Here is a 72,089-nt window from a genome sequence, read left to right on the forward strand (position 1 = left end):
GGGATATATGTCTTTGGGTTTGTTGGGAGGGAGGGCGGGAAGCAGCTCTTCCTTTTATGTTGTGTTTTGGACATTTTATTGGACAGCACTGAGTTGCATTTTTTTCGTATGAAAAGTGCTATATAAATAAATCTGATTGATTTGATTGATTGATAACTAGTGCAGAATACGAATGAGAAATGCCACTCTAAAAATTTGTAATAGAAGTATTGCACAACAGCCTCTGTTCAATGGGGTTTAAATTTGTATCACTAAATATTAAACCAGATCAATAAATTTAAGACGAACAAGAGAAAACAAAAACATCAAAAAGGTTATTGAAGAAAGACAAATCTATTTAGAGAGGAATGTCTGGGACTTATGCATGGCCTTGTAAATCCCATTGCACCATTTCATGGAGTTTTAGCCAGAAGAGCTTATCCCCAGTATCTATCCCTTCTCATACCCTACTTGGCAAGAGTGGAAGCAGACTGCAATAAACCAGGGAATTGATGGGAAAGTTCCTGAGGACCGTTGAAGTCCCACGGAGTCCACTAATTAATTCTCTTGACCAAATTGCACAATGTAATGTGCTTCTGGCAGACACGATATTAAAGGTTTCCCTCTGTTGCCTGTTAACTGCAATTATTACTGTGTTGGTTTATATATGTTATATGTCTATGCTTTAGTTATGCCATCTCAAGTGATTACAAATGAACGGTGAGCTCACTTAATTGAGAGAATAATGGGCAAAAGGGTATCTCATGCAATTTAGGACTTGAACTATCTGGTTTTGAATTGACTCCTAAGTCAACTCTTTTCAAGTGGCCTTATGTGATTCTGTGCCAAGTCTAGAGTGCACAAGATAACACTATTCAAGCACAAAGTGTAGCGAGGGAAACATATTGTTAAAAATAACAGTTTAAAACAATTCAAATTCTAGGTGAAAAACGTTTGATTTTAAATTCATATATAGTAATATTATCTCGTGTCTTTCAGCTGCATTACATGCATTTATTTTTGGAGTAAAATTTGGCCCACTAAGTGGTAGTGGAAGGAGATCGCAGCAAAAGGGAGGCAAATTATTTGCCCTATACCAGGCATGGCCAATCCTGAAGCCTTTTTGGTGCTGTAACATTTCCTCGCTATCTCACTGGTCTTGTTTCGCTGAAAAATAATGAGCAGTTCTTCTTAAAATGTAATTTTGCTCGGCAGGGTGGCATTTCAGCGTGTCACTTCCGGATTCGTGTTACACAGCCAATCGGGTGCCTGTATTCGCAACAGAATTATGAGTTCAAAATATAAGTAATGTGAATTGAAACACACATTGATTATGGACACTTTCAAGGCATTTAGCGGTCTCTGGGCCCTCCCGGGCTACCCCCTGCATGTGTTACTGTGGCTTTGCATGTCACCGTGTCACTGTGATGTGCCGTCGTCTGGTGGGGAGCGGTTGAGACCTCCGCTTCGCCCGACTTCCACCTCTTGCCTCAGACAACACATCAGAGTTAAGTTGCCCTCCAAATTTAAGCATCACAGTAAGCACAGAAAAAAACTTATCAAGGTGATTATTTTATTTATTGTTACTTGGCTTTTTCGATACCTGTTGCTTTTATTCACAGTGTTCCTGCGTTTCTGACTTGATACGCAAAGGAATCACTGTCAGTAGGTAGTATCACATTTCAAATGCTATAAATAAGAAATATGATATTGTCAAATTAGTGAGCTGAACGTGTACCATGAACCTTCCAGCAATACAGTGAGGCTAACTGCAGTGCTGTGAGCGTTCACACGACATTGCAATAAATATCATACCGTGACATCAATGCCGTGATAAAACCAAACCGTCAGCTTTTGATATTGTTACAGCAGGTTTGTCTGATGAAAATGTAATTTCCACCCGTGATGAGTTTGTTCGGAAAAAATTTGACCCACTGCCGAACTAAATTGCTGATTTAAACAATGTGAGGAACACAGTGTGTGTGAAGGCTCATTTGAACGTGGTGATGGAACGGATTACATTTGACGATTGGGGTCGCAAGTGCGTGCATAACAGGCTTTGACACAAATGACTTGATGGGAAAGAAAGTTGAGTAGTGTTGGCCTACCAAATATGTAATGGCAAGCCATTCCGCCTGGGCATCTTTAGAACCTTTCAAGGTTTCAAATCTTCAGCGGCACTTGAGTTCCCTCCATTCAAACATTAACCAGGAATTAACTTCTCAAACACAAGTTGTTCACTTAAAGGTCAGGCAGAAAAGTATAGATGTTCCCAAAATGTATGAAGTACTCATATCAACCTGCATAGAATATTTCACAAACTACAAAGATATACAATGAATGAGAGTTCGTCAAAACATACAAAAGAGAGATAGGGAGTGAGGGGACGTGATGGTGCAGTTTATGTACGTGGATCCCGTGGCTCTTTGCAGGAACACTCAAAATTGCTTTTGAGTGGTTGGCCACCCCTGACCTATACAGTCACAGAAAAATGATTAGACCACCTTTATTTCTTCAATGTTTTGTTATTTTTTTAGTGTCTAATACCACTAAATGTACATTTGTTGGTACAAATATAATAATGACAACAAACATAGCACAAATAGTTGAATTTAAGAGATAATAGCTTGCCTAGACATGTACTATGTGTCAGGTGGTCTCCAAGTGCCCACTTCCAAGCAATGATCTGTGATCTCCTTGGCCAAATTTACATCATCAACCGCCCGTGAAGGTCTGCACCCAAAAAACGGACTAAAAACAGTTGGTAGTTATTTGTCCGACCAATCATTTGGTAAAAACAACCAATCTAGAATGCTAGTGTTTTCAATCAATCTATATTGGTTATAGGGCCAACCGATACAAATTGGTTATTTTAACCAAGAAATTGGTTAATTTGCTAAACAAAAATAAATAAATAAATAAATACAAATTAAAGCCAATCACAGGGCACACAGACAAACAGCCATTCACACGTAGGTACAATTAAGAGGTTTCAATTAACCTTCCATGCATGTTTTTGGAAAGTGGGAGGAAACCAGAGTGCCCAGAGAAAACCCACACAGGCACAGGGAGAACAAGCAAATTCCACACAGGAAAGCCGGAAACCGGATTCAAACTCTTGACATCTATACTGTCAGGCGGATGTGCTAACCAGTCAGACACCGTGCAGCCTGGACAAATTTTAAAAAAGGGCTGGACTAAGCATGGCCGGAAGTGGATTTTAGTCCAGCCCACTAATCGGCCCTCACGCGTGTGACGTGGTCGCGGGGCGGCCAAAAATCATCTGAGCCTACTCTGTGAAAGGCTTCTTTTTAGGCTTCTTTCTACTCCCGCGTCGGCGCAAGCGACAACTGCCGCATTGATTCACATGATCGACGCATTGTGCTGTTGGCGACAGGTCTGCAACACAGGCCACGCACCCATCAGGAATTGTTGCTGCTTTGATCAGTCCATTATGTCATGTGTTGCGATGACATACAGTTTCCTACACAGAGAGGTGAGAGAGGATTCCGCACGCAGCTCGTTGCTACTGCAAAAGCAAACTAGTTTGGCAGCGGCGTGGGTGTTATGTCACGTATGCGTGTGTAAAGAAGCTACAAATCCATGTTCCACCTTAGCCGCCGCCTTCCAGATCGTTTTCGCAATAAAATTAAATGCATCATCTAGTCATCTCTGTTCCTTTATGGTTGTAGCAGGCACAATATCCATTGTTGTCGCTGTCTTTTTGAAGCGACGACCCCGACTTAGAATGCAACTGTTTCAAAACAACTTGTGTCCACGAGTATAGTCAAGCTACGCACAGCACCCAAGGGTAACGCTAGCACATCAAGGTGGAGTGCATGCACTTCTTCTGGCGTCTTCCCCACTACAAGCAACACAGAAGGACTTGCTCATTGCAATTAACGAACCTCGCTCTAACCTCTCTCTCGCACTCTCTCTCTCGCTCTGGAGATACGTGATAGCAAACCTGCTATCAAGTGGTTTGCCGGTATGCTTTTATTTTGAAGGCCGGTAAGTGTGAAGGAGGGGAAGTGTGGAAAATACCCAAATAATTATACAATACGACAAAACCAAGCCCAGGGCTCGCAACAGAAGTAAGCACACGCAGCTGGGTAAATACTAGTGGCACTTTTGAAGCATGTTTGAAATGTGTCCACAGTGGGTTTGAATAGTAAATTAGCCAGCTAATGATCTTTAAATAAACCTCTTCCGTTAGCATCTCTACCGCGGCGGCGTCATGCACATTTTAATTTTTTCTGGGGGGGCGATGGGCAGAGGCCGGACGGGTACACAGGTCAAGGGTGGAGGGTCGCGGCCGGACCTGCAAAAAAAGGGTCAAGTGCCCAGCTTTGGTAATTTCATAGGGATGCTCCAATCGATCGGGTACGGATCATGATCGGCCGATATTAATTTATCTCAATCTACAGCCGTGAGAACAAAAATGGGCTTCACGTGACCGGGGAATCTGGGCTAGACAAATACTGAGGAAGCAGAGTTTGACATGACTGGGGAAGCTAGGCTTGAATCTATGGAACAGGACTCTCACGGAAAATTTATGAAATGCCCAGACACAGACAATGACCCGACAAAGACTGATAGGATACTGGAAACTAAATACAAGAATACTGACAAGACAACGAGAAACACCTGGACAAGGCACATGGGGTAGGAGGTAGCTGATTGTTTAACACAGGTGGACATAATAATCATGAAGAGACAGACACAGAAACACTGAGAAAAACCCAAACCAAAACAGACCAAACATGATAGTGTCAATGTTGAGTCTAACAAGGGAGGTTTCCGGCTCGCATGCTGCTTTTATGACAATGTTCGAAATAAGGCATAATCCAAAAGACAAAATACACCTGGTAATGAGAGATAATGCCCGGAACATGGTGAAAGTTTGGGGTGTATGGCACATACCCTGCAGCTGGTTATGCATGATGCAAGGCTGTCACAGCGCTGTATACACATTGTAGGTCACTTGTGGGTAACAGACCCACTATATCGTTTTATAATTTATAAAAAAACAGTGACTTTTTTCTTGATGACAAATGCACAAGATAATTTGTCTATGCACAAGACAATAATCCAAGTTCATGGGTAGTTTCAATTTAGGAATTTATTGAATAGTTTGAGTGAAGCCTGCATGTGACTATTTTTCTACTTTAATTATATTCTGAACCATGCAATGTTTATGTGGCATGTTATTTATTTGACTTGTTGCACAATTAAGTCTGTTGAGACTGCTGATTTTGAAACATATTTTTTGACAAAATGACAGCAATTATTTGGCTGTTTTTTTAAAATAATTTTGCCAATCGCACTCACCATAAATAACTGGAAATTTATACCGACAATCCATGTAATCGGAATCGATATCGGCCAATCTCACCCTTTGATGATCGGAATGGTGTCATAAAAACCTGGCACATCCCCAATAATTTCAATGAAACATGTAGTTTTTGTTACATATAAAATGACATTCTATCATGTGCACTATTAATATTGTGGTGATGGTGAAGCCACACACTTCTCAGCATGCTTGTAAATAATTGTACATATATAGTTGTATTAAGATCAAAGTTGCTCTTTATTTGCTTTATCATAAGTGTGTATGTGATGTCTTTGAGATGGAAGAGCAAAGTAAGTGAGAATCAAGCTCCTGAATGAATGTGCATCCATCCACCTTCTACCACATATGTGTCGTGGGGGCAGTAGCCTATGCAGGGTAGGCCAGACTTCTCTCTTTATTTGTATGCAAGCACAATTGAAATGTACATTTTCCAAAATATGTCTCAAAATAAAAATCACATTTTCTTCATGGCAAACACAAGTACAACTGTTTGAACTAACAGGGATTTGGCTAATCAGCACTGTATTTGGTCAAGCAATAACAGATTTCAAATATTTTAATGTTTTTCCCCAGTATACTCCACTACTACTTACTAGTGGAGTAAATGTAATTGGTTTATAAGTTGTTAGCGTAGCTACTTAGTAAGAACACCCTTCTACAATACAACTTTCTTTAAACTGAGCATTTCACAACAGCTACAGCTGTAACAAAGCAATTTACATACAACATAAAACAAGTCACAATAATACAACAACAAAGACAGTGTAAACAATGAATTCAAACGCAGATGAATTTGTTTTTTTTAATTGTTTTTTTCTAACACATATATAGTAGACACCAGAAAACAAAACAAACAACATGTTTTGGAAGAGCTGTAGTGCTGGACGTGACTGTTCTATATGTGCCCTTCTCTATCGTATATACAGTAGATGATATACTTAATCCATCTAAGGAACGCTACGCAGGGCTGGGCGAGTGGTACTTTGTCAAACTTGGTAGCTGGTAACGCTAACGGAAGCCCGTTTAAAATAATAGGCTGGTCCGCCTATTCTTTTTATGTGGTATTTTGATGTTTTTATTGCACAGCACTTTGAGCTGCATTTTCATGTATGAAAAGAGCTACATAAATAAAATGTGATTGTCAGGGTTTGACGTGGAGGACCCAAATGCAGGGAGGCAGAGGGCGAACTGAAGAGAGTATTTATTAACAAAAAAAAACAAAAAAAAAATCTTGAAAAATCCTAAACTCAAAGTAACAAAGGATTTAGCTGGATTTAGCTGCCAACACAAGACCGTAGTAATGTGATGAAGATGATGAGGACCGTAACAAGCCACTGCACATCACGAGAATATTTAAGATTGCGTAACAACGCAATACGTTTTATTGCACAACCTTTGCGTTTTAACGCAAGACATTTTCAGTTTTTATTGCATTTCGCAATAAAAACAATTATTGCAAAATAACACCATGTTATTTTAGGAGGAGAACAAATGTCTTCCACTTCTGGGGCATAGCTTTCCGTGTACAGCTGAGCTGTCATGACCCATCAGGTTTGGATGGATTTTTAAATGATCCATCAGGTTTTGATAGATTTTTACAGTCTAGAGATGTCCCAGATAAGGACATACTCTGCATGCAAAGGAATAAGGTTTGTACTCAATGTTAAGAGTTCGTTAACAAAATAAACCACCTTCTTCCTTGTCAGTGAAATGGGCGTCCACTAGAGGGCAGATTATGTCTGTCAGAACAATACTACAAGGAGAAAACGCACATGAAAAAGAGCACTCTACGGTGTTGTGCAGGCAATTAATGAAGGCAGCCATGTGGTTCAGCGGAAGGGAACAGCGGCCTTTCTTTTTGAAAGAACCCAACACAACATGTCAACCTGTACTTGACCCGGTTTGGGACAAACGCAAACCCACTTCTGTCCTTGCTTAGTCCGTCTTTTTTAAAAGACTTCTCATCCTCCGACCAACCGTCCCTGAGACGGAATGCCCATCTGTGCTAACAGAAGACCATTGAAAAATGATAGCCGGACAGGACTATAGGCGATTACTATTTGGTCGATCTGGCCAAAATGGTGGCTGAACAGATGGTGGAAGGGTACCCGGCTTTAGGCGAAGGGCGATAAACGGACTGCAGATTTCTAGTAAAATGCCCAGCTCTGGTAGAAAGTTTTGTTGGTGTCATCAAATCACAACTCTGTTGCAAATTGATGACCCACGGCATTTACTTTAATACAGTATGTACTTTGGAAATATGATAAATCATACAAACATGGGTTTGTAATTCAGTGAAGTTGCAGCTCATAAAGGGTGTAGAGTTGCTATAACAGATAATGGTAAATCTCCAGTGCAGAAGCTGTCAAATGGCAGACTATGTATTTCTATTTGTCTTCATTCCAAGGGGGCTGGAGTGTGTAAGTCAATGGAGCAGAGGGAGGGATGCTGTTGTGATCCACTCATAGCCTTTGATCCCTGGGATGACCTGAACCACCGGCTGGACTCTGAAAATGAACACACCAGAGACATGTGGGACCCAATCCATCACTATTGAGTACAGCAGTCCAGCACTGCTGTTGTGTCCTTGTGCATGTGCTCTCAGAAAACACCCATGGGCACATGGCCATGCTATTACATGTCAAATAAACCGCAGACATTGCCAGTTTTGCTACCTATTAATAACCTACTTTGGACTTGATGAAAGAGTTGCCATAGGCCTATAGCCGCCAAAAAAAAGAAAGGAAAATATAGACAGCTTACGCCTTCCTGGACATCCACAATAATACAAATGTGACAAGAAAAATACATTGCAAACAAACTACCCTGAAAAAAATGTATTAAATGTACTCAGTTTAATTTCATCACATGGATGCCTGAAATAAAATCATCTGGATTCAGATACATTTTATAAGTAGACTATACTTAACCTAAATATTGTATTTGGGTCCAGATGCTTTTATTTCACACAACCACTTAATTAAATAAAATTGGGTAAATTGAACACACCATTTTTTTCAGTGAACGGGTATAGCAGGAATTGCAGCGACAGAAAGTCACACGTTAGTTATGACAATTATAAAGTTATGACAAAACAGAGGAAACAGTATTTTTGTTGGATGTTTGTTGTGAAAAATGCAGCAATAAATCTCATTAGACAGAGCAATGCCCAGAGCATATTAAACCATTAGCCTCCAACATGTTTAAAGGAACACTTTAAGATCACTTCCTATTAAGGCTTGCCAGCAAACAGGCCTTTGAAATGAAGCCCTCAACTCAGAGCACAGCAGCGTTGCAGACATCTGCCATGCCCAGCCAAGCCCACAGTAAACTGCAAGGAAACGCTTCCTCTGCTGCACATCACACTGTATAACACTCTGCATACACGTACATTGGGAGAAACATACCCCAGGGAAACATGGTCTTGAACGGTTGAACACATGAAAATGAGAGTTAGCAGTTACGGTCTCTTTACATTTACATGTAGGCCTAACAAATAACCCAGCATATTCAATTTGCATTAATTTGTAGTAAGTGGCTTGTTCCACCTTAAATAATGATTTGATTACTCTATATAAAACATCTTCTTACTTCACAATAATGCTCTCATCAATTGACGTATTACCACCTTATTATAGTTATCAATAGCACAAAAAGCAAAACCATGTATTGTTGTCTAAAAAAAAAGAGTAATTGCATGTTTTATAAATAATACATTTCGATGGCCAAAATGCAAATCCTCCTATCTGACAGAGGTGTCAAATCCAGGTCCAGAAAGTAAACCCTGCCTCAGGTTGTCTTTAGCCAAAGGTGCTTCTAATCAAGAGATTATCTTCTTAATAAGGAGTAGGAGGAGACGTGATACAAGTGATGCATTCTAGGTTATGCAATAGTTTATTTTATGCTAAAATCACATATTTCTAACAATTTCAGCCAACTCTGCATGTTCATTGATGTGGAGATGAAGATGCACTGCCCTCTGCAAAGTGCAGTGGAAAATGGCCTTTACACAAAAGTACTCGACATTACTTACAAAAAAGTTAGCTAGCTAAACGCTAACTTTTTTACAATGTTAAAGGACATAGAAGGCTATGAAATGTAGCATCAGTGTTCCAGTTGGTACTGTATACCCTTAAAGGTTAAATATTTGAACACCAATGGTGTATTCAAACATCAATGGTGCAGCAAGACACGTAGACAAACAATTTACAATACCTATAGGCAAATGTTCTTTATCTTATGAGTAATATGACTCATATTACTGCAGCTTACTTAGATCAGTCACTTAGATGTGAAGCTCTTCTTTGTCATATTTCTGTGATATACTAGAGGGGGCAAAATGTCTGTTGGCAATGAATTGAGGCATGAAATCAGGATGCAAAAGCTATTTGATTCTTTAGTTTATATTTATTTATGTTACTACTCAGTTATTATAAAGTCAAATAGAGTGCTATTTTTCTCTTTTAAAATATGTTAGACATTTTTGGATAATATTTTTTGTGGGACCGGAATGGATTAATACATTTCCATTCATTTTTAAATGAGGAAAGATGATTTGAGATACAAGTGTTTTAAGTTACAAGTGCGGTCATGGTATGAATTACTCTGGAAAGTCAAGACACTGCTGAAGTTGCAAAAATTATTACCCAAAGAAAGTTTTCTTTTTTTGTTTTTGTTTTTAAAGCTAAGGGATGTAATATGAAACTATGAAACAGAGGTGGATAATCCATCTCCAGAAAGTAAAAACCCTGCCACAGCTAAAGCCAAACTGTGGCAGGGTTTTTACTTTCTAGTCCTGGATTACCTACCTCTGCCATGAAAACCCACGCAAGGCATGGGGAGAACATTCTAACTCCACACAGAAACGCGAGAGCCCCAATTACTAGAACCCCCCCAACCTCAGAACTGTGAGGCAAATCTCTTATGTTCTTCATTTGCGATCAATGATATGGAGCACATGTGCATGATGATTACACTGTGATTGTACAAACTATATTTTTTCCCTTTTTTTTTTTTTCCAAGCATGCTCAATTATCTTCCCACATTTGTTTTGACATTTTATGGGACTAAATCAAACTGTCTTGGTAAAACATGTACAGATTTTGGGGAAAAATAATTTCATCATGTCAAGCTACACGGCAAATCACATCTCCTTGACACAACACACCGGAATGACAATATGCAAATGTTGATGTAATCCAAATTCTGCCCATCAGTGTCTAATTACTTTTTGCGGTTTTAGTGCAAGTTGGCCTTTGCAAAATAAACTGTTTCAGACAACCATTTGTTCCTGAAGAGGAGACAAATTGCAAATGTGAACCTTGTCTTTGTACTTTGAAAACGGACTTTCATAACCCAAAAAATGCCTGATGAAAAGACCAAGGAACATCAAAGCGGTTCGCTCTCCAACAGGAAGGTTAAAAGTTGAGCTTGAACAGTGTTTCGCTCGCATTATCCCTTGCTCGATTCTCATTAGCCGCTTGTTTTAATCAGATGCGCCATCAATTAGTTTGACTTTTCAGTGTGTTTGATGCTTAAAAGTTAGATCTCAAGGACACGGATCTCCCCTATACTGTACTCACATCAGATGCAGACTATGTGTACTTCCTTCCTGCATTCAGGATTAAGTTGTTTTTGTCACTCACTCAGGAAGTGGTTAAATACGAAAATGAAAATGGGCATGAAACATGAATGTATTCTTTTGTGTTATGAAACTACAGCGTGACCGATAATGACTAAAAGAGACACTTGGGTGAGCTTAACATTGGCACTTATATAATAGGTTTGCATGTAAAAATGGCATGAGTACTAAATTGCCCACATCTAAAGACTCTGTAGTTATTTAAGGGCTTTGTTTGTGATTAGGTCTATGACAAATTTCCCCGCCCCTTTTTGGGGCGAGGCTTATGTTATGTTTTCGATCTCAGCTGTCCACGTCACGGGAGGGAGCCAAGCGTGGTAATATTGCTCGCTTTGTCAGTTCTGTTGTCTAAAACGGTGACAGATCGCCACCAACATGAAAATGCACATTACTACTCTTGTCCACTTCATCCTGTGAACGTATAAAAGTGTTCTGCACAATAGTTTGGATTTATTGACATAAAACGTGATCTCATCATGATCACCTCCACAAAATCAAAAATACCGTGGCGATTGCTCCTCCACTTTCACAAGCTGAAGCGCATAAGAGCATGATTGCACATACGAACCCCGACTGGTTATATTTTGGACATTTAGCGATGCTAAACTCGTGTCAACTCTCAGGAGAGGGACGGCGGCTTGCAGCAGCAGCAGGCAGATAGGAGCTTTACGCCCCCCTCTTCCCTCCTCGGCTAAAGGTAGGATATAGGACGGCTAATAGCAACAACTAGCCTCAGGTTGTTAAAACAAAAGGTGTTAGCACAACAACATTAGCTCCTTACTCTGCGTCCAGCCTGCGTCGATCTTCAAGTCACGGGGTTGCCTCCCAAGCAGTCGCGTGCGTTGTCAGGCAGAGAGCCGACAGAGAATGAGTTAAGCCCTCATCGAACAAGCGTCAATGTTCAGCGAACAAAAAGTTCCAGCGAGGCTGACTCCACAACCAAGTGTGGCCGCATTGGAACGTACTTTTTCGGCTGCCGGCTCCCAACTGCTTTGTACTCAACAGTACTGTAGCATCAAATCTATACAGCATTAACACTTGGCTGTGCGTTATCTCCTTAGGAAGACTTGGTTGTACATCGAGATTGGAATTTTCATGTGTGCAATCGGACCAAGCGCTAGCTTTCACTCCAGTGCTGAGAATGTGGTTGTTGGTTCAAGCAAATTTTCTTTCGCCCTGCCACCCTATTGAAACCACTTTAACCACCATTGTGGACCGCCAAGCTCAAGACTGTAACCACTGATGCTTGAATAAAAACCCCACAAGAATATATCAGTTAGACTTTATGATAAATCTCAGTTATTTGACAATTTGAGATTTCAAAACGTAGAATGGGGGAAAGAGCAAAAATTTGGGTCAATTGCTTTTTGACAGCATGTTGCCAAATTCCCCAAATCCACTCTTAAAGAGCTGTATGTTAAAATATATGGACATTTATAAAAAGGGGAGACTGTCTGAATCGCGAGTCAATGCCTCCAAAGCCTTTCGAATGTGAGGAAGACTCCACAACATACCTGAAAATCAATACTAATTATATACGCTACTATACACAAGTCTCCACGTGGTTGAAATGCACCTACAACATAAGGTAGGAGTCTGAGATAGTAATTCTGAATTCCCAAATTGGTTTTGAGGAGCTGCTTTTAGAGAAGAAGAACTGTTGGGTGTGTTCCAACGATTTGCGGTACATACTCCTAAGCCTACCTGGAAACATCTAGAAGTCTACAAGAGAGGAGAGTTGGGCTATTGGTCAAACCTCAGACTCAGAAAGAACAGTGTGGTTTGACCTCACTGCTAGTCACTGGACCAGCTGTTTAGCCTCATAAGAGTTTTCGTCATGGAACAAATTAAACTTGTGAGTCGAGCTACCACTCTATTTGTATACAAACAGTGAAAAAGAGTCAATTTTCCATAATATGTCCTTCTACTTTGGGCTTTTCTCGTCAGGGGTTGCCATAGCAAGCCACTAGCGTGATTTGTTTGGCACCGTTTTTACACCAGATGCCCTTCCTGACGCAACCCACACCTTTTTTATGCAGCCTTGGCTGGCCATAGCTGGGCATTGCGACACTGGCTGGGGATCGAACACACACAGTCTGCATGCGAGGCAGCGCATATACCACTACAGAGCCAGTGCAATATGTCTCCTTTAATAAACCAATGTAACTAATTTCAATATCACATGCTAACAACCATAATTGTGGTCTAAAGCTGTGGAGGCAAGGGAACCTGCTATCAGAGAAAATGCAGTTAGTCACACATGTAAACAAGATATGAAATGCAGGTTACCACCGGTGATGCTAATGAGGATAAGCGGTATAGAAAATGGATGGATCAGTGTTAACGCAGAGCTAATAGTGAAATGATCAAATCACAATGACAATCAAGGCAAAAAAAAAACCTCATCTATAATAATTCACATTCTTATGAGAATGATGCTGAAAATGCCTTGTTTTTGCAATGTTAGAGAAGGGTTCGATGACAGTATGCTGATCGAATGTTGCTTAGCTCGGTAGCAGAGGCCAGAGAAAAGCCATCTGAGAGTTGAGGGAGCCGAAGGCTGTGCTGTCAAAGCCTTGTGATGCCTGGTGTCTTACACCCCGAGCAACTATACTGTGATCACACCCAGCCACCGACTTAGAGGTTTTCGATGAGAGCAGGAATTGGTGCCGGATGATAGGGGGTGTACATGAGCCTGTGTGTGTATGTGTGTGTCGCAAAGGGTGCAAAGGAGAGTGCAGGAGGTACTTGGTTGGGAATAAAGGTCGAAATCCTTGACTGTGAAAACTGTCATAGCAGGGGACATGTGCAGAATCCGTTTGCCTAATAATATATGATTGGAGTCCTCTGGAGCATATAATTTAACACCCCAATGCCAGGGGAGATGAGTGAGAATTGAAGCGAGTACACCTTGACAAAGGCCATTCTTTTGGCTTCACACTAGCAGAGAGCTACCGAGCAGGGTGCCGATGCTAATGTTAAGGGTGGCTCAGCGACCAGGCCTTTGAATCCAAGCTGTACAAAAAGCACAAAGTCACATTCAAAGCCAGCTAATTGTATAAACCTCGAGGTATGTACTCTGGAGGACAGCCGTTTCGGGATGACTTGAGAATTTCAGTTAATGAAGCTTCCAGCATGTTCTTTTTTTTCTTTTTTGTTTGTTGTGAGTCGATGAGGAAGGTTATTTTTGTGCATGAATGGGGTTTAATATTATAAATGTGGCTGATGTTCTACACATGCAATCAGACTGCTATGATACCATTTTAAACGTCCCTGTGCTACAAAGTTAGCAGTGGTAAGGTACAGGTGATTTTGACAGTTTTACATAAAACAAAACCGCCCTGAAGGTAAATGGGGAGAATATGCATTTGGAACCACTCAAATTGACTGGTTAAATATTTCTGAATTTGCAGCAGATTTCAGGTTAAAATGTGCCATTGAATTTGCACAAAACCTCCAAAGACTCAACAATTGTGAGGCACGATGCAAGACATTAGAATACCACGTGAGACGTACTTCTATGTAAAAATGAGACCACAATTTAACATTTCAAAACTATTTCACCAAGTTCACCAATAACATGTGCAAGTCAATTAAAAAAAAAACTCTATCTTTTTGAAATTGGCGGTAAAAACAACCCCAAAGAATAGCCAGTCAAATGGAAAAATAAAATTGAGAGGGGGGAGCCTAGTTTCATGCCCATGTCTAGTGCTAAATGCACAATAACTGGGTGGAGTTGTCTTTCTTTTGGGTATTTTCCTAGATGTTGCACAGGTAGAATTGGGCGTTAGGGGATGTTGCGTGTTGCGTTGTGGGATGGAACGTAGCCAACTTGCAGCCAATCGTAGCGGCTGCCCTCATTTGCATTTAAATCAAGAAGGTAGAAGCGCACGCAGTGTTTGACAATGCGGAAGCAGAAATAGACTCGCTGTGGTCCCTGCATGACATTGGCGCGTGCAAAGTGCGTTTATTCATGTGAACTGCAAGATCTCTCCCCTTGCAGATGATGCAGTCGGCCGTGCATGTGACATGGGCAATTGAAAACTGCTTTAAACCCAAAAGTGTTGTGTCTGTGCAAACGTACCTTTTGAAATTATGGCCAAAAAGTGCAACCGTGGTTTCATTGGACCATAACACATTTTCCCACGTTTTTCCGAGATTTCAGTCGTTATTGCAAGATGTAACCAGGCTTGTTTATTTTTTGTCTTTGTAAGATAAAAGCTTCCGTCTTTCCACCCAACCCCATAGCCCAGAAATATGGATGGATGGAGACTGTTGTTGTCACATGCACTAAACAGCCAGCACTTGCCAGAAATGTCTACAGCTCCTTCAATGTTGCAGTCGGAGTCTTTGCAGCCTCCCTGACAGGTTTTCTTCACGTCTTTTGTTAAAATCTGTTTTGGAGTGACGTCCATTTCTTCGTAATGTTATAGTTGTGCCATATTTTACCCACTTGATGATGACTCTATATTAATACCTTTGCAATTATTTTGTAGCCTTCTTCTGACTTTACAATGAAATTCCTCTGATGCTGTGGTAGCTCTCTGCAGACCATAGCTTCTGCTTTAAGATGTGATAACACACGTCTGATAGCATACTAGAACAACGTTACTTTTTTAAGGCTTAACCAGAGGCGCTTCAAATAGTGGCAGGTGTGTGTTGACTGCCATTTAACAGTAAGAGTTAAAAGGGAATTGATTCATTCTGAACACAAACATAGTACATATTTGTATTACCCCCAGCCCCGAATTTCAGTTGAGTTGTAGGTTATAGTGTAGATAGTGGCATTGCTGATAGTGTAGTGGTACACTCGCCTGAGGTATAGGTTCCCGCTCAGTGATGGTGTCTGTGTGTGCCCTGCGACTGGCTGGCGACCAGTTCAGAATGGAGTCCGGCTTTTGCCCGAAGTCAGCTGGGATAGGCTCCAGAACCTCTCCGTGACTCTGTACAGGATAAGCCATGTTGAAGATTAAACACATGACACACTCTACAGGTAGATTGTCCTTGAGAGTAACTTTTTTTCTCTGTCACCATTGTGGCTTGTGGTTTCCCAGAATTCCTAGCCACTCAGCACTTTCACTAGCCACAATTTTTTGGTTGGACAATAGCGGTTTTGTGCAACCAACTTCTGTATTCAGTAAATTAGATCTAAATGGCAGTCTAAGGCACACCTGTGCACTAATCATGGTGTCTAATCAGCATCTTGATGTGGCACACCTGTGAGGTGGGATGGATTATCTTGGAGAAGGAGAAGTGCTCACTATCACAAATTTAAACTGGTTTGTAAACAATATTTGAGAGAAATGCTGATATTGTGGTTGTGGAAAAGGTTTTAAACCTTTGAGTTCATCTCATTAGAAATGGTAGCAAAAACAAAAGTGTTGGGTTTATATTTTTTGGGGAGTGTGTATGTATATATATATATATATATATATAAATATATAAATACACACGTTATGCGTTATATGTATGTATGTATGTATATATATATATACATACACACGGGCGGTAATTAAATTTTGTAATTGATCGCGTCAAAATATTTGACACAATTAACGCATGCGCAGAACCGCCCATGCAAAATCCCACTCAGAAGTGCACAGTGAGCAGCAGAGCGGACGCGTGTCGCCCGTGGGAGTATAAAGAGGCATTTCAAAAGGAGAGGGCAATTTTAAATCTCAGAAAGGTGAATAAATGGGTTTGCCTCAGCGACTGAGGATGAGTAGAGAAGAGAGCTGTCTTGTTTTGCGTTAATAAAGTCAGTTTGAAGGAGGAACAGACGACGTGCTCATACCATCTACAGCAAGAGTGTCAAATTCAAATGGATGGAGGGCCAAATAAAAAAAATTGCGACAAGCCGAGGGCCGGACTGATACAATGTTCATTGGAATTTTTGAAAATGTCCAGATTGGATCGGGTCCTTCGCGCCTGCTGATGATGTCACGCTTTATATTTCTGAAATATATTTCTTTGCCTCTATGTTTGTCACCCCCCTGTAAAACGGAGAGGATTGTATGATTGGTATGATGTCTCCAGCTGACTCTATTTTAGAGTGACAAGGTATGAATGTGGGTGCTCCTGTCAGAAAACACAGGCCAGTATTCCACTTGACACGTCTATTTATTGTGGTCTGCAACAACACAGACAAAGAATAACCTAGCAACATCATCCAATGCATATCCATTAGTTAACAATATGGCTAAACATTACAATTCACTGTATTAAGCAATGAAACAGCCAAACAATACATACAATACACATTCACACGTTTTATCACTAGAATAGTTAGCATACTAGCCGAAATAACTAACTATTGTTCATCAACGTGACATCACTCACGAGAACATATCTAGGCTATTATGTACAGCAGTTACCTGACACAAACCTAAATTATTAAACTCACCTTTTAACATTTACACACAACAACAAACGTGGTGAAACACGGGAAATCTGCAACTACCGAGTCTGCTGGCACAAACAAACTGCTAGCTAGCTGTGTCGAAGGAGGAAAAAGAAAAGAAACGTCTCTCGCTATCAACACTTAGCGCTCAAGGTGCGTTCACTGCCTGCTCACGATGTGGGACATCTCAGGACTGCATCGAAACTCAATGAATTTATAAATTTTCCAACAATTACTAATAATAAATAATTATAAATAATAAATAAATAATTTGTAACATGAAGTATTTCTTAATAAAGCGTGTTTTACTCCGAATAACCTTTCACCACAATCCAATTCTGAAAGCCACGAAACGTGACCTGAAGTCTTAGTCGGCACGTAGACAACCGAAGGACGATCCTTGCAAAAGTAGCGGTAATGTTCATTATAACAATAGCCAGAGGGTGGCAAACATAGATGTAAAGAAATATATTACAGAAATAGTGTAAAGAATTGGGTTATCCGTGTTGTGGTCGAATTTGTGTCTTGCCAAGTTGTGTTGTTTCCGAGGTTTGTGAATGCATCGTGCGGCACGCTGGATGGGAGGGCATGCGAGCGAGAGTAGCGGAGGTGGACGAAGAGGAGATCCGTTGCACTTTTTTGACTGAACGGTTGTCGTACTGTATAGGCGTCGGCTGCGGCCCACAGTAGCCGGTTGGACTGATAAAAACGTGATAATTAAACTACGTCTGTGTTCTTGGAAGACGCTACGATTTATTTTAAAGCGTGACGTCATTGGCAGGTGCGAAGGACCCGATCACATCTGCTACCCACACCGGCTTGCTGCGGGCTGCGGGCCGGATCTAATAATGAAGCAGTATCATCCTAGGGCCTTGACTTTGACATATGTGATCTACAGCATATGAGCCAATCAAATTTGTGTTCACTTCAGGGATCACTCGGAAAACATAAAGTCTAAGAAGATTAGAAGGGCCACATATAAATGTATACATTACACACACACACACACACACACTTTGTTTGCACACATTTTAAATATTTCTGTCACTGTTCTGAGGCCCTTTTGCGTTTTTGTTTTTTTTAGTGAATAGAAATACTGTCTACTACAGAAAGAATGTTAATAATTTTAATTTAAAGGTTTTAATTAATCTCATGAGGATTTGTTGTTGTAATAAAAAAAATTGTGTAAAATGTATATATCCGTCTTGTGTCTTTTATCTTTCAATCCAACAACAATTTACAGAAAAATATGGCATATTTTTATTTTTAGTTCAAATTGCAATTAATTACGATCAATTATTTTTTAAGCTTAAAAATTGTAATCATTTGACAACCCTAATATAATTTTTTTTTTTTTTGGACGCGATCAATTACAAAATGTAATTACCGCCCGTTAACGCGGCAGCACTAACAGCACTGGTTAGCACGTCCGCCTCACAGTTCAGAGGTCGTGGGTTCGATCCCAGCTTCGGCCTCCCTGTGTGGAGTTTGCATGTTCTCCCCGTGCCTGCGTTGGTTTTCTCCAGGTACTCCGGTTTCCTCCCAAATTCCAAAAACATGCATGGTAAGTTGATTGGACTCTCTAAATTGTCCCGAGGTGTCATTGTGAGTGCGGATGTTTGTCTTTGTGTGCCCTGCGATTGGCTGGCAACCAATTCAGGGTGTCCCCCGCCTACTGCCCGAAGACAGCTGGGATAGGCTCCAGCACGACCCGCGACCCTTGTGAGGATAAGCGGTATCGATAATGGATGGATGGCGGAAATTGTATTTACTAATTGAATGTCATTAGGTTGTGCCAGTGTTACATTATATATGTATATATATAATATATATATATATATATATATATATATATATATATATATATATATATATATATATATAGTGTATATGAACCTGGCATTTGAAAAGGGGTGTGTAGACATTTTTTTTGCCCACTGCATTGAAGAAAGAAGTTATCACCACAACAAGCACAAGAAAAATGTAAAACACCCGCAAGTTAAATCATTTGGATTTTTTAAAAAAACAAATCAACGATTTGCAAATTTATTAGCTGTTGTTGCATTTTTTTCAATTTGGCTTCAGAAGTGTTCTTCCTGCAATCCAGAATTTAATCAAACACATTTCATTACAGGACATTTTGAGATTTCATTAACAGTTATGAATAGTGCGAGAGGTAGGACCCAAATGCAAGACTCAAGGCAAAAAAGGAGTTCCCAGAACACACTATTTAATGCATCGGAAGTACTTTGTACGACAAACTGTCGACGAGGCAGAATGAGACATGAGGTTAAATCCATGAGGTAATCAGGTGTGACAGGACACAGATGAGGGAAACTAAAGTAAAATCGGGGCAGGTGAGCAGGGAGAGGAGCAGGCCGAACACAGGCACACACGCACAGCAACCCCCCCCCCCCCCCCCTCATATTAACAGAGACTGAGTTTCATTCATTTTTCCAGTTTGCGGGCACTGGTACAGCAATACTGTATGAATGTTCCTAAAAAGCAAATACAGGCAGTGTTATAGAGCAGCTTGACTCATTCTTATTCATAAGGTCGGGCACACAGCTCTTGACTGGCTCAAACCCAAGTCATTCACTCAGTTCAGTCATGGGGTTTTGGAGGACTTTTGCTGCTGGGATTGCATTAGAAACAAAACTGCTGCTTTCTTTTGTCTCCTTTCTTTCCTTCCTTGTACCGTGTCTGAATTTATCCTGCATCTGCAAGGCGGATTAGTCCGATAGGATGAAGGTTGCATTATGTCCTGAGGGGGCTTTACTGTAAGGTTCGCCACCAGTTCTCTTTCCCTCTCTCTTTTCCCACTTAATATACTGCTTCGCTCAAAAGGAGCTAAATCTTTGTTAATAGAGAAACTACGAACTCACTGGGAGTTAATCAGAGTCAGTGCATAGCAAAGCATTTGCATATGAATTGGCTGTGGCTGTATACCAGGTCTTTTTTATGTCATTGAATCCACAATGCCTCAGGCCTGTGTCCTCTCAGGCGTCACGCTGCCATTGGTACATGTTTTGGAGGAATAACTGGACATTTTCAGGAGAAAAAAAAAAAAGAAAGGAAGTAAACATAACATTCATCTTTTTTTTTTTAAATCAGCACAATCATTACAAATATTAGACGCAAATGTTGTCAATAGCAATCTAATCTCAACAACAAAAACATTTGCTCTTGGATATATGAGCTTACATTTAACAATGCTTTGTGCTTCTGAATGTGAGACCATTGTTGTAAATTGAAAAAGAAGACCTGAGTTGAATGTTGAATGCTAAAAGATGTCCGGATATGGTGCAATGCTGCATCGCGATGTGCTAATAAGCAACAACCCTCCCCAAAGCTTAACTCGATCCCTTCCTCCCTGTTCTATATGGTTACTTAGGATAGCGGTATTGAGAGTGGGAGGTGAAATGACGTTCAGAAGAGTGTAAATCTGATGTGGAAATGTAGTCTTAGTTGGATTTATCTATTTGAGAAAAGACCTTTTCACTTGTTTTGTTGGTTTATCCCCTAAACCCCATCTCACCCCCCAGCCTAAAAGCTTTTGACATCTTCATCTTGTTCACAGTGGGCAGCCTTTGTTTGTTCTGCTTGAAAAAGCGACTGGGGCTCAGCCCCCCTCTCTGTGGCACAAGTGTAGGACTTTGCCATGGCAAAGGGGGGATTTCTCTTTCCTCCTACCCCTTCCTTTTTCACATAACTACAATATGGTCATTGTCTACCAGTGAATAATGTGGCCACTCGGGCAGCATGGACTGCTCCTCGGGCTTTGACTGTGAACCAGCTCTTTTCTTCAGCGTGAAAGGACTCTAATCCATGTAAATATAAGACTCAGGGTACAGCTTGGCCACGGTGAGGAGAGTGAGAAGGAGGAATGGAGGGGAGGGTCAGCAATTTAACCTTTGACCCAACAAATAAGAGGCATGTAAGTTTTAGAATTACTCTCCAAAGAGGGGCTCCTGTGGCAGAATGAGTTTCTTTTGTGATCCTCGCAGTCTGGGGCTGATTGCAGGGGCTTGCATGGGAGCATGGCGCAAAACAAAACCAGGACAGAAAGAGTAGTGCAAAACTTAACAGCGACAAACAGACAATTCTAATTATTTATGCGGATTTAGCCATTATTATCTCCTCGCATTATACAGCTGTGATGTGGGAAGAGTCTTGATTCATAATGCCAAAAATGAGGAAATGATCATATGGATTAAAATGTGGAAATCTAAAATATGTCTGTATTTTGAGGTTCATTGCACTTAACATGCTTGGTCACCGTATGATTTCTTGCTTGTTCTAATGCCATAAAATATGAGTAAAATAAAAAAGAAAGGGTAGCTAGGGGTTCAGCCAGTCAGAAAAAAATGTTGCGGTTCGAGTTTCGTGGCCTCAGTGCATCGCAGGTTTTCAAAGAGTATTCAAAAAATATCAAAAAAGAGTATCAAAAAATTAAAAATTAAAAATACAGCCATATCGGCAGCCATATTGTATAAAGATGTGTTGTTTTAAAGATGAGTTGATAGAGGCTTTCTACATACCATCAGGCACTCATAAGAGGCGCGTAATTGGTTTCCGGCGCGAGGTCATCGAATGTGGAAGTGGATTTATCCTGTGAGCTGATTGGCTGCGCATTATCGCAGCCTCTCGCTGGTCTCATCCATGCTAACAAACGAACAGCACTTTTGAACAACACTCTGTTCTCATAACGTTATTCTCATAACGTTATTCAAATGTGCCGTTGAGTTAGTATGAGTCAAGCCAGATAAGCGGATCGTAAACAGCTGAGAGTCAGCTGAGAGTGGAGCTCGCTCAGCCACCCGGCACAAGGACGACGAAATATCGGCAAATGAAATGTTAAAGTGTTTGTTAAAGTTCTGTGTCTTAAAATAGCTTACCTTAACTAGAATCCCGCATTGTATTTTATCCAAAGGATCTTGTTGATGTTACTGTGCAAAGAGAAAGTTAAGCCATGATTACTTCCAGCGACTGTGCTTTGTCTTCGTTTTAAAAGAAGATAAAAGAGAGAAGAAGACGACAATGAAGAAGAAGGAGGCAACGAAGAAGAAGCGGCAGCAACAACAGCAGCAGAAGTAATGACACTTTCGCTTTGCACAACAACGACGACAAGGGTTTAAAAGTGCATTAAACCAGGATTATACTTTTGGCTCTCCGGTTAAGGTAAGCCAATTTTAGGATAAATATTAATACTTTAATATAGTTATCAGCAGATCTGGGCCCTTTACCCTTTTCTGCCGGTCCGTCCTCCATCCGCGATTTGGGTACCTTTCGGTCTTCATCCCGACCCCGTCCGTCCTCGTCCTTTTAAAGCGCTTCCGCCCTTACATTCCGTTGGCATAATATTTTGGATTTTATAAGCATTGAACGTGAGCTCCAATGAGGAAAAGCCATTATAGTCTCCACAAAATAGAAAATATTGTGCCGATCATTCTTATGTTTACAGGTTGAAGAAGACAAAAGTAGGAATGTGCAAATGAATTTTGATGGTGATTGGTTGGTGTTTTTCAAACATTTAGCGACGCTAATGTTTTCTTAGACTCCATTGGCAGGCAGCCATTAGCCCCTCGCAGGTAACAGGCTACCACCATTGCCACTGTGAGAGCAGCAACTGCAACTGATATGGCCAAGGTTACCATACCGAAATGATCTTACACTGGTATGACGATAATTTCATACGGTAACCTTGGCTGTATCAGTGGCTGTACATTAATTCGGAAAAATTTCCCCCAAAATTCATATGCACAAAATTCATATCGGTGGCGTTGGACCAAAACCATGTACCTCCGAAATAGTCACTTTTCAGGAGACCCCAAAAATGGCAAGTTTGTTCAATTATTAGCATTGCAACGTGAAATAGAGCAAGCCGCTTTCAAAACTTTAGATTGGTCAATAATATGTAAAAGTAACACCCATGAATGTAGACTGACCAATAGTATAGATTTTTTAAAAAATCTGTAACTCACCAAAATGTGAATTATGAGGTTTTGGCCCAATATTGGCCAGCGATATGCACATTCCTACTCTTGTTCTCTTAAACCTGCAAAAATCTAAAAATGATTGGCACAATACAATTGAGGCTTCATGTCGCGGTCAGCCTCTTAGCGGACCGCCGTGTCGTGGACGAGCACCTCTTAGGCAGTTGAGGAGTTCCGCCGTATCGCAGTCTCTGACCGTTTACGTGAATTCTGTCTGGCCAGAAAAGCATCTCTGCGTCGTGGTACTGTGACAGTGTCAATTTAGGATATGCAGCTGCGTGACAAGCCTTGGAAGTTGGCTTGGCAAAATTTCAAATTTGGAAAAATCCAGCACACCAGTACATGAATCTAGTGAGGATATAACGGTGCAGAAAATGGATGGACTTTGAAAAACCCGGAGCACCCGAGCTCCAGCGAGGAGGCCGACCCTCCACCCAAGTGTGGCCGTTTAGGGCGCCTCATTTTCAGATAGGCGGTGCCAGGCGTACCCCATGGAGGTGGACTTACAAATAAAGTAAATCAAGCTAACCCTTATAGATTAGAATATAAAATATAATAATTAAAATATGTAATGACCTATGAAGAATTCATCTTACGAAACGGAACGCATTGTGTTCACATCTTGGGGACTTATCATAGAAACCAAATCTGGCATGAGAGAAACTGGATGGAAACTGCTCATTTACTCACGCTCTTATAAGTGAGACATTGACAGGCTACATCTTTTGAGAGGTTGAAGTGTGCATAAGTAGAGATGTCCACATACATTTTCATGCTGATTGATCATCATTTTTGGAAATTATGTACAATGAATGTACAATGACTTTAAATGGACAATTTGTGTCCAGTTGCTCTGCTGACTCCCACCAAGACATGAGAAAAGTGAAGGGGGTGCTTTGGTAAATGGTAAATGAACTGTCACTTGTATTGCACTTCTACATTTGGTACTCAAAGCGCTTCACACTGTACCTCATCTACCTTATGATGACGCAGCATCAGCAGCAACTGGGGGTACAGTATCTTGCTCAAGGACACTTCGACATGGTCACAATGGCCGGGGATCGAACCCACAACCTCTATGTTGGGAAACAACCACTCTACCACTAATCCATGCCACCCCCTTAAGGCATGTCACTTTGAGAGTAGTGAGTTATTTACTGATTTTTCCAAAACTGATAAAATTGAAAAATGCTAGCTAATATCATATTCATGGTAAAAAAAAATACATAAAGACAGTTTTTGAGTGAAAAATGGACCATCCTGGCTGGGTGATTCCTATATGATTAAACATTTTTCCAGGTAATTTAGGTACAAATCCCAAACTGTATGATTTCAGAGGAATTTTTATTCCGAGCAGGTTACAAAACACCAGGTGGCAGGCAAAACAGGAATTCAGTCCCGAAGAACACACTAAATCTGAACCATATTTTAAGAATCCAATAATTAAAAAAAGAAATCATCTGAAGAGAATCGGCAAGGCACAGAAAGTAAACGGCATAAGAACTTAGTTGTTCATGAACACCAGTGAATGGATAACTGAGAGTAGCCAAACTAATATCGCTGGTTTCATTTAACTTTATATTCCCATATTCTCAGTAGTAGACTACATTTGCTTATATTCTACCACTTCGAGCATAAAACGTACTTTGGCAACAAATGCAAGGGAAAGACTACCAAACGGAAGAAACCTTGAACTGTGATAGTGTATGGCAGCCATCTGCCTCAACTAGTTGGATTGAGTGTTAAAGAGAGAGCCAAGGACAGGGAGCTACAGCAGGTCAGTGGAATGAGAGAACAATGCACATAGCAATAGTGGCACCAATAATTTCAACAGTATTCTATGACGACCTGCAAAACGACCGCAATCAGTGGAAATATAATACTACGTACAAGTAATTATGATAAGTGTAGTAACATTGTTGGCTGCTGCTCTGGAGCCTGAGGCAGTGTTCACATAGTACAGGGAATTGCTTTGAATTTTGATATCATAAGATGCAGGGCATCAAAATTATAAAACAAGGAATTGTGTACTCAACCATTATACTGAGAATGCATGAGTGATGCAGAGTCAGTGGCAAAATGTGCAAAGGGACTTCACTGCTTCTGCTTTGGAAGTCTCTTCACAGCTCAATTTTGATGTAGATTAATTTAAAGGAGGTCCTCGAATTACGACGTATGCGACCTACGACGTTTTGACTTTACGATGCCTGTGCCCCTTCCTCCATTTTGTCCCAGCACTATAGTGACTACATTTACACAGAGCTGGGCATTCCATCCCGGGGCGAAACAGTCCGTTCCTCCGTCCCAGATGGATGCCCATTTTCGGGACGCAGGATCGGGGATGACAAGTTTTTAAAAAATGGCAGACTAAGCAAGGGTGGAGGTAGATTTTAATCCGTCCCACTATTCGAGCCACATGAGTGTGACGTGGGCGCGAGGAGGCCAAAGTTCATCTCAACCTACTCGGTGAAATGGACAAATGAAAAAAATTTCCTCCGAACACTTCAAACACGCCGCAAGTTACCCAAATACCGATCCTCACGTGACAACATTGACTTGATCCTCCGTGTAGCACTCAGAATTTGAACTGCTGTCATTGTTTTTGTAAAACTGATTGTCTGGGTCCAAATAGTTCTCTGAATTGAAAGTCTTGTGGTCAATGTATTTGAAAGTTTTGAAGTTCATTGTTTTAGTTTGTGGAAAAGTGTCTACATTTGGTGAAAGTTTAATCCCCACTGGCAGTTTGTTCCATTTTTTTGCAGCATAACAACTAAATGCTGCCTCCCCATGTTTAGTCTGTACTCTGGTCTGGACTAGCTGACCTGAGTCCTTGGATCTGAGGGCCCTGCTGGGTTTATATTCTTTGAACATATTATAGATTTGTTCTGGGCCCAAACCGCTCTCGAATTTGTAAACAATCAGTACAGTTTTCAAAACTATTCTTTAAGTGAGAGAAAGACAGTGTAGAGAATTTAAAACTGGTGTGATCTGTTCGGATCTCTTAGTCCTGCTTAAAAATCTAGGAGCAATGTTCTGGATGAGCTGCAGCTGTTTAATGTTCTTTTGGAAAGTTGTTAAAAGGCCATTACAGTAAACCAGACTAATAGAGATGAACGCATGTATCGAGTTTCTCCTGGTCCTCCTGGGAGAGGCAACTTTTAATTCTGTTGATGGTTTTCAATTGGTAAAAAAGCTGATTTGATGACAAATTTGATGTGGCTGTTCAAAGACAGATCTGAGCCTATTATCACTCCAAGGCTACAGACTTGGTCAGTGGTTTTAAGAGCCAGAGTCTCAAGATGTTTACTAATGATGACCCTCTTCTCCTTACTGCCAAACAGAATAATTTCAGTTTTGTCTTGTTTTATTTGTAGAAAATTCTCTCTCATCCAGTTGTTTGTTTTCTCCAGACACTGGCACAGTAAGTCTGTCGGGCTACAGTCGTCTGGTGACATGGACACATAAAGTTGTGTATCATCTGCAGAGCTGTGATAATTCATGTTTAAGTTCTGTATTATTTGACCCAGAAGGAGCATATCGTCGCTGCCATGTGAAAAACACTTATGTCCATTTTTTAAAATGTTCTTATTTTTACCTGAAAGGTGTTTCCGCATTAATGTGAAAACTAAACTTTTTCCCAAAATTGGACATAAGTGTTTTTCACAGGACAGCGACGATATACAAGTTGAACAAAAGAGGACCAAGAACTGACCCCTGGGGCACACCCCAGGTCAAGGCCAATCGATCAGATTCATAGCTGCCAATTGTAACATAATAACTTCGGCCTTCTAAACCAATGAAAGACTGCTCCAGAAAAATAACAGCCCGGTTTTCCAGCCTGTCCAACAGAATGTTGTGATCTACGGTATCAAATGCAGCACTGAGGTCCAGCAGAACCAGTACTGACACTTGACCAGAATCAGTGTTCTGCCTAATGTCATTTAACACTCTGACCAGTGCTGTCTCAGTGCTGTGATGTGGTCAGAGGCCTGACTGAAATTTATCAAGAATTTCACATGTATTCAGAAAGTCGGTAAGCTGCCACAGGAGAACACCAATGGGCAGTACATTCTGCGGCTCCAGTCAGATATGAGGACCTCTGCAGTGGACCCCAAGATTCCGCCATATCAGATGGGTGAAGATATTGAAAATTACCTATTGCGCTTTGAGCGTATCACAAAGACTTGGAAGTGGCCTGACTGAGTGGGCTTGTCAGCCCGTGCCACTTTTGTCAGGAAAATATTTAGAAGCGTATAGAGCCACGGACGAGGAAGAGGCGCATTTCTACAAGGATTTAAAAGCTACCTTGTTGGCGAAATTCAACATATCCACAGAGATGTATAGACAATGGTTTCGTTCGCATATTGTTCAATGGGAACAACACTATGAGACGCCAACCGAGACCTATCACCGTCTGAGAGTCCTGTATCGACGATGGATTCAACCAGACCAGCTCACCAAGGAGCAAATTGGGGGAATCCTGGAGCAGCTTCTCCAGATAATTCTGCCGACATCCACACCAGGGTCAGGGAGCACGAAACCAAGGACGGCCTGACCGCAGTGAAGCTGGCGTTGCAGTACAAGAATGCCCGTTTTCCCATCCCAGCGCCACAGCGGGCGTAGCAATATGCACCAGCCCAACTACGACTTGACAGGTAACCCTAGCTCTGCTACCAACCAGCCAGCAACCAGTAAGCCTCTTGTTTGCTATTACTGCCTGTAGCAAGGACATATAGTTTCTATGTGTCCAGTACAAAGAGATAAGCTTACTGGTGCCTGTTATGAAATGTGTTGAAATGTGTACTACCAAGGGTTTGAAGGATCTTACGAACTGTGACTTGAATGGTCAACAGGTGACCGCACTGTTGGATAGTGGTAGCCACACATCCCTGGTGAAGAAGGACCTCATTCCTGTGAACTGTGTTTGTTGTGATATGAAAACCGACATTGTTTTTGTCCATGGAGATAGTCACGCATATCCAAAAGCTGAAGTGACCGTTGTATTTATGATCAGGCATAACTGTTGACTGTTGCTGTGGTAGAGAATGTACCTGCGGACATGGTACTTCGTATAGACTTACCTGTACTCCTGGAACTTTTACAGAAAGTCAAATACGAAACATTTGGTGGTGTGAATGTATTGGACGTGACTGGCAATGTGTCATGTCCGGTGGTCACTACATCTCAAACCAAATTGGGCCTCGAACCCCTGCCGGACTTGGTTGACAGCCTGTGTGTGGTGGGCACCAAAAGGCCTAGGAAATTAATACGCGTTTTGAGAAACAGCTAATGCTAAATGAACAAGATCGTAAAACTCTGCTTGTGGATGAAATGTGGGAGATACCAGAAATTATAGTAGAGTTACAGAGGCAGGGTGTGACTTTAAAACCCTGTTACGAAAAAGTTGATACTAAAGCCACTGCTAATGCTAATGTTCCGGGCAAAGAACAGTTTTTTGTTGTTGATGGTGTGTTATGAATAAATATTAGGGGTAACGGTACACGTGGGTGTATTAATATGTTTCGGTATGGCATGTTCGGTTCGGTCCACTTGCGTTCGGTTCGATCCACTTATTAGCGCGAGATTACGCATGGCCGCTATTGACTGTTGCACGCGGGAGAGGAGGGCGGCGGCACTAAACAGGAGCAAACGAATACGCAAACAAGCCAGAGCTCGAAGGTGCCCCATACACTGCGGTCTCCTGTTTGGGAACATTCGGGTTGTCCTGTTAAAATAGCCGATGGGGAAAGGTACATTTATAAGTCCCAAAGTTGTGTGCCAACATTGCTACACAAGATCGGCGGCTATGCTGTGGGTAGCATGTCTAACATAATAACACTTAAAACAACATCATCCGACTTTAAATGTTTCTTAGACGAGAACGTAAGCAGTCTTTTTAGCCAAAAACAAAGTACAACAGCACTCTCCTTCGTTATCTGCCGCTCCTCTCACTAGCCGTACGATGCATTCACGAACCTCGAAAACATCACAACTCAGCAAAACACAAATCCGACCACAACACAGATAACCCAATTTGTTACATTATGCTGTTGAACATTCAAAGATTTTAATGCCTAAAAAGTATAAATGATTTCATAAAGACTTTAAAGTTACTATATTTCATTATAAAAAGAGTTTTAATACAGTTAGCAATAACTACAACTGTTATTGTATGTTTTTTCATCACAAAAAGGGTATATATATACTGTAATGACAACTTGTCTTTAACTTGAATACTTAGATGGGTCATAGGCTGTTGCTGCTGAGTGTTTAAAGATGTCAGTGTCTTAATAATTTACAAAATTAAGAGATCTTTATTGTTAATGTATTTTTTATTCTGGTGTTATTTCTGAGAGTATCACCCGAATAGTTCACTTGTATTTATTTTTTCTAAAGAATATACTACTATTTTTATATTATACTACTACTACTATATTTTTTTAAAAATGCGTTTTTTTTTGTGTACCGAATATATACCGAACTGAAGTTTCCAAAAAACCGAACCGAACCAAAATGTGATTCAGCGTACCGCTACACCCCTAATAAATAGCAATGCTAAAAAACGCCTGGTTGTGCCTAGCGCACACTCTCTCATGGGCACGGCAGTTTGACCATCACAAGACCTGTTTTCGTATTAGTACTCGTTTTTTTCTGGCCAGATATGTATAAAGACATCTACACATATTGCAGCAAATGTCCTGCATGCCAAATGACAGCTTCGACTCGCCAATCGGATAGGGCTCTCCTCCAACCACTCCCAATCATTGCCACTCCATTCCACAGGATACCAATGGACATTGTTGGCCTATTAGTCAAGAGTGCCCACGGCCACCAGTACATTCTTGTACTCTGTGACTATGCCACCAGATACCCAGAGGCCTTCCCGTTACATACAATCACTGCTCCTGCTGTCCTCCATTCCCTAGTTTAGTTGTTCTCCAGAGTCGGCATCCCGGATGAAATCCTGACTGATCAGGGCACTAACCACAGACCTCTCGTCTGTTACAATTGTGTCATAAGCAGTTTGGGATCACTCCTTTGCGAACCACCCCCTATCATCCTCAGACTGACGGGCTCGAACGGTTCAAACAGACATTAAAGAGGATGCTTCACTAGTTTGTGAGTGACACAGAAGAGACTTCCAGCCAGGTCAAAAACATCTACTTCTTCCCACCTCCAGCAGTAAGTTGTTGGCCAAGTGTCAAGGCCCATACACCTGGCATTTTTTGGCATTTCATGAGCTCTTCCTGCTGCCGTCTCACCATAGAATCATTGACACTAATCTTGTGGGAAGCAGCGCAGCTTCCTTCCTGGATAGCAAGATCGATGGCCTTCAACTCAAAACTTGCATCATACGAACTTTGTCATGGTTTAGCAGTCTGTCAGCTGAGTGGGGGGCGTGTCCTGCACCTGTTTCGCATCACCAATCAAGGACTTTAAAAGACAGCTGCGCCGAAGACCAGTTGTCAGATTATTCTCTCTTGCTCGCTTTCATTGCTCCAAGGGTGATTTGACTAAGATCAATTTTGATTCTCTGGTTCGCGTGTTTTTTCCGAGAGTAGTATTTTGGTTTAGTTTCTTGTACGGCGTGCGTTGTTGTTTCTTTTCAATTGGTGTTTTCCAGATTCCGTGTGACAGGTAATTTTGTCTTTGATTTCTTCTTTGCCTTTTTTGCAAGCGTTTTTTGTTATTCCGTTTTCCTGGTGTGGTGCCAGCAATTTGTGTTAAACTTTGGGCGGTAGTAACCTTTTGTAACAAATTTGTTTGTCAACTTTTCACTGTCTGCATTTGTGGGATCCACCCTTTTCCTGGTTCCAAAGGAACCATAACAAACTTCTTCGTGTGGGTTCCATGATGAAGTGGCGAGCGTTTGAAAATAATTAACTGTTGGTAATTTGCCATCTGCTAAAAAAAAAAAGGAGCGTATACTTCTTTGCATTGATTTTTTTCTAAGCTTAGATTCGCAGTCCGGTTAGAGCACCCCTAGCGCCCCTATGGTCCAGAAAATAAGCTGTGTGTGTGTGTGTGTGTGTATGTATGTATGTGTGTGTGTGTGTGTGTGTGTGTGTGTGTGTGTGTGTATATATATATATATATATATATATATATATATATTTATTTATTAGGGCTGTCAAAATTAAAGCATTAACTATGGAGATTAATTTACATTTTATAACGCACTAAAAAAAACTTAACTCAGTTTTATTTACTTCCTGTAGCAACTGAACTCTGTACACTTTGCAGCCAAACCTAGACTTTTACGTAGTTTTATTTTAAAAGGTTGCTTGACGGCTCATTGGAGAAATCCAAAATAATTTGCACACTTTGAAAGGCCAAATTCAAATACTATATTAGTTGTACATCTTTGGTGTATCATTCAACTTTATTTTTATAGCGCATTTCATAACAGCTGCAGCTGTAACAAAGCACTTTACATTACAACAACAAAACAGCAATAATATAACAAGTGAAAGCAATTAATGAAAACACAAAATACTATATACAATTGACAGCAGAAAAACGTCAGTCTTACGTTGAATTCAAAAGCTGCAAAAGAAACGTATTCAAGGATCAAAGAAGGCTATTAGAACAGTCTTTGAATCAAAATATACTTAAAATTTTTTTCCATATTAACAAATTTTACTGAAGTAAATATCAGTTTCAAGCTTTGTAAAGAATTGTAATTGAAAAATATGATTAATCGCAATCAATTATGGTAAATTTTGTGATTAATTAGTTTTAAAAAAAATCATCGTTTCACAGCACTAATATATATATATATATATATATATATATATATATATATATATATATATATATATATATATATATATAGTGTGAACATGGACAGAAGAGCGATTATATGACAATAAAGTGACAGTTATGCACTGGCATACCCTCCAAACATTTACTGAATGCATTTACCAACAGTATATGATTATCATTTTGTCCGAGTTTTTCTGGTTTGAAAGTTAAAGATGAACCTTCTGGAGATAACCAGAGCCCTCAGTCACATCACAGGTTCAAAGCCATACCGTTCTTATCCCTCCATAAGAAACTCATTATCTCTCAAGTGTGTAAATGCACAGTACGCCTATATAAGAAACAACACTGCTACCTCTTACACAGAGGGGCCTGATGTGTAAGGGGCACAGGTGTGATGTTTGAACTGGTGTGTATTTATGCTTATGAAAGCTTGCTTATATGCTTGCATTGAAAGTGTATGCGAAAGTGTGTGGATGGTGTTTAGGTGATCTGCTACTACCCTTTTATGTGTTTTTAGTCTTTTCTGCTTTGTTCCCCTTCTTAATTACACCAGAGCTCTCCTCAGAGAGCGTCTAACCTTCTCCACTTCCACAGCAGCATCCCATTAAGGCCACACACCCGATAGCTTGCCACCTTTATGCAAAATACAATTAAAAAAGTGGACGAGATCAAAAAGATGCCAGGAGCCTGACGAGGCTGATGTTTTTCTGAGAGATGTAGATTTGTGCTATTGATGGCTGCCTTGTTTGTAAATCATTATGGGACAAGGAGTAATAAGCTGCATCAGCATTTTAGTCGTTGACAAGCCCAAACACCATCCCCAACACATTCAGGCATGCACACGCGTGCGCGCGTGCGCACACACCTGCGCGCACACTCGCGCACACACACACACACGGACGCACACACCCCTTTCCTCAAAGTGTTTTAAGATAGCTTCTTACTCTGCTAGTTTATTAGTTGCACAATGGTCATTAGGGCTGCTGCTCTCTGGCATGTTTTTAGATTTACCCAATTAAACAGTTTTACGGTGTACTAACACAATATTTATCAGGTCATCTTTTTGAAACTTTTATCAGATCAGCTCATCAAAGAATGAAGCTGTTTCCTCATGAGAAAACAGCCCCTCAACTGAATCTTCTTGTTGTGTGTGAGTGTGTGATTTTTTTTTTTTTTTTAACTAAGTTTTGTTGTTGAACTCATAGAGATAATAACGTGAAGCCTTGAAACAAACAGAGCACATTAACCTCTCTTCCGGTAAATAACACAATAATCTTTCTAGTGGCCTACCATCTCTGTTTAGCCTCGCGCAAAAGACACATGCAGTGTGTACACGCGCGCGTGTGCGTGTAAGGAACTTACGTTATTTGCGTTGGTTTGTTAAATATGATTCAAATAATTTACTATGTTGGCAAACAACGAAGACGAATGAATATTCCAAGTCTTTCATTGAGACAACGAATTCAGCGTAAATGGCGTTTCAGGATTACATTTAAAATAGAAAAATAGAAAATATGTATCACTAATTAATATTCCATGCCCTTATATATGGTAGTGGAGTCTAGGTCAGATTCGAACTACAAAAAGTGTAGGTCTATCGCACAGAGACAAATTCGTTTAATAGTTTACCTTTAGATAATGTTTTACTGTGGGTAGAATGAGAGAGAGGGAGGGAGGGAGGGAGGAGAGATAGAGAGGGGATTGGTTTAAGTTTTTCAGTGTCTTGGTTCTCTAAACTGTAGCTCTTTTCAAGCTTGATGCTGCGGTTCTGTTTTTTCTTACATACGTTTGCTATATCGACAAGACATCATCACAATTTTAATAAGTGATATCTCGCGTCTAATATCAGTTGTAAAATGCGTCCGTTATCATCCTTAGATTTTATTCAAGTTAATCCTTGGAAACAAGCAGACCTGACTGTTAAGGTACAAACAAACGCCCCACATCTTTTAAATCCTGCACGGCAAGATCATCTCATATTTCGTACACGCCTGCAGACGTGCACTCTCCCACTATGTTTAATGTATAAAGTCAGCCATATAGTGGCGATAAATATGCATGGATTCAATTAGGGGTATTACACCAGGTGGTTTGCATAAGGATTTAGGAGCTTACCATCATATTTGCGCTATATAAAACCCTCACAATAGCCTAAATGCGAGATTTCGTATTAAGGAAAAAGGCCAGGGGCAGCAAAAGATTTGAAAACACGAGTAAAATTGTGAATTGTGAATTAGATATATAATAAGATTTTTAGAACCGAGAAATGCTCAGCCTTCTGGTCGATGGATAATCCTTTTTTTTTTTTTTTTTTTTAATTTATTTATTTATTTATTTATTTATTTTTAAATAGATGTCAGTTTGGAAGAACAAAAGGCTGAGCGGTTATGCGATAACCTGTCATTTTATCCCAGCGTGCCCGATCAAAGCTCTCTGTGAGCACAGATGACCAGGTCCACTCGTCCCCGCCCAATTAGAAGCGGAGAGCTAATTAGAAGGAGTGGATCACTTCCTCTCGATGGTGCAGTCCCTGTTGCTAAAACAACTGCTCGCTGTCTGCTCACAAATGCACAAATGACAATTAAATCAAGTCGAGGACGTGACAGTTTTTCCCTTCCCTTCTTTCCTTAGAAGGGTAAATTTGAGGGGGAAAAAACGTCCAAATATTGAGACACCCGGTGATAGCCGAGTGATTATTCTTGGGCCCCTATTTTTCTTCCCTTTAGCCATAATAACGTGTCATTATAGAACATTGAAATAACAATACAGTAATAATAATAGTAATAATAATAATAATAATAACAATTTTGTATTGTGTGTTCGATTGCTTTAATAGAAAAATTGAAATTGAAAACTAAAGGGGACAAAAAAGAAACGAAAAATGAATCATCCACCAAGTACTGCTGCCTTGGTGAGGTTGCTACGAGCAACTTCTAGCGCAGATGTGCGTCACGCGTCCAAAAGGTCCCAGCAGACCTGTTCAGTGCGCACATGCAGCCCGACTCTCTTATTTCTTCGCAGCATTTGAGCTCCAGTTGCAGCGTGTGTGTGTGTGTGTGTGTGTGTGTGTGTGTGTGTGTGTGTGTGTGTGTGTGCGTGTGTGTGTGTGGGGGTGCGTGTGCATGTGTGTGTGTGGCAGTCCACGCGTTCTAACCGAGACAAGACGCGAGGCTCCTGTAGACTTCTCTGAGCACTTCGATGACGGCGGCCCAGCCAATGAACTCAGCCGGCGCGTCATGACGCAACCGGGCCTCGTTGATAAGGAGCAGGAGTCCAAAGTGGACGTGAGAAAGAGGCTCGGCGGTTTAGGGGGGGGCAAGAAACACGCAGAGACAGCTCCTCCTCCTCTTGTGCGCACAAGTTGTGCGGCCTCTCTGGCAAGAGACATAACAGCAACGTAAACAGGCAACCGTGAAGAGAGAGGGAAAGAAAAAAAAGCTGGGACTCCATAATGCAAATCATTTTTTATGTCAATTTTGGTGTGTCACCTACACGCTTGACATAACATCCTGGACTGGTGAACCTAAAGGAGAGGAAGGAAGCTTGACGCACGCTGTCATATCATTGGGATTGTTATTTTGTTTGTTTGTATGTTTGTTGTTGTTGTTTTGTTTTTTTGCAATTGGGAGATGGAGGGAGTCTCCGCTGCTCGTCTAAAAACCTGCACCGAGTAAATGTGTATTCTGGAACGAAGGGGAGGAATTTTGAGACTGTCGAATGCTGAAATCTCACTCCCTGGCTTGGTGGAGGAGACGTCGGAACCAAGAACATAGCCCGGCCGTTTGGTACGTTTGATTTGTGGCAGAAATGTTAGAAAGGTTATAGAAAAAAATACGGAGACAAAGTTCATAATCCCCACTCTTAATTGCGAATGAATCATTTTAGTGAGAATGAATGATATCCGGAAAAGGCTTTCCATTGGCAGATGATAAGTAGTGAGGAGAACACGTGTCCAATTTCCCCTCATTTTTCCCTCCCTGATCTGGATTTTCAACTTGTCACATCAACAAGGAAAAGCCCGAGAAAATAAAGGACAGTACCGCAAGTGGCTTTTTATCTTTTTTCTTCTGATGGACATCTTGGCTTTTAGATCGGAAGAGAATAGTTATAATATTCTCCCATCGGCGGCAACGATGCTTTTCCACGGCCTCCCCGGAGGGGACGTGCACGGCGTGGTGGAAGAAATGGAGGGGAGAGGAAAGAGCGAGGCAGCGGCCATCAGCTCAGCTATCGATATGGGAGAGTCAGACACGGTAAAGTTCCTGCTTTTGGCTTCTTACAGCACACTGCATGGCGGCCTCTGGACATTTGACTGCAGACACTAAATAGTAACACTTGAATCTAGATTAACTAAAGGAGAAGCATTAAATCGTGGATGATGTGCTGAATTATTGTGTCTTGGAAAGCAGCAAACTTCACTAACGGTCTTAGAAATCGAAAACAATGTGCAAGGCGAATCTAAAAAAAAGACAACCCATGAAATCAGGATTGGTCAGTGCAATACAAATATAACATAATAATAATCATAATACTATTAATAATAATAATAATAATAATGAATCGAATATTTAAAAAATGGAAAGTGCATCGCTACATGTGTTGATTTCCTAACGAGAAACATTCGAAGCCAAAATAGAAACTAACACAATTATAATTTGTGTGCGTGTAAATCTCCCAAGTGTAAAATGCATACACTGGGAAAAAACGGAGTGTTAAATTTATTCAAGTTTACTTCGTCAAGTGTTTGCACACATTTTTTTAAATCAAAATCCAGATACATTTTAAGTAGACTATAACTCTTAAATCATTATCTATAATCCAAAGATTTTATTGTGTGCAACCACTTGACGAAATAAAATTGGGTAAATTCAAAACACCATTTTTTTCCAGTGTAGTTAATTAATGTCTACATAAATATTTTCTTTGATCATAGCCTACCTGCAAATTCACAAAGCAACTTAATGTCCAATTATAACTGTTAAATTGAACTATGTATTCCATTTCCAAATGATACATTAATGTGAGCTGTGCTGTTTTGTGGACAAATCACTCTGTTGAATTTACTCAATTTTATTTCGTCAAGTGGTTGCACAACATATAATCATCTGTATCCAGATAATTTTTTAAAGTAGATGTATAGTGTCTGGATTCAGATGATTTTATTTCGTGCAACCACTTCCCGAAATAAAATTCAGTAAATAATGCACAGCATTTTTTTTTCAGTGTATAATAATAATAATAAAAATAATAATAATAATAATAATAATGATAATAATAATGATAATGATAATAATAATAATAATAATAATAATAATAATAATAATAATAATAATAATAATAATAATAATAACAATAGTAACAATAATAATAGCAACACATATCGACTGCAGTCATTTGATGCATGTTTTCAAATCGATTCATGGCAATTATTGTCTGATTTTTATGTTGACAGCGTTAAAATGTTGAAGATTTACTGTTTAAAAATCAAGAGCTATTCTTTTGTGAGCTATTCATAATAATAGTGGAAATTGACTATTGTTTAACTCGAAGATCGATCAAACGGATCCCTTGAGTTGTCCTGTATGGTGGGATCCGTTCTTGAGGAGATGTTGCTCACACCCGCCTTGTCTGACGTGCTGCCTGTGTCCTCGTGTGTGTTCCACGCCGGCTGCAGGCCACGCCGTGCCTGACCAACGAGCGCGTGGCCCTGTGCGCAGGCTGCGGCAGGAAGATCGCGGACCGTTACTACCTGCTGGCCGTGGACAAGCAGTGGCACATGCGCTGCCTCAAGTGCTGTGAGTGCAAACTCAACCTGGAGTCGGAGCTCACCTGCTTCAGCAAGGACGGCAGCATCTACTGCAAGGAGGACTATTACAGGTAGGAGGGCGCCCTGCAGCCATGCTGCACACACACACACACACACACACACAACATTCCACATCCAGTTCAACCAGCCTGAAAGGCGGCATTTGGCCGTAAACAACACAGTTGGGCAGAATTGGTATACGTCTTCGAACTGCTCGGTCAACCAGTTCCGGCCATAATTGGACCGACCAAAGCAACAAAACAAAACAACACTTTTTCCCCCTCAAAACAAACCTCAAAATTGTGTTGGCTTGATACAAAACAAACGAAAACTAGGTCAAATCGACCCAAGTATAGGAAGACTGTCCAATTAATAATGTATTTATTTATTTTTCCAAATTAGGTTACTTTTGACCCAGCGATTTTAAAGATTCACACTGCACGACACAGCAAAAGGATTTTAGCGATTCTTTTTAATACACTGCGTTTCTGCTGTTAATATGCATCCCCGTTTTGGGGTCCATATTTGTGAGGTTTTTTTAGCCTGAAATATACAGGGAAACAAAAAAAGAAAATACTCCCAAAAATACAGAAGTGAAAGAAGCAGATAGAAAGTAACTTAACTTGGCGGCCCACCTTGACGCCAGACCAGTAATATTTTCACACTGATGTGAAAGAAAGAAAGAAAGAAAGAAAGAAAGAAAGAAAGAAAGAAAGAAAGAAAGAAAGAAAGAAAGAAAGAAAGAAAGAAAGAAAGAAAGAAAGAAAGAAAGAAAGAAAGAAAGAAAGAAACTTTGCTTAATTCACGTTTTCAAAACCATAAACATAAAGGCTACATTGTCTCAAACGGTCTAAGTTACAAATTCCGCGCCAAACTTTGGTCTGTCGTGTCGCAGTGTCGCGTATACGCAGAATAGTTGCTGTCTGAGCAGTGGGCCCTGAGCCTCGGGTGCGCGTCCAGCCGCTGATGGGGTTCTGTGTTGCCCGCAGAAGATTTTCGGTGCAGAGATGCGCTCGGTGCCATCTGGGCATCTCTGCCTCGGAGATGGTGATGCGGGCCCGGGACTTGGTCTACCACCTCAACTGCTTCACCTGCACTACCTGCAGCAAGATGCTGACCACCGGGGACCACTTTGGCATGAAGGACAGTCTGGTGTACTGTCGTCTGCACTTTGAGACTCTCATCCAGGGAGACTATCAGACACATTTTAATCACACGGACGTGGTGGCGCACAAAGGCCTCGGCCCGGCCAACACGCTTGGACTATCCTACTTCAACGGCGTGGGGACGGTGCAGAAAGGCCGGCCCAGGAAGAGGAAGAGTCCTGGGCCCGGAGCGGAGCTGGCAGCATACAACGCAGGTAAAAGGGACGCATGGGGTGCAGCTAGGGGGGGGAGAAAGAAAATAAAGAGGGGGAATAAAACGGAGATCAGGTTATTTAATTGCGTCAGTACAAGTAAAACAACTCAACAAAAAGTCAGATTCGAATCTTTGTAATTTGAATGATAGTTAGTTCTGAAGCAAGTCAAGGTAAAGTATTTCAGATTCCCTGTATTGTGACTTTGCAATAATAAGTGACTTTTTTCTGGGGCAATGTGTTTGTCAAATTTCAAACCGTGCTTCACTTCCTAATGGCTTGTTTGAGGGGGCGTGTTTCCGATGGGTCTAATTGTGTGGCCCGTCGTGGTTAAAGTTTCCATAAAGTCACTTTCAACCCTTTACTGTTCTGTTCAGTTCACCACTGAAGATGTGACCAAGCCTCACCATTTATGTGGATGGTGTTTCTTAAAAAAAAAAAAAAAAAAGTTCTACTTGTTCCGGGACTCAAAATGTCAATCTTGAAGTTGAAGTCGCATTACGGACGTCAATGATGAACTGTCCAAACGGCCTAAGGATGAAGTAAAGTAATATTGTTGATATCGACAATATTCACAGCAGGAGAACCAGATTACACAATAAATGACATGTGTAAAAGCAAACATAAACACATTTCAGAAAACACATTTTCACAATGATTTTAACGACAGAAGCACCTTCACACGAATAGTTCATAATTACCTTAACAACAAATGAAAAGCCATCATTTAAAGTTAGCATTTACTTTATTATGTGCTGTAGTTAACTTGTCTTCCTTGGGATGAAAAAGGGAACTTTTTTTGATGTTCCGCCAGCTTTCACCCTTTCCACTTGTCTGACTCCATAGACATCTACCAACCCACCCCCACTACCCCTTCCGAAGCGCACACATGCGCGCGCCCACACACACGCGCACACGCCGTCTTTTGCACTGGGACGGGGCCAAACTTGTTACCAGAAAGATCATTGCGCTTGTCTGAGCTATTCACTGGAAGCGAGGTTCATGCAAGCACGATTTGCTTGGGAGGCTCCAAGTTATTGCCTCGGTTTTGTCATATACAATATAACATAACATCACACACGCACACACACTCGCGTGTGTCTAAGAGCACACACACGCAAAATACGTTTGAATAGAAAACACGAAACGAAATAAATAACTATACCTAGCTAGTCCTAGATTATTCGTGTGTACGCAAAACTTTAATTGGGCATTTAGATAAAAAAAAAAAGACTTGGAACTATCCCAGAGATTAAAAAGAAGCTTCGATGAGAGTATAGATACAGCGCGCCCTCTTCTGTTTACAATCAGAAACTTCACCTGTGCAGGAGAGAACATACTGTGGCACACGTGGCACGTACGCGTGCATTAAATACTGTACACACTGGATGAGACTCGCAGTACAGGACCAAGAGACCACCAGAACACATTCCCAGATTGCTTCCTGATAAAAAATACTGCAGCATATGCTCTTTGGAGAAGGCAGCATTTGTTCTGCGTGGTGTGGACTCATTAAGAGAAGTGTTATTCTGATGCTTTTCACTCACTTGATATTCATCATTTGCAGCGTTATGATATTGAACGCGAACCGTTATGCACGCAGCAACACTTCGGCCATTGCCAAGAAATTTTCAGACTGGGACAAATACGAACGAGTGTGTAGCCTACTAAAGCCTGGCTAGCACCTAAAAACAGACAAAGATGCCGTGTGACAAGGTTCAGAGGATGTGGAGCTGTAATCAACGTCAGCGGCACAGTTTCAACTTGGAGCTGCTTGATTTTGGAAATTAAAAATACTGCAAATGAAAAAAAAAAAAAAACACGTCTCATTAACATAAATACTGCATGTACATTGTAGTCTTTGGTTACTTGTGCCAAGCTTAAGAGAACGTTAATGAATTAATGCCATTCATGGGAAGATGTGTGTTGTTGCTACAGTCACAGTACTATAAAACTATAAGATGCTGGAAAGGAATTAAAAAAAATAAAAATAAAAAAAAAAGCCTAATGATGATGATTAACGATCAGATCACTGTTGCCGCTGTGTAATAATCTAATCCTCTTCCCTCCCTGCTGGCCTGCAGCGTTGAGCTGCAACGAGAATGACAGCGAGTCCATGGACAGGGACTCCCAGTATAGCTCCAGTCAGAAGACCAAGCGCATGAGAACATCCTTCAAGCACCATCAGCTGAGAACCATGAAGTCCTACTTTGCAATCAACCATAACCCAGACGCCAAGGATCTCAAGCAGCTGGCCCAGAAGACAGGCCTCACCAAGCGGGTCTTACAGGTCAGCACACACTCGCATTCCCTCACACAAATAGATAAGCTCCACAAGTCTTTTGGACAGTGGTGGTTTTTGTTTGGTTTTTGTCATTTAGCTTTTTTACACCGCCACATATTCAAATGCCTGAACCCAAGCAAACAGAGCATGCTTTTCACTTCCTGAAGCCAAAAGGGAATGTAGCAAGACCCAAACGCAATATGAAGGTGTCTGCAGTGAAACTTCTCCAAGGTAGAAACTCAAAAGTTGGTGATGTCCATGGCTTCCACTCTTTGGGTTGTTATTGGCTGCCAATAACTTTCAAGCATTTTAGTCTGCATACAATGGCTATAATTCCTAAATGGTAAATTTTTGGTAAAACCTCTCAAATTAAAATCACGAGTCCCGACTTCCATTATGTCTCAGTCTTCCGATTTTTTTTCAAAATCCCTTTAGTTGGTGATAAAATCCAAATCAGAGAAACCTATGTCACAAATTACCAACATTTCTACCACATCTAAATAAATGCCTTCAATGTTTTGCCCTAAAAAGAAGCAAAACCGTCTGGACCTCTCTTTTGCACTGTATTTACTAATCATGTTGGGGGAAAACTGTACTCTGAGCATTTGACGTGACATCCATTAAAAAAAAAAAATGTTTTTTACAGATAAATTGAAGTAACATTTTGGAGCATGAATGACAATTTTCTGAAAGGGGACGCATGAGATACATCAAGGGAATAAGTATAGTAATAATTTTAAAAAGTAATAATAATAATATGTGATGAGCGATGAGAAACAAAAGCTGTTTAATTTAATGTGATAGAAGAGAGATTACAACAGAATTCCACAGACAAGTGTTAAAATCATCACGGGGACGAGACAATTTGACAATTCATCCTACTGTTTTAATTAACGCTCGCAGAAGACAAAGCAGTCGTTTTGCTTTGATGCTTTCAAGTTTTCACGCCCGCTATTGCAGCTGATGTACTGCTCCCCCTGCTTGTTTCCCACGGCTGCATGCATGATTCCATCACTTGCCCTCAGCGGTGCACAGCCTGATGCTTGCTGAAAAACACTCAAATGACAAATTTGATATGAGCAATATGAAAAAAATTAAGAAGGGTGATTTCATTTCACTGGAAAGATTGGCATAATTTCCTCACAAAAGGCCGTTTTACATTAGCTGTATATGCAATAGGAAAATGGGTGGGAAAGCTGAGAATCAGGCCTTTTCACATATGCGTCTTTGATGTGACTTACATTTTGCAATAACATCTCAGCCTTCACTTGCAGTTTGTGAAGGAAGTGCATTCATCTTCATGTCGGAAAAATAACAGGCTTGATTGCGACAATGACTTTTCTTGGTATGATGTTAGGGTTAGGGTTAGATGATGATATACTTTTGCTGCGATTGGCTGGCGACCAGCCAAGGCTGTACCCTGCCTTTTGTCCCAAAGTCAGCTGGGATTGTCTCCACCTGACGTGTGTGTGACCTTTATGAGAGCAAACAGTGTAAAACATGATGATGGATGTATTGATGGATGGATAAACTGTTCTTTTGCTTGCCTCTGCATGGTCTGCGTTCTCAGTTGAAGTTAACATACACAGAGTTCAACACAGGTCCGTAATGTCAGGATTTGTTGATGAAGACATATTGATCCATTTTCCTGTAATAGCATGGTTGATAACTAAGAATCATCAGTCCAAATATTTTCCATGTAGTTTCACTTCAATTTAATTCCGCTCTATGTAATCGAAAATGAATGAGGGTGATAGTTGTATTGCGTTAAAATGTGTAGAGTAGCAGTCTGTGGCTCCTTGAGAATTTGGCCTACTCCCTTTTAACGAGTCATTAATGCTGTGCCTTACATCAAGCCAATTCGATTCATTTTAACCAAGAGTGTTCGATGTAGTGTATGAAAGCTGGTTGCCGTGCTGACATTTCAAAGGGCTGCACAAGGGAGCAATGCTGCAGGTCTCAGAATGGTCTTTTATTTCATTTGATTTCACGTTCATTTGAGTAGGGACAGCTGCCACAACATCGACAAATGAAAAAACAGATTTAATGTACAGCATCACAGCATTTATCGCTAATGCTAATTTCCAAAGTCCGTCTTTTTCAACTTGGGCATTGCATTGTTTGACTGTTGTCATCTGTCACTGCTGTGTTTTATTTTTGGATGAAGCCACCTTATATCCTAAAGGGCAATTATGGGCAGCATTTCTATTTTAGTAAGGACTAACTTTGAATAACTAACACTTTCAATGAGTTTTCTTCCTGCAGTTACATCTGAAAAAATAGTGTTGAATTTACTCAATTTTATTTTGTCAAGTGGTTGCACAAAATATCTGGATCCAGAATTGTTTTTAAGTAAATCTATAGACTGCTTAAAAATTGGATCCAGATGATTTTATTTCATAACTTGAGAAAATAAAATTGAGTAAATTCAGCACACCACTTTTTTTCAGTTTAATGGCTTCTAACAACAATCGTATCAAGTGTGCAATGACATGCCATTGGTCCAATATTTTCTAAATGTGTGTGTGTCTGTCGGTTCATGTTCGTGTTGTAAACAAGGCTTATCACATAATGAGAGCAAAGCTGTAGAAGACTTGAACAATGCTGAGATGCCAAAAAGCTTCATCATTAGTTGCTAATTGTGTGTGTTTTGATTTTGTCATGAAAAAAAATAATTCACTATTTGAAGATTGTATGATGACTAGGACTGACTGGGCTGCTGTTTATAGATGCAATGTGCATTGATTGGTTGAACTGGTTAGCATTTTGAAAATGATGAAACTTTCCCATTTAAATAGTCTACCACTTTACATCACAGCCCATGCTGTATAGGATTTTCATTAATCTCTGTCTTACATAGTACACTGAAAAAATATTTTTGTTGAGTTAACTTCATTGTATTTCATCAAGTGGTTGCGCAAAATATAATCATGTTGATCCAGATACATTTTTTAAATAGTCTATACATCTACTTAAACAATGTAAATGGTAAATGTACCAGTAAATAGTCTTTGCATCTACTTAAAAATATATATCTGGATTCAGATGACTTTAGTTTGTCCAACCACTTGATGACATAAAATTAAGTAAATTGAGTCACAGTACACACAATTAAGGGACACACAATTACAGGGCACACTCTGGACAATGCATTCGTTTCTCCATTTAAACAACTATATTTCATTTTTTGTACTGTTCTAAGTGAAAATCTGACAGGAATTAAAACGTGATTATCTTGATTTGACAGAAAAGTATTTTGAAAAAGTATAGTACTGGTATATAGAAATTCTAAAATGGTCAAATTCATTATTTTCTCATTTGCTGCTTACAGCTATCAAGGTTGTTTTCTATTTCAATTGTATTTTTTTACACATCTGATTTCATAATCCACCACTGCTCAAATTTGTTGTGGAAAAATCTGCAAATTGTGTGGTTTTTTTCTTTCTTCTTTTTTCACTTTTCAGCTGTACCAATTGTTGCAATGATATATGGCCATTAATGATATCTGGCAGTAGCTGCAGTCAGACACAATGTATGAACCTCTTAGTGTGTATTTTTGCATGATGGTGCAAATCTGTGTGACTGTGATTATCAAATGCACGTACATATCGACTATTGTGCAAATGATTTTATTTAACAATGTTGTCCTCTACTCAGGTGTGGTTCCAGAACGCTCGGGCCAAATTCAGGAGGAATCTTCTGCGACAAGAAAGCACCGGTGCAGACAAGACCTCCGACGGCTCTACACTGCAGGGCGGCACGCCGTCAGGACCGGCCTCTGAAATCTCAAATGCTTCCATGAGCCCCTCCAGCACTCCCACCACCCTGACAGACTTGACCAACCCCACCATGCCCACAGTAACCTCTGTGCTCACCTCAGTGGCAGGCGGCATGGACGTCCACGAGTGCAGGAGCCCGTCGCAGACCACACTGACTAGCCTTTTCTGATGGACGGAACCTGACCGCAACCGCCCCTTCCTCTTCTACACCCTGCTGAATCGAAAGCAAAGTTGACTCCTTTGAACATTCAGATTAGAAAAGTGAACGGAACAGAAGCAACATTTAAAAAAAACAAAACGAAAAGCTTCAACATTTTCTCTGAGCCTATGGAGACTTTGCAGAGTGAGGCAGCCAAGCCTCACAGATGGAACTGTTGTTGTTATTTAGATGTTGTCTTGTTGAGAACTGAGAAGACTTGATTTGCATTTTTCAATGTTTACAGAAAGTGACTAAGGGGAGAAAAACTGCTTAATTTTTGGAAGTAATTTTCCAACACAGTATTTATGTTGTTGTACAAGAGTCATTGTTAGATGGATTGTCTTTTTTTTTTCGTTGGGAAAATCTGAGATTAAACACAGGTTACAATACCCTCTTACTGCAACGTGCCTGTGGTCTATTTTATCGAACTGATGTGCAAGCGGGCAGGAATGGTTTGCCTCAGGAGAGAAAATGGCCTTCATGGCTTATGTGTATGAGTGTCTGTGTGTATTGTTAGTGATTACCTGTGTTTGTGTTCCAGCATTGGTTTACTATAATACACTTCCTGCAATGCTTTAACTTCAATTGTTTATGTTTGAGTAGCACTAACTAATTACTGGGAATGTATTAATTTTCCTACCTTACTGAAAATGGAGCTTTAACCAAATCCTAAAATTGGCCTTACATTAATACAAATGCAGCTCAGAAAATTGACGCACTGACTCCTCCCTGCAATGTCACCGTCAAAGATATGAAGGGCTTTGAATGTGAATGCAAACTTGATCTGAACAGTCCTGTGTGGTGAATATCACCAACGACAGACAGACAGAATAGAGGAATTATGAAAACTGCTCCTCAGAATTTGTTAGTGTCTTAAATGAAAATGATGAGTTGGAATTACTTTATACATTAATTACTTGATACATGGGAGCTTTCAAGTTGTCAACTTGAGTATTTTTAATCTATTTCTGAGAGGGTACAGTGCTTTTTGTCTGTTAATTACTGTGCTTACTATTGTCCCAAAGAGTCAAGATTCTTGAAAAACAATTACCCAAACACAACTGACACATTTTTGGTAAAATCTGTTTTCACATTTCTATTGAGGGATCAACTGTACCCATCTTTACCCAAACAATTTGGGAGGCAAAGTCTGTGTCTTGGTATTTAATACATAACTGAATAAAACACAAAGATGGTCAGAATGTACATCACATAAAAAAAAGTATAGATCACAAGTTAAAAACGTCTCTGGGTTTACAGTAAACTACGTCAATGTCATTTACAGGAAACTGCAACTTGCCAGTAAAAGCACACATTTTCTCCTCCTTTTCTGAACTGATTCCAAGTACCTCTCAGAGTCTCTTGTGCCAGAGTGAATCATACTAAAAAGATGTGTGGGCATAAAAAGGTTTAGGAAATCACATTAATGCAAAAAATATCTCATTCATGAATCACATATCAAATGTGAACGATCTTGTAGCCTAATCTCCAAGCAGAACAGCAAGCTAATCGTGCTTTTGTTTAAGAGATGATTGCTTCTTTAAAAAAAAAAAAAAAAAATCCCTGTTCACTGGGGCATTTATGCCAAAACTGAGTCGCTAAAGTAGTTGACAGCCCACCTGAAAGCGAAATCATTAAAAACGAAGGGAAAAAAAACCACACACACATACAGTATGTCCAGCCTCTCAGTCTGCTAATGAAAAATGTGTCTCAGGGCACCACACCAACAACAGAGATTTTAGGTATTATAATTGGAGGAATGTTTCCCACTTAAACTCACTTTAAAACTGGTTCAGCTTAATGGTTTAACAAAGAGGTGGTGTGCAGAATGGGTGTATATTTTTATCACAGTAAAACATCCATGCTTCCATTTTCTATACAGCTTGTTCTCATTAGAGTTGCGGGGAACTTGGGCCTATCCCAACTTACAAAAAGCCTGAGCTGTGGCACACCCGGAACTGATCGCCAGTCAGCGCAAGCAACTCACATTCACACAAATACACCAATGGACAGTTTAGAGTCTTCAATTAAACTAAGAAGCATGTGCAGGGAGAACATGCCAACACAACACACACAGAACATACAGTTGTGTCGAAAAATTCCCCACTTGGCTGCCTGCTTCATGTTTATGTGGGATAAGGATTTGATCTATTAATCATAATAAAGGAAGAGCCATGGCAAAAAGTTACACATTGTAATGATAATACACTGTGAAGTCAGTCAAGGTCTTGTTTTACACACAGGGATAGTTGGGTTCCATGTGTCTAATTTAATTATGTATCCCGCTTCATTTAAAAAAAAAAAAAAGGCAGCCAATCGAAGAATGCATGACTGAAATATACGATAAGCCATTACGTGACTGACATGAAGAAAAATGTAAGACAACTGAAATTATTGTTTACTCGCCCAAATCCTGTACAGGCAGCTTGGGTTCAGTTGCCATGCACTCAGTGAGTATGAGTGTGAATGGTTGTCTGCCCATGCAAGTGCTCTGTGTTTGGAAGTCGACCATTCCAGGATGGTGTCTGCCTTTCAACCAAAGTCAGCTGGGATAAACTCAGCTCTCCACGAGATCCCCGAACAGGAGAGCATGGATGGATTTCATCTACTAATAACGCACCTCAAAATGGCATACGGTAATTGGTTCTCCATTGTGTCCCTTGTTTGCTACTGACTTGAAATGAATAATAATAATAATAATAATAATAATAATAATAATAATAATAATAATAATAATAATAATAATAAAAATATTTGTTTTAAAAAAATTAAATAAAATACAGTATAGTGTTTAACCATAACCATAAACTATTTTGTTTGTGCATTGAACTGCAATTTTTTCTGTGGAAAATGTGGATTTTTGTTTATTTATAAGCTTTTTGTGTATAAATGAAAAGTCAAATGATTTTCAAACATCACACTTAGTGGATGGGTACAGGTCAGCTTCTATGAGTCATACAAAAAGAGTTTGAAAACAGTTCCCGAAACTGTAGGACTATTTTACGTGTACAAACATTATAGGCTTACTCATTCTCTGGCTTACTCATACAGTATGCTGTTGTGGGATAAAAGTGACAAAATGAAGTAATTGTTCCTTAAAACAACAGATCCATTTCATTAATCTTGGTAAGAATAATAGTGTAACTGCCATGGCATCCCTGGTATATACCTGGTATACCAGACTGCACTATTCATGTTGCATTAGCTGTAGCAGTGGTGCTAAGTTTAATATTCAGAGTTTTGTAGTGCTTGTACAAATATTCCTTCACATTACAAGAATAATCTGATGTTTATTTCAAGATTTGCATCAGACATTAAGAACACCGAGGGCACAATATTTGTGACTTCCCAAGCTTCCATGCCATTGTAATGCTGTTACTTTTCATTTGAACTCGGGAACAGTCAAATTCCCCTTGCAAGTAGCTGTTAACATGTTTAATTACTAACTGTTGTCCTAATGAATTGAGTATATTTTTATATATGGCAATTCAATAGAAAACAACATAGATAGTGGATTACTAATAATCGACATCATGGATAATCTGCCTGTGTTCACTATATAGAAATGTTACCTTCAAAAATGAACGCAAACTAAACAGATATACTACTAAAGAAAGGGAGGAGGGGAAGATATACTGAAGCTAAGACACAGGCTGTCCAAAACAAATTTAGACCAAATATTCCCAGAAAGTGATGCAAATACAGTACAGCTAATAACTTGTTCATCAAACCTTCAAAAGTACCTATGATAAATATTGCCCATCAATGAAATATTACAAATTGCAACACGTATGACACTAAACCGTGGATGACAAAGAGTATTCAAAATGCTTGTAAAAAGATAAATATTACGTAAAAAATATTAGTTACTAGCAGAACCAAATAGGCTGAGCAAAAATACGAAACCTATAAAAATAAACAGGCAAATGTCATAGCACATTTAACAACAGCTACAGTTGTAACAAAGCACGTTACATACAACAACAAAATAGCCATAATACAACAAATGAAAGCAATGAATTAACACAAAACACCATATACAATAGACACCGGAAAACAGCCGAAAACAGTCAATTTCAGGTCGGATCAAAAGCCCATACATCCATCCATTATCCTAAGCGCTTATCCTCACAAGGTTCGCGGGCGTGCTGCAGCCTATCCCAGCTGTCATTGGGCAGTAGGCGGGATACAACCACGAACTGGTTCCAATCGCAGGGCACACGGTGACAAACAAACATATACACTCACAATCACACCTAGGGGCAATTTAGAGTGATCAATTAATCTACCATGCATGTTTTTTGGAATGCGGGAGCAAACCGAAGAACCCGGAGAAAATCCACGCAGGAGAACATGCAAAGTCCACACAGGAAGGCCGGGGCCGGAATCGAACCCACGACCTCTGAACTGCCGCCAGTGCAAAGCAAAGGACCAGCAACAGAGAAGGCTCGATCCCCTTTGAGGCTCAGTCCTCGGTCCACAGACCTGAGGCTGCTGGAAGGTGCGTAGGAGTGGAGGAGCTCAGAGAGGTACACCGGGGTGAAGCCATTTAAAGACTAAACAAATAGAAGCATCTTAAATTGAACCCTAAAATGCACTGAGAGCCAGTGAAGGGAGGCCGGAATTGGTTTTGTGTGCTCTATCTTCCGAGCTCTAGTTAGGAGGCGAGCAGCAGCATTTTGGACCAACTGGAGACGTTTGAGAGAGGACTGGCCGACTCCAAAATAAGGTGCATTACAGTAATCTAGCCAATCTGTAACAAAGGCATGGATTACCTGGTACTGTTTCTAAGTACTGATGAGAAAGGAGGGACTTTACCTTAGCCAGCTGTCTAAGATGAAAGAAGCTGGACCTTACAACAGCTGATTTGCTGGTCCAGTTTAATTATCACTGTCCAATTTAAAACCCAAGTTTGAGACTGTTGGCTTTAGATATGAATCCAGGGGGCCCAGGTCAACAGGGTGGGGTGTGCAAGAGCCATTGGGACAGAACACTATAACTTCTGTTTTCTTTTCGTTTAAATTTAAGGAATTTAGTGACATCCAGGCTTTGATGTCCTCTCGACAGGACAAAAGTGGTCCTAAGGAGAAAGCGTCTTTTTTGCTCAGTGGCACATTGATTTGACAATCATCCGCATAGCAGTGGAAAGAAATATTGCGTTTTTTAAGGATGGAACCCAGGGACAGCGAATACAACGAGAACAGCAAGGGCCCCAAAATAGAACCCTGTGGAACACCACACGATTGAGGGGCCCGCTATCTGCCCCTCTATCATGTGGTGTTCCACAGGGTTCTGCTTTGAGAGAAAGAGAGCATGTGCACAGCAACAATGCAATAGAAAAAGCTTTGGTCTTGTGATCTCTCTAACTGCTATAGTTCTTGCTCATTTAGGGTTCACTTGAGGATTGTTTCATCTGTAAACAACCGTGAGATAGCCTTTGTTGTTCTGTTGGCTAAATGAATAAAACGGACTTGACTCAGTTTGACTCTTACCATAACACATGCTTTCTAGGTAATGCACTGCAGGTTTCTTTGTTTAAACTCAAAAGTAAAAAAAAACAAATGTATGGCTTCATAGCAGGCAAGCCTGGTATAGCCTCCGGTCCACAAGGGCCGCTGTCCTGCCGGTTTTAGATGTGTCCCTAAGGCAACACGCCTGACTCAAAGGAACAGCTCATCAGCAAGCTGTGAAGAAGCCTGAAAACAATCCTGATAATTTGAATCAGGTGTGTTGCAGGAGGGATCTATCCAAGTTTGGACACCCCTGATTTATAGCATCTTGGCAGAAAATCTATAAGAATGCAATCTTCACTTCAACAATATTGTTGTGGGATTTGTCTATTATTCTTGAACATTGGTTTGAACAGGATAAAATTAATGTTTGCAACAGTTGTAGATCTGAGTAAATGGCATGTTTCACAATAATAAAAATGAATGAAGCATTTGGTGGGCCGGGGCTCTTCAGTTGGATAATTTTCCAGGATTTAAACTCCCCTCATATCAGCATCATTAGATTGGCACTGTTTAAGCTAAGAAGAACTCTTCTGATAGAGCCACTGTATGAAGGAATTTAAAAACATTCTTATGACTATATTGGTGAATCAGACCCATTGTCCACAATTACAAAATATCGATTCATAACAGTGGTGGCTCGTAAATGAATTCAAACATCAATTGAGCAACATTTACATTTTGTGCAATTAGCTGGTACTCTTTGAGAGGGACACACACATACAAACACACACCCACACACGAATAGTCACACACATTCTGGAATAGTAGAAGAGTCTTTAAATTCCTGGATCAACAAAATTACAAGCAAGCATCCTTAAGTGGACCAAGGATCAACCTCTTACCCACACACACAAAACTCTCAAGGCTTTCTGATCAGGAGCCTGTTCTGTAGCTTTTTGCTAGTGCCAGGCAAGGCTTGAGTATTGAGTCGAAGGACTTTTCGCTCTCTGTTTGGTGTCTCGGCCAGAATCGTCAGATGCCAAATAGGTTGACCAGATGTACCCACATACTCCTTAAACGTGGCGTACTGAAGTTTTATTTGACAGAAGCCAGTATGACAGGCAATATAAAAACAGAGCTTAGCAAGAAGCAAGAATTTCACAAGTGCAGTACAGTTGCCTGATGGTAAAACACCCATAAAAAATAGACTACATTTCAGATATCACTAGGATTGGGTAACTTTCAAATTTGAACTGGTTCTGTTCCAATTCTCGTTACCTGGGAATCGATACCGGTACTCAACGGTAACAATTTTCTGTACTTTTTTCCTGTTGTTTGTGGTGACAAATAATAATTTATTTTTCCATAAAATCGATAACATTTTCAATTTACCAGTTGTTTTTCATTATGTATAATAGAGTGCTAAATATCCACATACACTCTGAAAGCCAGAAGATGGAGTAAAAATAAAAGGTTTAACATTTTACAATTAATAAAGAATACATAATGCAAACACTTGATATTACAAACTACAAAGTTTGAAGCAAAGCTCTTTGCAATGAACAACACAAGGAACAAAGTTAAACAGTAATACAAGGAACGAAGATAAATACATAATTGTACTTTGTATTAGTGTTATCTACAAGAGGCAAAACATTCTTACTTAACCCTTTCTTACACAGTGGTCACTACAGTGGACAGCTATTTAAAAGTTGCTTTTCGCCTATATTAATTAATTAATCTTTATATTATAAATCATATCATCAAATCATAATTCATGCATGAAAGGGCTGAAGTTGTTTATTTGCCACTCCAAGCAGTTGTTCCATGCAAAACTGTCATGCCAAACAATTAATTAAACAACGAACATCCGCTAGCTAAATGCCATCATACAGTAAAATGCAGACATGCTAATCAGAATAAGCACCGATGTTACGAGAAATTACAAACATTCAAACAACACACAACATTTGCCATCTTGAACGAACCCTGACAAGAACGCAATATTTCGAAAACACTCGTAATTGTTCGCAGCACAGCGGGATAGGGGCTTAACTGTTGGCCATGTTTGTGGCTCGCAACCATAGCAACAGCTTAGCTCCTGGTGATCGATAGCTTTTCTTTTAGGTGGGCGTCAAATCCTTGGTTTGTAATGATTTTCAGGAGTATGAAAAAACCTTTCCCGCCCTTTGCCCTTGACTATTACAGCCAACAATGACATACATACAGGGCATGATGAACGGCAAATGACGCTTTGTTAATGGGCTAGCCTTTCAATATGTCCACCGGCAATGCATTGTGGGAGATGCAGAAAAGGTTGAACCCGTGTATAGGAATTTTAAAAAACAAGAAAAAAACTCCACAGTCAGTACATCTGTGTGACTTTGCACTTGTTTAGTTGCAAATACAAACTGCACTAGGTTGCCTATGGGTGAAATTAGCAGAGAGGGCTCTTGACCCTATTTTGCCGGTCCGTCCTCCATCCTCCGTCCGCGACCTGGGCACCCTTCCGTCATCATCCCTCTGTTCTTATTCATAAAAAATAATCATCGTCCGACCCCGCCCATCCTCCTCCTTTTAAAGCACTTCCGTCCTTACATTTCGTCAGTCCGTCCGTAACAGCCCCCCCCCAAAAAAGTGGTCCGTGCATGATGCCATGGGAGGGATGCTAACGGCAGAGGTTTCATAATTCATACCTGTCAAGTAATTTGTACAGGTGGAACACCTTTTCAAACATGTACCCCGTACATCGCTGATTTCCATTCGCGTGACAGCAGCCATTCGAATGCAATGTGTCATGTGTAAGATTATATACAGATATGTAAGGGGAAATTACAACTTTCGTAAGATTCAGTACACCTAGCGGTTGACAGGCATGCATAATTCATAAACATTATTTAAAACTCATTAGCTGGCTAATTTCCTAATCACATCCACTTACCGGTTGGGAGTATCGTGAGTGGATTTAATTGTTTACAACTGTTTAGGTGTCCACCATGATAGCATTTAACTGCCAACACAACCACCATCGGTCACCACACTAAAGAGCCCGCCAGCGGACATCATGAGAATGTTTACTATTGCGTTTTGTTGCAAAACTTTTCATTATAACCCAATAAGTTTGTATTGCGTTATTTTGCAAAAAAAAACATTATTACACAATAATGCAACATTATTTTAGGATGAAATGAAAGACTTCCACTTCCAGGTCGTAGCTTTAAGTGTACGGCAGCGCTGGCATGAGCACGAATGACTGTTTGGAGAGATTTCTATGCTCTATAGATGTTCCTGACAAGGACATACTTCGCAAGCAAAGGGATAAGGTACTTAATGTTTACAAAACTAGATTGCACAGCTGCACATTTTACAAAAAATTGAGCGTCTGTTATTCATCATTTGTCTGCAGCTCGGATACTCCGTCCGTCATTTGCCTTTTTTCCGGGGGGTCCGCCTCTAATTTTAAACGGGCGTCCATCGGCAAGTCTGACTAAACTTTCATTAGCCCCCCACCCCCCTCGAACGAAACGAAAGATTTACCACAAGAATTTATCACTTGGCGCCTCCATGCTCCATGTCCGGCCGGACTAAATGAGTCTTCTTTTAGGACCCTGAAGCTGCAAGCCTCGGCCGCGGCCAAGGGGAAACGGAAGCTCTGTTTGCTATAGGGATTGTGGTATTGCCCTCCCCCTCTTGTAATGGTATGTCCCAGCAGCAGGAGGGAGGGGCGGTGTACATTAAGTCAGAATGAGGAAATACAAGCACGCTTGAAAGCATACTACTGTCTCATGTCGCTCTATACACAAACAGCCTCGCAGCGGTCATTGAAGCCTCCCCACCCCCCGCTGGACGATGTTTGAAGAGAAATAGTGACTCACTGCGCTTCGGAAGCCTCTTGACAGCCTGGTCCCTCACTCAAATCTGTCCCCCAAGCAACAACAACTCACTATTTTCCTCCCTGCGCTCGCCACGGCCATCGAAGCCTCGCCGCTAAAATATACTAATGATGGATTGCAGAACGACAGAGGACTAAATAAAGGGGTTTCCGTCCATGCTTAATCCATCTTTTTTAAAATGTTTCCCGTTGTTCGTCAATCGTCATACAAAACAGACATCCGTCAGACGGTTTGGTCTGTCACATAGACAGAATTCCCAGCTCTGCTACATTGCTATCCACATTATTTTCCTCGCCAGCGAGATGGGAGTCCTGTGGTATTTCATGTGTTGAACCACTAGAGGGCAGACTATGCCTGTGAGCACAATGTTACCACAGGCAACGCACATTGGAGAGTAGTTGCAGCCAATTAATGAAGGTGGCTCCATGGTATCACAGAAGAGAACAGTGGTCTTTCTTTTTAAAAGAAACCAACACAACACGTCAGTCTATACTTGATCCAGTTAGGGACGATTACAGGGAAGGACGAAAACCCACTTCCGCCCCACAAACCTCTTGTCCTCCGTCACAGAATGGGCGTCTATCCATCTCTGGAAATTAGTTGCATAACCTCATGCCTCAATTGTAATAGTTGCTAATTCAGCAAACCTTAATACCAAGTACAGTCGTCTTCTGTGTCTAAGCAACTTATTAGCAAAAGGCTAATAAATAGCCTAAAGCCTACTGTCACTCTGAATAGCTTTTACTTTGCCCGTTCCTCCTCTTTGTCTTTTCTTGTTTTCCGAAACTAGGCACCTGATGGCTTTTTTTGGTCTTTTACTTTGATCCATGATCTTCATTTAAGTCTCAGCATCTTAACATGACAGTCAAGACCGTTCGCAGAGGACCCCTTTTACCTTTTGCCAACATCGTCCGTTCACCCGCCAATCAACTGTAGTCCAGAGTCACGTGATGTAAACAAATTTACTAGACAATTAGTTTTAGTGTTTTTTTTTTTTTTTTTTTTTTATGTTTTTTTTTTCATAAACCCAATCAATTTAGGCACATGCATCTATGAATAATTATGAAATACAATTTATTTGAACTCAGCAAGTTGACGTGACAAACGAGTGGGCGCTAGAGCACCCCCACTCCACTAAATCGACATGGAAATGAGCAGTAGTCTAGGACACTGGCAAATTTTGTTTTGAGATTTTTTTTTTTTGTTGTTTTTTTTTTTAGATTAGATTTTGCCTTGGCAGTCGCCTATATTGCCCAAAGCAAAAACCGGCCCTGGGTGTAGTGCTGCCTTGACGTGACTTGACTTGGGTGCAGACAGAATGGGTTCAGTTACCACTCAGTGACGGTGTGAATATGAAATTCAATGCCTGTCTCAGCAAACAAAACTGTTCAGCTGACCCATCATTCATTACTCCTACTTTGCAACTTTTGGGCATATATGCATTTTTTCCCTCACCCTGCAAATGGATGTGGGAAGAAGGACTAAGATTATAAGGTTGCATTGTTGCATTTGTCAGTTGAATAAAATGCTAAATATTTCTTTTCTTCTCCTCAGTCAGTTTCTTCCTTTTTTTTGGTTCACAATTACATTCCTCAACACACAAAGAGCGCTGTTGAAGTCACGTGGTGGTCCAGCAAGGTAATGTCTGGACTGGCAGACATTGAGTGCTTGATGAGGGCTGGGCGAGACTACCACATTATCCGTGGATCATCTGAGAAACTTGTGCCATTTAATGGAGGGGGCCGGGGGTGAAAAGGGGTGAAGAACTTGAATGTAATATGTAATGAAAATGAGCTGGGTTCCGATTACCATTCCCTTGGTCATTATATGGCCATTTAGGCCAGCTTTAGTATCTTGCCTTTCACCCGTAGGGCCTCTCCATCTCTGGGCTACAAACTAATTAGCATGAGGAGGCTTAGCTAACACAGTTATGCCTCTCCCTCTGATCACATTCACTCAATGGCCGAGGATGCATGGAGAGATGAAATTAGAGTGATTAATTAGGCTTTGACATACCGCCAAAGGTTCTCAATTTAACGCTGTCACATCAATAAAAAAGGCATCTCCTTAGCTGCATGCCGGGTGACCTAAAGGAGAATGACGTGGGGGTATTACCAACAATTAAGACCAATTAGTGGGAGCAAACCTCCAATGAAAAGACACACATAAATACATGGCAGAATGCAATGAAGATGTTGATTTGTTGATTTTCCCAGTTTTAAAAATATTTATTGAAAATCATGTTCAACATTAGGCTACTGTATAATTTCTGTAACAAGGGCTAATTGAGTTCTTTATGCCATTGTCATGAATTTACAATAATTGTACAAACTGACCTCTGCATTTCATTAATTACAGCAGTAAGCACACCAGATACAGCATTGGTGACACTTGGAGCAGTGGTGAGTTGCCCAGCAAACATGGAACAATAGTTCACAAACATCTGACTGCATAGTGGTTGTAAAATGCCCTTCACGGCAAATGAGTGGTACTAAATTACTAAAATTAAGGAATTGGTCCAAGGACACCTAAAGAGTAGTTTATCCACAATTTCCTTCCATTTGTGTCTGCCGCCTGCAGTTATTTGTACTTCAAATTAAATGTTCTCATAGAAAATAATGGAAATGTTTTCCCCGTAAAACCTTAAAGAGGAAGTCAATGCAAACTTCTTTTTCTAGAATATGTTCTATGCAAGCGCACTAGTTGAAACAAGGCATTCTGATAAATTTTGTGTTTGTGGAATAAGTGTTGATACACTTGTTTTAGCCATCTCTGGGGGCAGCCATTTTGTCTTCTGTCGACTGAAAATGACATCACAACTGCTCACAACGACCAATCAGATTCAGAAAACAGGTCAGCCCTGATTTGTCGTTGTGAGCAGTTGTGATGTCATTTTCAGTCGACAGAAGAAAAAATGGCCGCCCCCATAGATGGCTAAAAATGAGTGTATTTTGCGGCTGAACTTATATTCTACTAATGCAAAATTAATCAGAATGCCATGTTTCAACCAGTGGGCCAGCTGGGAACATATTCTTGAAAAAAATATGTTTGGGTTGACTTCCGCTTTAAATAACTGGAATGGTATTTGTTACATACAACTGTCATGTTGTATGTTTTCCGCTTCTTCTGTTCCCATGTTATACTTCTCTTAATACCCCTTGTTGTGGCTGTACTACCTTGGAAAACCAAAAAGCCAAAGGAAGAGCACAACAACCACCCAGAATTACTCGTTTGATTCTTGCTGAGGTCTTGGTGGCTATACTCAGGTCTCCTGTGATGGTGGGTGTTTTCACAAGTTTTGGTCAAATGTGAGGGCGGCACGGTTGTCGACTGGTTAGCACGTCCGCCTCACAGTTCAGAGGTTGTGGGTTTGATCCCGGCTCCGGCCTCCCTCTGTGGAGTTTGCATGTTCTCCCCGTGCCTGCGTGGGTTTTCTCCGGGTACTCCGGTTTCCTCCCACATTCCAAAAACATGCATGGTAAGTTGATTGGACTCTCTAAATTGCCCCTAGGTGTGATTGTGAGTGCGGATGTTTGTCTCTGTGTGCCCTGCAATTGGCTGGCAACCAATTCTGGGTGTCCCCCGCCTACTGCCCGAAGACGGCTGGGATAGGCTCCAGCACGCGCCGCGACCCTTGTGAGGACAAGCGGTATAGGTAATGGATGGATGGATGGTCAAATGTGCAATATTAGTGCATTTAATGTTCCACTGCATATTTAATATAGTAAATAATTCAGGTGAGTTGAATTGAAGTCAGTCTTTTCCTTCCCAAATCAGTCAATAAGATTAACACCAACGGAATTTCACTTGATTTCTACCAAATAATGGCCCTCTAATTCTTTATCCTGTGACTTGATCATCTCATTTATAATTCGCACAGCTCAAAACTCAGATTCTCCACAATACTCATCTGTCCTCACCTTGACAGACAAGGAGGAGAGCTCATTTAATTCAATCCAGCCATCCCCATGTCTGCTGGAAAGACTGCCGAGAGCAACCAGAGAAGAAACACAGCTTCATTATCCTTCTTCCCAAGTGACAAATCCTCCCTGAATGGAGCAGAATGTAAAAGTTTTCCAGGGACAGGCCTGGCTCGTGCTCTATTTAGATATACAGTGGAGTGCTGTCAGGGCAGAATGTGAGCTGCACGGCTGTGCGAAGGAAGTTTGAGGATGTGAACTTTGCATGGCAGCTCATGGAGTGGATGTGGGGAGTTGCCAGGTTCTCCCCCTGGATGTTGGTGGGAATTCAGCACAGGCAGCTGTCAGCAGAGAGGTGGCATTTCCTGCTCTGATGCTGACAGAGGCTGTCTGCAGGCAACAGGAGCACAGCCAGACTGACACGCTGTTTATTCACAGATGACGTCTGAGCCGAGGATAGGTGTCACCGGCATTTTGGTTCACCTATCAATGGGAAAACTTGCCTGAAACGCAGTGTGAGGAAGTGTTTGTAGAGTACACATAAACAGAGTGTAATTGAAGACCTCGAGCATGTGGGCAACCACCTGGCCATGTGATATAATATGACACATCTGCACACATACATGCACGGGAAAGAGAACGAGAACATATTTTTTCACATCCAGTTGCTCCACCCGCAGGTTGTGTAAAAGCCTTGCATTGACAAATGACCCCAAAAGGAAACATTCTTCAAGAAATGCTTTGCTGATATAATTGTGTTTTAAGTATATTGTATAGCTTTCGGAATATTTGAAGATACAAGATTGAACAATAACATGTTGTTTTTCAGGAACAACCTACATCCCTTATATTTTCCTTGACAATTCTCTCATCGCATTTATAAATCAAACTCTAAGACAGTCAAGAATGAATTCTAGATGATATCAGCAATACATTTACCATACGTACACACAGCACACACTTTATTGAGTCTTGACTGCAAAAGATCACCCCTCAAAAGGATGTAGTGAGTTGTTTGAACTTGTATTATGATTCACTTTGAAACGTCAACGTACACTGGCAGAATAGGGATTTTAACTGCATATTAAAGAGTACCTCCTACGTCCCATTTACAGGTATTGATGAGGAAAAGGAGCAATATTGTAAAGTTTGATAATCATTTGGCATTCCTATCTTTGTGTCTTGTCTTATATTCGCCAAAACAAGCGGGCCCGCAATCCCCCTGGTTAATTTTAATGCCGAGTGCCATTATAGAAACGGATGTGACATCCCATTGTTGACTGGCCCTCCACTCGCAGCCACCAGTTGCTATTAAGTGATACACCAGATTGTTGTTGTTGGTTATGTATCGTCATATATAGTGCTTAGGGGCTGGACTCATACCCCACATCCACAATCGCTCTCCGTTAACCATTTAACCACCCATTACCGCATCCATTCAAATTGATTACTGATTGTACTTTTGCTTAAAAACACGTCGTAGATATTCCAAAAATTGTAACAGCCAATTTTATAATGATGGTAAATGAAGTGTACTTTTATAGCGCTATAACTACACTATATGTAATCCACAACGCTTTCCAAGCCTCAAATTCACTTTTTTGAAAATGTGGAGTAAACACGGCTGCCCTTGGATTCTGCTACGGCGGCACAAGGCCTGAGGCTGCCTGTCCTCACCCCCTGTGTGGCCCTCTGGATGGCCATCGGACTGGCCCCGTCAAGAACCTCTCGTCTGACCTTCGGGGCGGCCACCGGACTGGTTCCGCCAGGAACCTCTTGTTTGGCCTTCTCCAATCTGTTTTTGCTTTTGTTTTTGAATTTTGTTTTTGAATTTAGTTTCATGTTTTCCACGTGATTGTTTTACATGCGTCTGTCTCGTTGGGTTATTGTGTCCACCTGTGCTCGGTTACCACATCCATTGAGTTACTCACTCAGCTCCCTCTAACACTTTGTGTCTTGTCCAGGTGTTCCTCGTCTTATCAGTTTGTATTTAGTTCCTTGCTTTCCTTCAGTCTTTTGTTTCATTGTTTTTGTTGTGTGTTTGCTTGCCGTCTTAGTCCAAGTCAAGTAGGTTTTGTCCACCTGTGCTTGTGACAATATGTGTTATAAACTGAAAGTTTATTTGATACTTTATTTCACTTGTAAATTGACAAGGTGAAACTATACACAAATAAAGGATATTGTTGGAAAATGACATTTCTGTACAAGAACAACAAAATCATTAAAGAAATGTCCTAAATATAATTGTGACAATTGAGGAGTAAATCTTTGAAGGTATCAGAAAAGTTCACGGGTTGCTTTAAAGAGCTGAGTTCCTTTGGTCATGTGTTTCATCGAACAAGCATGCAAGTTAGGTGAAAGTGGAGATGTTTATCTTTGCAATGGAAGAAGTCCTATTTTTAGAGAGACAGCATACCAGAGTTTTGTCAATGCAGCAGTTTATTGGTAACCATGTTCTGTCTTAACTAAAGGAGAAAACAATACCTTCACTTTATTTTTTGATGCATTATAATTAATTAATATAATTTTATTGAAACAGAATTGAGCATGGAGGTGTTACAAAACACATTTAGTCAATGCTGTAAGCTTTTGCTCTAAAATTATATGTAAAAACATTAATAGAATATATTTTGTTCACCAGTATATTACTGTAAATGACCGATGTGAGCAAATAAAATAAATTACAACACTTTCATGGGAAGGAGGACAAAGAGAGGGGGAAGAATACTCTTGCGTCCGCCATTGTTTTCATCACTGTGAAGTAGGGGTGTAACAGTGCGCTAAATCACATTTCGGTTCGGTTCGGTTTCTTGGAAACTTCGGTTCGGTATATTTTCGGTACAAAAAAACAGTTTTTTTTTTAAATGTTTATTTTGAAAAGATGAAAAGTAAATGGTACATTTTTTGGGGGGAAAAAAAAATCAAAGCGAACCATTCGGGTGACATTCTAAGAAATTCCACCAGAATAAAAAAATACACTAACAAAAAAGATCACTTAATTTTGTAAATTATGAAGACACTGAAATCTTTAAACAGTCAGCAGCAACAGCCTATGTCACACCGAAGTATTCAAGTTAAAGGCAAGTTGTCATTACAGTACATATACACTTTTTGTGATTAAAAAAAATACATACAATAGCAGTTACAATTATTGCTAACTGTATTAAAACTCTTTTATAATGAAATACAGTAACTTTAAAGTCTTTATGAAATTATTTACACTTTTTAGGCATTGAAATCTTGAAAATGTTCAACAGCTTATTGTAACAAATTGGGTTTTCTTATGTTAGACGTGTTACCTGCAACATAGCCGCCAATCTCTTGTAGCAATGTCGGCACACAACTTTGGGACTTGTACACGTACCTTTCCCTATCAGCGATTTTAACAGGAAAGCTAGAATGTTTCCCAAACAGGAGACCGCAGTGTACGGCGACCTTCGAGCTCAGGCTAGTTTGCGTATGCCATTATAATGCCATTTATCCATGCATTTATCATGGCTTCTGGCGTCCTGGCTCCTCTTTAGTGCCGCCACCCTCCTCTCCCGCGTGCAACAGTCAATAGCGCTCATGTGTAAGCTCGCGCTAATAAGTGGACCAAACCGAACATGCCATACCGAAACGTATTAATACACCCACGTGTACCGTTACACCCCCACTGTGAAGGGAGACTTTTCCGGCCAGCCACCACTGCACTTCAACTCGACATCTGCTACCTAGATTTCACCTGCCAGTTGGTTAAGTCCCATTTTTCTTTACCAAATAATGTCATTTGGGAATTAATTTAGTGCCTTTTGTGGTTGGTTGGAATTGTATGTGGGATAGCCAACCACCGTGTTATGATAGCTGGCAAGAATTGGCACATGTTAAAAGCCTTTTTCATTTGCATAATTCATATATTGTTTGCTGATATGTGGCTAGCTTTATTCTATGATAGCAAATTTGCGGAGCTGGACATACCGCCTATGTGATGGACCAGTCCGTCTATCCACCTATGACGGACGCCCATTTTGTAGGCAATAAACGATAGATGGGAAACTTTTAGAAATAGTCGTACTAAGCAAAATCGGAAGCCCATTTTTTTTCCATCTATGTAATCGTCTATTCCCCATTACTATATAAATAAAAATGTATTGTATTGTATTGTATTATCCATATTTTCTCCTAACAAAAATGGATTACTTTATGTAAACACTTATTCCCACAATAATTCACCACTGTGATTATTCTAAATCAGGGATGCGTGTGGGAGTGGGGGTGTGTGCGTGCGTGCATTTTGAAAACTAAAAACCCATTGTAAAATTCTTAATTGAAATAATGGCTAAACAATACATGATGAAACATGATGTCTGCAATGCCAATGTCCAACAAAACCTTTTAACATTTTTGTATGAACAAAAGTATAAACAACAACACATTTACATAAATAAAAATTATGTAAAATGTACTTGAAATCTAACCAATCAGCTATCTGCAACCCAAGTCTTGTCCAGGTGTTCCTAGTTGTCTCGTTAGTTTGTTCTTATTTAGTTCCGTTTCCTCTCAGTCCTTGATGGGTTTTTGGTTTGTGACTTTGAAGCTTCCCTTTTGGACTTGTGTGAATTTAGTATTTCTGATTTCACTCGCCTTGTTTGCGCTTTAGTTTTTTTGAGAATAAATACACTTTGTTTTTGTAATTTATATTGCCCTCCTGCCTTGCTTCCCTGCATTTGGGTCCACCTGCATTCCTAACCCTGACAGTAGAGTCTCAATCTTTTATTGTGAGTATTATAAACATTACAGAACACTTAACTGCCACATCTCGGCAACAGGCATAGGAGGTGATAGTCTAATTTTTATCTTGCCCTCCTGCCTTGCTTCCCTGCATTTGGGTCCACCTGCATTCCTAACCCTGACAGTAGAGTCTCAATATTTTATTGTGCCTATCATAAACGTTACAGAACAATTAAAAACCCCTTGCCACTCCCCTGGTATTTTTACCTGAACGCCTAAAAAGGTGCACCCAAAGTAAAACTGAAGCTGTAATTTTTCTCCTCAACTGTCAACACAACAGGATCACAGCTCAAAGGCTCCTCCAATTCCATTTCAAATTCGACAATAATACGACAGAAAATGAGCATTTTACACAAGTTTTACTAAGGGGATGTCCAGGCGAACCAAAAGTGTGCCATTTGAATCCCATTGCAATCATGTTGCAACCATGTTCACATACGTAGGGAAAAAGGCTGCTATTGTGGAATGCTTCAACAATCATGAGTTCTAATGAAAAGTAAGACTTGGCGCTATCATATCCTACATCCAGATTTAAAAAAAAAAAATGCAGAAAAATAATGTAATAGAATATCTCCACGAGGTAAATTCTACTGGAATACAGAATTAAATAACATAAATTGGCGTAGAACATGGTTATGCCCCCTTCAATTTTGCATCTCAAACAAAATGAGAGAGCTTCAATTTAAAATACTGCATAACATTTATCCTTGCAATAATTCTCTTTCCAAATTTACTAATGTAGATGATAAATGTACCTTCTGTGGAAATGAGTCAGAAACACTTCTGCATTTATTTTGTAATTGCCCTATATCATCAAAATTTTGGAGAGATTTTGAAAGATATATATGTGAAAAAACTGGTCATACTATTGCAATTGCTGTAAAACATATTGTTGCAGGTTTTGTGCATAATGACAGATCTTTATAATTTGTGATTAATCTTATGTTGCTACTTGGCAAGTTTTATTTACACAAGATGAAGATGTCCAAATCCCATCCAAATCATCAAGTATTCCTTACTGAGTTTCAACGAGATGTTAATTGTCTTAAAATTGACGAAAAATAAGAAAAGTGTTTGTACATTACAGTTTCTTCGTGAATTATCGCTGATTGATCTCGAATGAATGTTTATTGTGCCTTCTATATGATTTATTTTTTTAATTTTTTTTTTATGTTGGTTATGTATGTATGTATGTAGTATCATATTGACATATTTTCACTTTGTTGTACAACAATATTTGTGAATGTTTGAAAGCATCAATTAAAAAAAAAAAAACGCAAGTTACGCAAGTTACGCCCGATGTTTTTGATGAAAACAGTTTCCATGTTTTTTTTAAGAATTTCATTGGCCGTTGAATGCGTCAATCACCATCTTAGCAAGTTTGGTTGTGACTGTAAACATAACTGACGAATCATCCATATGCAGGGGTGGTACTATTTACGCATGGAATATGTTCATTGGCTGTTGTTGAACTCTGACATGGGAAACATTAGTTTATTGGATCAAGTAAAAAATCATCCATCCATCCATCCATTATCTGTACCGCTTCTCCTCACAAGGGTCGCGGGGCGTGCTGGAGCCTATCCCAGCTGTCTTTGGGCAGTAGGCGGGGGACACCCTGAACTGGTTGCCAGCCAATCGCAGGGCACACAGAGACAAACATCCGCACTCACAATCACACCTAGGGGCAATTTAGAGTATCCAATCAACTTACCATGCATGTTTTTGGAATGTGGGAGGAAACCGGAGTGCCCGGAGAAAACCCACGCAGGCACGGGGAGAACATGCAAACTCCACACAGGGTGGCCGGAGCCGGGATCGAACCCACGACCTCTGAACTGTGAGGCGGACGTGCTAACCAGTCGACCACCGTGCCGCCAGTAAAAAATCAATCAAACCAAAGTCCAGCCTATGTTTTGAAAGCTCGTGTGTCTAAATCCGTCGAAGGTAACTCAATCTACGATGGAAAATATGTACATATTTAATATGTATATGTATCTGATAGCAACCTGTAACGGTTGCAGCAGCTAATAACGTGGCTTTATGGATGTCAGGCTTGTTTTGGACTAAATATATTATATTACTGGAATACTTTTACTGGACCCTTGTCGACATAATATGATCATTGATGATGGATTATGAAATTGTGTCGGACATTTGAGGATGAAATGATGAGTTGCACATCTTTTGTATGTTAGCATTGTTTTGACTTAAATGCTCGCCGAGCCTGCAGATATGATTGTATCTTATAATGTTTGAATCATTCGAATCTGTGGAAACTCAGTTTTCTAACCATATATAACATGCACAGGAATGCTTTGAAGTTGTTCAATATGTAGTGAATGTCCCGAGTGCACGACCCGCAAAACCACCCGTGGGTTGTTGGAATGGCAACGGGTTTTGACTGCCACATCTCGGCAACAGGCATAGGAGGTGATAGTCTACTTACATTGTTTTAGAGAAAACACAGTTTTTTGTTTTCACCCTTATTTCTAAATACAATAACAGGCATTGCATGGCTACCCTGGCTGCAAACACCACACACTGTAAAATACTAGTTGTTGTTTTAAAGTAAGAACAAAGGCGTAAGCTGATTCCACATATTTTAAAGTATATTTCAATTCAGCTATCGTTGAGTACATGCCACAAGACTAGCTAAGAAGAAAAAAGTTACAAACTACTGAAAATGGTTTCTTCTATTTTTCACATTGAGAAAATGCCTCATTTAACAGCGTGGCAAGACTGGTGCAAAGCATGACGGTGTGTTATGCAAGTCGGAATTTATACTTCAAGGCAATGTACTGTATTCTAGACTATAAACCGCACCTCTATATAAGCTGCATCCATTCTATTTTTGAAAAAAGAATAAAAAAAAACAAAAAACAATATATAAGCCGCACCTTTATAAAAGCCACACCTAGGTTAGATATTAGAGAAATTAGATATTTACTGCATTTACAGAACGATTTTGTACTGTAAATATACACGTATGTACCTGAACAGGTTTTTTTCTAACAGTGCCTTTTAACACGGCAGCAATTTTGCTGAATAAAACGATACAGAAGCAAGAGAAAATAACCACTACTTATCTTCATTTCACTCCCGCTGCCGCGTCCGACTTCTCACCATAGATTCATTGCTGCTATGCTTACGTGCAGCATCGTGGTTTCCTTCCTGGATAGCAAGATCGATGGCCTTCAATTTAAATCATGCATCATACGAACTTCTTCGTGTGTGTTCTGTTGGATTTTGACCCACATTTAATAACAGAACCCAGTTTGTCAGTTACGTCCATTGCTCTACTTCCGCGTACCACATAGTGCATAGTGCCCTCGCCTGTTGAACTCCTCCTCCTAGTCACATCCTGGCATTCTTCTTTGCATTGATTTTTTTCTTAGTTTTGATTCTAATTCTGGCTAGCGGTGGAAGAAAGATCCACAGAATAGCCTCACTTTTATATAAGCATGGCTCAAAACCTAGGAAAAAAGTAGTGGCTTTTAGTCTGGAAAATACGGTAATGTTGCGTGATCTCAGTGCTTCCTAGCCTTATGAACAGAGCTGGGCATTCCTCCCCGGGGACGTAACGGTTCGTCCGTTTGTCTGTCAAAGGGATGCCCATTTTGTGGACGGATGGACAGAGGACGAGAAGTCTTTTACAAAGGACAGACTAAGCAAGAACCGAAGTGGGTTTTCTTCCGCCCCTCTATTCGTCCTTAACCGGGTCAAGCACCGACATACGTGTTGTTGTTTTTTAAAAAGCAAAACCGCTGTTCTCTTCTGTGATACCGCAGAGCTGCCTTTATTAACTGACTGCACAACACTTCATGTGTGTTCCCTGCAATAACATTAGACAGGCTTAGTTTGCCCTCTAGTGGTTGAACACATGTAATACCATGAATTATGCCACAACCCCATTTCACTGACTGACAGAAACCCGCCCTGCCTGTCTTGTGTGTGTCATCTGGGAGAAGATATGTATTAGAGTTAGAAAATATGTGGATAGCAATTTTGTTTTGTTAACAAACTGTTAACATTTGGGACGTATAATTACCCTTTGCATGCGAAGTATGTCCTTATGTAGGACATCTTTAGACCATAAAAATCTCTGCCAGCCCTGATGACCCCGAACTGGAAGTCTTTAATTTCCTCCTAAAATAACCTTGTCTTATTTTGCAATCATTATGAAAAATAATGCAATAAAAACTGAAACCTTATTGCATTATAAGTATAAGCAAATGTTTGGCAATAAAATGCAATTATATACAATTAAAATTGTGTTATAAATAGGGCATATCAGTGCCTATACAGTACAGCAATAATGTTGGTCACATTTTATTAAAAGATGTCGGACACAGTCTTATTCAGCTTAAGGCAGACGCACAGGACCCAGCCAAGCCGCCTACTTCCCACTGCATGATAATCACATGACCGGGATGTTTCATGTAAACCAGCTTCACGTCGCTCCATGTCATAAAAATGCCATCAATCTTCAGTTTATGTGAACATCTCTACTTATGTCACCGTCAATTGCTGCAAATAGAATGATCTACCCCAATATTTAGAAGTTTATGAGCATAACATCATCCTCTCCATAGTTGCTCACTACAATTTACTGACAAATACGCTTACAGACCATAAAACCAAAAATATTGTGGTGATCCTTCTAATAATAATTTCAGAGGTTGACTAATACTAGTGTTGTGTCTCCCACACACATACATAACTGATGTTCTTGTGACGCTTGGCACTTGGCAAATTTCTGCAATGCAAGCACATTAGCACAAAGTTCAATGCGCATGTTGCGACGCCATGCTTTTGTCCACAAAATGAAAAGGGGCACATGTATAACGTTGAGGTTCTGGTCTTTCCAAACAAAGACTGTCTGACTATTTTTTATGTGATCCTCATCCCTGGGAAGGCGCTGGAAACTAGCGTTTATCACAGCAACTTTCTCACGTCCTCGTGCGGGGTGTCAGTTAAAAACATTACTCTTGTTTTTTATTTAACTTCTTGTGCTTGTTCGCACAATCATTAACAGTCATGCAAGATATTTTTCAATGCAATGGGGCCTTATGATCGCTTAGAAAAGGGGGTGAAGAAAACGTTCAAATAAACCGCTCCATGAAACAAATCCGCAGTAACAAAATCCTTACCAGAATTGTCTTACAGGAAGTAGTGCACATAATTGTTTCTCCATGACAGCCCTCAGGAATAAGGTGGATATAATGAGGTGCTGTGTGAAAGAACATCTTTTGTGGACCAGCTGTGCTACTGTCTTCATACTATAACTCGAATCTCTCATGAGCAATATGATGCAGCTTCCACGCTGGAATTCATCCAGAGTCAAGACTATTCCACACATACAATACTCAAAATTGAACACTGACACAGCAGGAACAAACAGGTTTTTTTTTTTTACTGTTTTTGTGACATTTATCATTCATTAATTTTTCACCTTTGAATCTGTTTATCCCGTTTGAATACGCTGATTATCTTATAGTTAAAAAAAATTGTTGTACTCATTTGCACAACAGTCGACATCGTGTCGTATTACTAGATGATCAATTGTGATTTTCTTGTTGTTTTATTTTGTTTTTCTAGATGCCGCATGGCATCAACCCAGATAGGGCAACAAAAATGACAAGCCACCGAGCAAGAGGAGCGGCAGGATGTTGCAGCCGAAGGCAACATGGTGTTTCCAAGTGGGACTTTACACACAGAGACATACACACATGCACACACCCCCACACCCACTCACACACACCCACACACACACACACATTGTAGTTCTTGTTTTTTTCCTCAAGGACACCCATTGTTAATACTAGGGTCAGGGGTTAAGAAATTATTTTAATTATTTTCTTAAATTATTAACACCTACGCACACTAAGATGCACAATCACATGCACAATCACATGCACACACAAGTACACAAGAGTTTCAGTTGTTCTTCACTGGTCCTATATGCCTAAAGTCACCGTTAACCTTGACAAAGGATGTTGACTTTATATTTTTTTAAAAAGTTTGAAAAAGAAATTGTACTTGTCGTTTGTTTTAATCATTAATGATGATGATGATGATGATGATGGGGGGTGATTACCAATCATATTAATAATATGATAAAAACATGAACATTCTAAATAATAAAATGAATAATAAGACATAATTATAAATTATGAATTTATTGCAAATAAAACAATAAAATATAAGAATAATAAAGTCAAAAGACTGTCAACATGCATTTATTATAAAAATGAACAAATCCACTTTTTTTTTTTCATTGATTATTTGGTTCTGCACAATGAGGTTTACCATACTTTGTGTTCCACAGAGATACAATAAATTAAGAAAAAAAGCTTTGATTCCACAATTGGAAAAAACACATAGAAGCAACGCATGCACAAACTAGGCAACACATGCATGCCGAAAGGGTCTCGTTATAAATAAAGTTAGTCCTGAAGCCAGGGAGCAGTGGCACATGATTGGAGGGAAAGTGCACATAAGAAAGGTTACAACCAGCTAGCGGGCCATTTATCTTGTTTGGATACAAACTACTTGATTCCCCAAATGAGCGGTGAGGAATCCTTTGACACCGGCACTTAATCACAGCCTCTTCACCATTATAAATCAGTTGAACTACTGACACCTGAACTTTATTCTGTGCAAAATGTAAAGGCCACAGGCATAGGATCCCGTTATTAGCGGCACGCTGATCCATTGTGTTTGTACATTCAGGTCAGAAAGCAGGCCATGGGATACAAGCCACATGAATCACCTAAGAACTAGTGAGTGCAGAGACAATCATATGACACACCATACGGGAAAAAGTCTTTCCCCCCCATCTTTTACATACACATTTCTGTGATGTTCTGACTGACTTGAAAATAGCTTACATCCGTCGAACACATCTTAACCGCACAACTGTTGTTATAACAGACATTTTTAGTCCCTGAAAACCTATCGCTAATTCATAGGGATAAATGATGTAGACTCTTTCCTCATTCGGGTCACAGGTGAGTTGAAGCTTATCTCAGTTGACTTTCGGCAAAAGGCCAAGTACACCCAGGACTAGCCAATCACAGGGTACAACCATTCACGTGCACCTATTGAGAATTTACAGTGTTCAGTAAATGCATGCGCTTTAAGAATGTGGGACAAAGTGCCCGGAAAACCCACACAAGCACAGGGAGATTATGCAAATGCCATTCAAGAGACTTGAGCCTCATAACTGTGAGGCTGACGGGCTAACCTTTCTTTCACTGTGCTGACCATTGGAAACCATAGCTATTAATTGACAACATTTTAGGCAGTATTATTGAAGTATGTCTTACAGAATACATTTAATGTTTTAGTTTGCGATTTGGAATTATTTTTCATCATCACCATTAATTACAGTCAGTGCAGAGACCAGAAAAAATATTGCAAGTCTTCAGCATACTGTATTTTATGAGACTGTAGTGAGTTGTACCCTTTATTTTACATTATGAGATGCCATACAGACGAATACTTGCAATGGCAGGGAGGAGAAATGTTACAAGCACCACAAAACCAGAAATTGACATAGCCCTAAACAGATGGAAGAGATTCATTTCGGACACATGTGAGGTCGATGCAATCCGAGAACAAATTGTGGTTGACCTTAGAGGTTTCACTTTGCATGCAATTGTAGGAAGTTTCCGTTGTATTTCTGTGTCGAATCAAATTCTTTTGACACAGAAACCTGCACCTAATTGCCAAAGATTGACTCAATTTCTGTTGTGCTATGCAGCAATTATTCTTTTCTCATTATCTTAACCCAAATTAGTTAAAGAATTACATCATTACATTTCATTGTGTGTGCTTTTGCACGACCCAAACTATAGGATTGCGTTTTGGAAAGCTGACATTTCATTGAGGCTGAACAATGAATGGTTGACAGTTCCCGTTTTCTTTCAGACATCAACAGTAACCCCACCTGGTAAAAGGAAGGCAAACATGTTTTTCAGATCCTTCTTTAAGGCACAACATGTTCAAGACAGTTTTTGTTAACGTGCTCTCAGGCAACAAACGTGATCAATCACAACGGGTTGGAAACAGAGTGACAATAATTGCAGGCACTCAATCTATCATAACTCAATACAAGCGACAGATTATTACTCATTGCATTATTATGAAGTAATGTACATGTGAGCACTATTCAATCTGTGAATTTGTGACAAAATGCTGAAATTCCTGCGTGGTTACAATAGTTTTGTGTCACAAAGAGCATCGCACTACTTGTCTTGATGTTTCAATGACATGGTCCGTGAGTGTAAGGATTCTGAAAGCAGCTGAGCTCATCTGAAAAGCCTTGTTCCCAGCTTGTCGTGCCTTTATGCGGCTCAAACAATAGGCAGACCTCCCAGCACAGCAGTTGGACTGGAACCACCATACAACCACGCTCATTCATACACTGTAAAACGCCACCTCATCTAGACTTAGGGTTACCCTAACCCTTAACCCTATGTTGTA

General features: G+C 40.2%; 1 protein-coding gene and 2 long non-coding RNA genes across 6 annotated transcripts in view; 2 read left to right on the plus strand and 1 right to left on the minus strand.

Annotated features, from left to right (window-relative positions):
- Nucleotides 1-5,720: 5,720 nt before the first annotated feature.
- On the minus strand, nucleotides 5,721-17,527 carry LOC147147946 (uncharacterized). Its single transcript, XR_015086833.1, has 3 exons — nucleotides 17,380-17,527; nucleotides 15,791-15,919; nucleotides 5,721-7,842 (listed from the first exon to the last, which is right to left on the minus strand). It is a non-coding gene; the product is annotated as an uncharacterized LOC147147946 (long non-coding RNA).
- A 13,397-nt stretch (nucleotides 17,528-30,924) lies between these two features.
- lhx2b (LIM homeobox 2b) lies at nucleotides 30,925-45,961 on the plus strand. 4 transcript variants are annotated; one of them, XM_086031546.1, is made up of 7 exons: nucleotides 30,926-31,010; nucleotides 35,278-35,923; nucleotides 36,229-36,391; nucleotides 37,813-38,015; nucleotides 38,934-39,304; nucleotides 41,386-41,591; nucleotides 45,243-45,961. In XM_086031546.1, exons 3-7 carry the CDS (start codon nucleotides 36,272-36,274, stop codon nucleotides 45,531-45,533), a joined length of 1,191 nt encoding a protein of 396 aa, XP_085887672.1. In that variant the 5' UTR covers nucleotides 30,926-31,010; nucleotides 35,278-35,923; nucleotides 36,229-36,271; the 3' UTR covers nucleotides 45,534-45,961. The 4 variants fall into 4 exon arrangements, with proteins under 4 accessions (XP_085887671.1, XP_085887672.1, XP_085887670.1 ...); XM_086031545.1 differs by having other exon boundaries at nucleotides 30,925-31,010; nucleotides 35,278-36,391; nucleotides 38,937-39,304; XM_086031544.1 differs by having other exon boundaries at nucleotides 30,927-31,010; nucleotides 35,278-36,391.
- Nucleotides 45,962-63,399: 17,438 nt separating this feature from the next.
- The window catches only part of LOC147147948 (uncharacterized), an 11,038-nt gene continuing 2,348 nt past the window's right edge, over nucleotides 63,400-72,089 (plus strand). The window contains exons 1-2 of the long non-coding RNA XR_015086891.1: nucleotides 63,400-63,586; nucleotides 69,201-69,301. This is a non-coding gene — a long non-coding RNA (uncharacterized LOC147147948). The remainder of the gene's footprint in view (nucleotides 63,587-69,200; nucleotides 69,302-72,089) is intronic.

This window comes from Filicampus tigris, chromosome 5 (genome assembly GCF_054856515.1).
Source record: "Filicampus tigris isolate MCC_2025a chromosome 5, RoL_Ftig_1.0, whole genome shotgun sequence".
NCBI classification, from domain to species: Eukaryota; Metazoa; Chordata; class Actinopteri; order Syngnathiformes; family Syngnathidae; genus Filicampus; species Filicampus tigris.

Excerpts from the sequence above, each read along its gene's own strand:
- lhx2b (XM_086031544.1), top strand. The coding sequence starts at position 36,209 with ATGGACATCTTGGCTTTTAGATCGGAAGAGAATAGTTATAATATTCTC. Across the intron at positions 36,392-37,812 it reads ATATGGGAGAGTCAGACACG|GCCACGCCGTGCCTGACCAA; the intron begins GTAAAGTTCCTG and ends CGCCGGCTGCAG. Across the intron at positions 39,305-41,385 it reads GCTGGCAGCATACAACGCAG|CGTTGAGCTGCAACGAGAAT; the intron begins GTAAAAGGGACG and ends GCTGGCCTGCAG.